Genomic DNA, 72089 nt, shown 5'->3' with positions numbered 1-72089 from the left:
GATTCACATCACACCTATCCATCCATTCATTCTTTTATAAAAATCAACTTTTGTGGGAATAACACTTTTATAAAATCCTTTTATACATCTATTTATGCATAAATTCAATTTTAAGAAAAATAACACTTTCGAAATAAAATTAAATTCCTTTATGCATCTTTCTATGCATAAAATAAAATTTAATGAGAATAACTCTTTTGAAAATAAATTCCTTTATGCATCTTTCTATGCATAAATTCAAAATCAATAAGAATAACTCTTTTGAAATAAAAATAAATTCCTTTATGCATCTTTCTATGCATAAAATCAAAATCAATGAGAATAACTCTTTTGAAATAAAAATAAATTCCTTTATGCATCTTTCTATGCATAAAATGAAAATCAATGAGAATAACTCTTTTCAAATAAAAATAAATTCCTTTATGCATCTTTCTATGCATAAAATCAAAATTAAATGAAAACAACACTTTTATAATAAAAAGAATTTCCAATATGCATCTTTCTATGCATAGAAATTAATTCTAATGAAAATCACACTTTTATATAAAAAAATATCCAATATGCATCTTAATTCTAATGAAAATCACACTTTTATAATAATAAAAAATTCTTTTATGCATCTATTTATGCATAAAAACCAATTTTGATGAAAGTAACACTTTTATAATAAAAAAATTCTTTTATGCATTTATTTATGCATAAAAATTAATTTAGGGCGTGAGATAGTTAGGCCATGAGATGGCTTAACGCATGAGAAGGCTTAACGTGTGAGAAGGCTTAGTCCATGAGATAGTTAGGCCGTGAGATGCTTAGGCGGTGAGATAGTTACGACGTGAGATAGTTAGGCCGTGAGATGGCTTAACGCATGAGAAGGCTTAGGCCGTGAGATGGTTAGGCCATGAGATAGTTAAGATGTGAGATAGTTAGGTCATGAGATGGCTTAATGCGTGAGAAGGCTTAAGCCGTGGGATGGTTAGGCCGTAAGGTAGCAGGTTTTTGACCCTAAGCGTTTTTTATTTTAAATGCTTTTACGGGTCAACTCTTGATAGATTTAAGTATTTAGACAGAGAGTGAGGGTGTGTAGCCCATCCAAAGGATCAAAAGTGGGTGCTGTGAAATAGTAGACGGAGAAGATCAATCACCAAGAGTAAAACATTTTATGCACAATCCTTTATACAGGAGGTAAAAGCCATAGCAGCAACCGCATAAATAGGAACAATAAGATGAAGTACGAATATGTACCACATAATAGTGATTGATAACCACTATTTTATAAAACAAAGAAAGAACGAAGTTAAAGCAAAAGCTCCTACCTGGAATTGACTGCCGCAAGCAATGTAAGACTGAAATTACAAGGAAAATCAGCAAAGCGATGAGCACCGATCCCGTGATGAGCGATGAGCGGATGAAGCGCTAATGCAAAAATCGCACAAGAAGAAATGCACAAAAGAGAGAAGAATCAATTTTATGAGTTTGTTGTTGGCCTCGAAGGCTATCTCAATGAAGCAATGTAAGACTGAAATTACAAGAAAAATCAGCGAAGCAATGAGCACCGATCCCGCGAGTGATGAGCAATGTAAGACTGAAATTACAAGGAAAATCAGCAAAGCGATGAGCACTGATCGCGCGAGCGATGAGCAGATGAAGCGCTAATGCAAAAATCGCACAAGAAGAAATGCACAAAAGAGAGAAGAATCAATTTCATGAGTTTGTTGTTGGCCTCGAAGGCTATCTTAATGAAGCAAGCCATGTGGCGTCTGGCGGATTGTATTTGACCATTTCACGGCATGAAGCACTAAGGCGGTTCACGTCGTGAACCGTTTCTGATTAGTTCATCACGCGTGAAGCATTAAGCGTTTCATGGCGTGAACTATTTTTGACCAATTCATGGTGTGAAGTACTAAGCGTCTCACGACGTCATGAATTGTTTTGATCTCGTGTGTGCAAGATTAATACCCTATGCTACCTATATGCTCAAGCACTCAATTCCACATATCATGCATTAAGAGAAGGGTTAAATACACTTTTACCTTGGACCCATTGTTGAGGACTTGATACCTTTTGTACTTCTTCTCTGCTTATTTTCACGGAAACCAATTTGGTACCTTGGCCTTTGTGGGAAGTTGTTGTTGTAACCTCTTTATTTCAGAGTGGGAGTGCCAGTATTGATGTATTTGCCATTTTGATTCTTTCATGAACTTTTGAAAGTGCCAATAGTATTGGAACTCGGGTAGGATTTGGGCACCCATATTGATGTATTGCCATGGTAATACCCCTGTGCAGTCAACAATTCCTTCCTAACCCATTGCTTTTGAGAATTTTGTGGGTGGTGACTCTGCTTGGAATACTGTTTGTTGTCTTTGGATGGCCTTCTCTTTCCTTTGTTCGTAGCTTGAAATTTTTACCTTAATGCCCTGGTGGCGACTCCTTTTGCATCATAGTATCCCTGGGCTCGAAGTTGGTCCTTAGGAACCCACTGTTAAATAACTGGATACTTTAACTATTTTTTGTGTGGGAGCTATGACGTTGACGCCTCTTTTGGTACGATAGTTGGTTGTCGTGGCATTGGCAGTTTTGTGTCATCCCTCATTGTATGTTTACCTTTATTGAAGGAACTCCATAATGGCACAGTAATGGTCTCCTTGTTCTCATTGAGTTGTGCTGCCCTCTTTTGGATATTACAATTACTTGCACAAATCCAAGATCGTCCAAGGATCATATCTTCTTTCATAGATCCTGCAGGCATGACAAATACCTTTCCAACCAAGGGATTATTTCTGATGGAAATATTAACATTTAAAAATCACACAGCTTTGGTAGTTGACGAAGGGGGATTGGGTCCATTCATTATGAGAAAATACCTATATACAACTAGCCCTTATTCACACTTGGGTGACCAAAACTTACTAACTAAGGCCTTGGGTGGCCAGTATCTCATAATGTACAACTTTTAGAGTGCCTTTGCATGACACTTATTAATGTCCTCAAATGGAGGATCATATTTGTTAATCCAACATGGGATTAACAGATGTAAGTGCATCCCAAGCATGTTAAAAAGCCTTGCATGACCAAATGTGAGGAATGATACTCCTCTTGATGACTGACAAAGCAAGCAATGCACGTGTCTACACATCTCTTTCATCCCACTTTATTTGTTTCTACGTAGGAGGTATGCTATCCTGTGGTAACGTACCATGTGAAACTAAGTCCGTGTTTGCAGATGTGTCTTTTGCAACATGTTCATTAGAGGAACTAGGACGTTCCTCAGTACCAACCACAATATTCCATAGCCTTTTGGCTACCAATATATGCCGCAACATATAGGACCATAACAGGTAGTTGGCCTCATGATGTCAAGCTTATCCTCAACACGGATAATCTTCGAAATACATCATTATCTGCCATTTTTGATTATACCCAAGCAAGTAATCACACAACTTGCAAGTGCTAAGTGATCCTTATGTATCTGCACACCTGTCTGTAGTAGATCTAATAATACTACTCCAGTGTAAATCCGGTCCCCGAAGATGTCTATAAAAATCAAAAACTGCACGAACGGCTCCCAAAACGTGCTCTAAATGAAAATCTGGCCGTAAAACTTAAGTACAAAGTATTGAACACTTCACATTCCTATTTCTTCTCCCTGAAGGGCTCCTTAATCCGATTCAAGAAGACAGCAGCACAAGAGGAGTGAGAAGCATATGCTCTGATACCAATTGTTGGGAACGGGGTTACAAGAATGCATGCACACACGTGCACGCACACGCACACACACACATGCATGCACACAGTGGAGAAGCTCAAGGGTACATATAATGAGATGATAGATAATGAATGTGTGTTGTACAAAGATAATAAGTATACTCCAAGATAGGTGTATGTTAGCACAGGGAAAAAAACCTCCTAAAGAGGGAAAAAGTGCCATAGTTGTGTTCACACACATCACTACCAAATATGACTACATAAAGGGCATTTTTGAAAAAAGACCTTTTTAAAAAATTTTAAAATTTTTAAAAATTAGGGGAGACCACCTTTTAATACACTACCCTCTAAGTATAATAGGGCGAACCAACTTTTTATGCACTAGCTCCCAAAATAGGGATTAAAGTGACACTTTTTATGCTAGTTACCTCCCTTTTCCCCCTTGATTAATTAACTTTTTCCTGGGCTATGCATATGCATACTTTTGATTCTTGACCTTTCTTCTGAACAAAACCACGAGGCTGAGATACAAAGACCCCCTCATGTAAATCTCCATTCAAAAAAGCAATTTTGATGTCCAATTAACATACATTCTAATCTTTATGTGATGCTAATGCAATGATACTCCACATGGTAGTCATATGACATGTGGATGTAAAGGTCTCACCATAGTCAAATCCTTTTTACTATGCATAACCCTTTGTAACAAGCCTTTTTTTATTATCGCTCATCAACACTATTGTCAGCTTTACGTTTAAGCTTATAAACCCATTTTGTGCAAATGGCTTTCTTGCCATGAGGAAAATCAGATAACTCCCAAGTATCATTTTTTAGTAAAGCATCATATTAAGATTGCATAGCACTCATTCATTGTTTTAATTTCTTTCCTTCATCAAAGGAGATAGGTTCCTCTTCATTATATAAACTAGCAATAAGAGCATGACCTACATCAATATGAGATGTGTGATGAGAACATGCACGCATTCTTCTAGGCAAAGGAGTGGCCAATTTGCTATCACGTAGTGTTTGCAGAAGCCATTTTGGCATACTTTTTGATTCCTTATTTTCCCTTCTTTTCTTGTCAACTGCATCATCCACATTTACTTCATCAATAGGCTAATATGTGGGTTGAAAAACATGCTGATTTTGTAACCTGTGTGGGCTGATTTTTAGCATTCTCCCTTTGAGTACCGAAATGCTCTTTATCAATGTGTCCTGAATTGAACATTGGAAGGAGAGTGTCGAATATGTCCTACGAACATACATTTTGCTATTTTTTACACAACAGCAAGGGTTGAATTGCATCTTCCACAAATACAACATCTCTACTCACAAGAATCCGCTTTTAGCACAGGATGATAGAGCCGATAATCTTTACTTTTTGAGCTATACCACACAAAAATACATTTAACAACCTTATCATCAAGCTTGTTTCGAATTTGCTTAGGCACAAGTACATACGCAAGACAACAAAAAATGCATAAGTGAGCCACAAAGGACTTTCTATCATTCCAAGCTTCAAAAGGCATAATTGTATACAAAGTCTTTGTAGGACACATGTTCAAAATATATGTTGCACACATGACCGCTTTTAGCCAGAAACCATGAGGCAACTCCTAACTTTTGACCATACAACATTTCATCCCCATGAGAGACCTATTTTTGTGTTCAACTACACCTTTTTGCTGAGGTGTATAGGGCCCATTACATTGGTGTTTTAGTCCATGATCAACATTGTATACATGAAACTCCTTAGACATATACTTCCGCCATCAGTACTCAGGGTACCAATCTGACATGTAGAAACATTTTCAACCGTAGCAACAAAGTGCTTAAAGCACATAAAAACCTCTGATTTTTGTTTCAACAGATATACCTAGGTATGTCTAGAATAATCAACAATGAATGTGACAAAATAGAGGTAGTCCTCATAAGACCACATACATCACTGTGTATAAGCTACAATTGGACACCTCTAACTGAACCATCTCTGGGAAATGATGCCCATTGCATTTTTCCAAGAATATCGTCCTCATAAACATGTTTGATAGGGGATTCAAGATGTGGCAGCTCAGACACCATGTCATGCTTATGTAAACGCAACAAACTACCAAAGTTGAAGTGACCAAAGCATGCATGCCATAGCTTAGCATCATCCATTGCCTTTGTGGCAGAAACTGTACATACAACATGCTTTTGTCTTTCATATGCATCTAGCCTATAAAGAACATGAGGTAAAGTACCAAAAGCAACAATTATATTGCCATCACTGTGATCATGAACAATACATTTGTCATCCCCAAACTGAACCACTACGCCAGCCTTAGTAATAGCAAAGACAAATAACAAGTTCTTCTTGATCCCTGGTACATATAATACATCTAAGAGCGTGATTGTTCCACCATTTGTAGCAGTGAGAACAATTTTACCAACTCCTTTTATATGATATGAGGAGCCGTTTGCACCTATAATAGTGTTTTCCTGTAGAGCAGATTTAAGTGATGAGAACAAACTGCCGATGAGAAGTAATGTGCTTACTAGCACCACTGTCAAAATACTAGACATGTATATCTAGCCATGCATACATCCTTATGTGAAGGGTCAAAATTGCGTTGCACCATGAAAGCCCAATCATCCACGTGCATAGTTTGTAGATTCGTTGTTTTTTGCATTAGGACCATAACAGGTAGTTAGTCTTCTGTCAAGCTTATCCTTAGTGGGATAGCATCCGAAATATATCATTGTCTGTTATTTTTGATAATATCCATGCAAGTAATCACATAACCTGCAAGTGCTATAAGTAATCCTTTGATGCAACCAAGATGTCTACTAATAAGGCTACTGACAGCAGAGACCTGCAAGGTGTATGAAAGAAATGCAAAGTAAAGTGAGTAGAAATTTTACTCGTAAGATGTAGAGATCGATGTCACTGAAGTGTAGCTCGCAGCAGATAAGATCCGATGTGGGGAGTGTCTGATGATGCTTTCACATGTATTTGCACACTCGTTTGCAGTAGATCTAACAATACTAATCCAGAATTCGATAAAGAACATTGCAAATTTGGTCCTTGAAGATGTCTTTAAAAAAATGAAAAATTACGCGAATGGCTTCCAAAACGTGCTTGAAATGAAAATTTGGTCGTAAAACTTAAGTAGTATACCGTACTGAACTCTTCATGGTCCTCTTTCTTCCCCCAGAAGAACTCCTTGATCTAATTCAAGAAGATAGTCAACTCGCCGGTGAAGGGTAGGTAGCAGCACAACAAGGATGAGGAGCGTATACTCTAATACCAATTGTTGGGAATAGGGTTGCAAGAATGCACACTCACACAGACACACAGTGGAGAAGCTTAAGGGAGCACACAATGAGAAGATAGATAGATAATGAATGTGTGCTATGCAAAGATAATAAGTATACCCTAAGATGGGTGTATACTAGCACGAGGGAAAAAACCTCCTAAAGAGGCAAAAAGTGCCCTAGCTGTGTTCACACACATCACTACCAAATATGGCTACATAACGGGCATTTTTGAAAAAAGCCCCCCTTTTTGAAAAAATCAAAAATTAGGGGAGACCACCTTTTTATACACTACCCTCTAAGTATAATAGGGGGAACCAACTTTTTATGCACTAGCCCCCAAAATAGGGATAAAAGTGACACTTTTTAAGCTAGTTACCTCCCTTTTCACCCTTGATTAATTAACTTACCACTTCCTAATCCTTTCCTTTTCTGACCCATTGTTTCTCTTTTTTAGCCCTCATGAGGCTATTCTAAGATTCACAAGAGATTCTACAACTTTTTTTAAAGGAAATGCCTCTTAGACCACCATTCCAGACTTCTTTTCACACAAGAATGACAAAGAGGGATTAGCCACACTAACCACGTACTAGACCACGAGACCCTCGAGCACCACCAAGTTGTAGCATCACCAAAGTGAGTGTGATCCCTTCTAAGAGCCACAAACGCCTCTACCCCTTAGGGATCCTACCCTTCCAATCGTCGGATGTATATCCAAGACATACTTTAGCCCCATGGAGAGGCCCCACCATAGAGGAGGGGAACATCATCATAGCTCTACGTTGTATTATGGAGGAGGAGGATACTATTATTGGATGAGCACTAAACTTTGTCATCATGGAGGAGGATGCTACTATTATTAGATGAGGCATGCATCCCTGAGATGATGAAGTGGCACCTTACATTAGCCACATCACTACTTGTGCTACTTTCTAGACATGTTCATAGAATAGGCATTTACTTTTATGTCCAATTTGTAGGTTTTCCATGGACTATTAAAATTCATGGGGCTATTATATATTACTTTGGGTCTCATAACATGAAAAGAATGGCAGCCAAAGGTGGGTTGGGGGGCATCAAAAGGCTAAAAAGTTTTGGATTGCTTGAAGTTGGAGGCTGGAATCTTGGGAGGGGAAGGGTAGACAAAATCTTGTAGTAGTAGTGTCAGCAGCAGGGTGATGGGTTTCACAAAAACAAAAGGGAAAAGAACTAAAAGCTAGCAACTTTGTCAGGTGTGATGGGGTTGGAAAATGGGCGGGAAGGGGGAGAGAGGCCAATTCTAGTGGACTGAGCTTTCGTCTCACTGTGCACAGCACTATCATGTACAGTGCTAAACCTTAGAAAATAACATTAATCTAAGTAGCATCAAGGGGGAATTTTAGTAAATGGATCTCTACACAGCACTACACTCATTGTTTCATAATGGGCTCTCTCTCTCTCTCTCTCTCTCTCTCTCTCTCAGTCTCTTGTATGCCTCCCCAAATAATTGTTCATCATTTGGCTTGCTCATAGTGCTTTACAATGTACACGCATGATGTAACATGGACCTTTTAACACCCCTATTAGCCTCCTTTCGGTGCCTCATTATTCCCTCTGCATTGGCCTCACCCTAGCCTTGCCCTCAGCTTCTTCTCTCATACAATAACACACAGAGAAAAGCTATGGTTTTATATTTGAGCTAGCCAGTTGCACTCAGCCCCACTGTTGTTGTGCTTTCTGAGCGCCTCAGGATGGATCAAGTTGAGAATTGTATCTCTGTGGGTAGCACTGGCACCTTGCTCTCCCTCATGGGGAAAGAGATGGAGATATTGCAAGCCAGAAAGTCATGCTGTTATAACAGCCCTTCAGCCAAGTGGGATGATCATGGCATGGAAGCCTTTCCTTCTGCAACCACAACCACAACCACAACAAGCGCTTCTTCACTTGGCTCAGCCCTTTGGAGTGACCTCAAGGGCCTCTTGAAATCGCCCACCTCAGCTTATAGCCCCACCATCCTCTTCTGCAAGGATGAAGTCAATGCAGCCCATGCTGTCCAAGAAGCTTGCCATATCAAATCAACCAGAGCATCAAAACCTGCAAGCCCAAATCACCCAAAAGAGAAAGCCAAAGACGCAGGCGGTGCAGGAGTGGAAGCCTCGGCTATATGGTGGAAAGGCAGCATCTACATTGCCGAAAAGGGAAAGCAAAACCAGCAAGCAAGATCTGCCAATCGATTAAGGAGAAGCTCTGAGCTGAGGAAGCTACAAGGAGAGATGAAGAGCAACGGAGAGTGTGGCATGGAGGAGGACTCCGATGCTCTGATGATGAAGCCCATTTTGCTAAGCGAGGAGGACCAGTCCTCGCCCACAACATCATCATCAAATCCGTTGTGTTACAAGCAGAGATCTTACAGTGGGCGTTCTTTGCCTTCTGTTAGAGTGGTGGATCTGCAATGTTGTTACTCCGGCGGCGAGAGAACTAGAGGCCGCCCAAAAACACTCAGCAGCTTCACTAGACTTTCAAGCTTTTGAACTAATCTTATCTTAAACCCCTCCATTATGTTAAACCCCTCCATTATGTTAAGCCCCCAACATTAGAAAGAAAAAAAAGGCCACAATCTCTTGTGAGCCCTTAGCTCTACTTTGCAATAATTCCGCATTTGTTTTTCTTTTTCCCCATCTCCATGAGAAGACTTTTGTTACTGAATTATTACTCCATTTTGTAGTTTCCAACCAACAAACTCCACTTTGGAAGGTTTGGGTGCTATATGGCTAGAGATTTATTCACTCTATTTTAATGTCACTATTAGTTCGAATCCAATCACCGGCTTAGTGCAAGGGGAGTGGAATGCCACCATGTCATTTGATGGACTAATTATAGGTAGAGTAAACCCAATGGGCTCCCCTCGGGAGGTCTGGCCGTGAGATCAGATACCATCCAGTGGGCAGAAAACGGTACGAAAAGCCACCGGCTTGCTTTACCAGAGGTAGGGTGAAATAGGTGGCAGAGGAATGAGCTAGGGGAACATACAAACCTTTGAGAGAGCTACAACGCATGTGGGTGTCATTCAATGCCTAAGTTCTATGTCCATAGGAGAGATCACGCACTTGATGATCTTCCTCAATCCCTTGAAAGCCAAGTAGCTAGGCTCATATAGATGACAAGCTAGATAATTTAAGTAAAATTAACACCATCTTTAATGAATATTTTGTTCCATGTCTGGCGTAAAGATGATTAGCATATTCGGGACTTAAGTTCAATGATACATTTAGCTAGCTAATTTTATGAAAACCGAGGTCACCTATTCTTCAAGGTATTCTCTCCTACACACTTGCTTTTTAGGTGGTCCTGAGAAGATGTCATTAAGTAAGTGCAAGTAATTATATCATACTTGTAATGGTAAATAGTGTAAGTTTATGCCATACGAGGGAGATGATGCTAATCTTGAACCAAGTTCTCAGTAGCTATAGGGTCTACTTTATTGAGATATCAAGCTCATTTAGTGTTGCGGACATTGATGACCCGCCTAGGTCATAGCTTCCGCACTTATGCCACTGGCATGGTTGGTGAGATTATGTTTGATATGCTGCCAGTGGATGATAGGATGTGTGACACCCACTTTGGAGTAGAGTTGTGGCATAGTTATATCACAAGCTCATATAGTTAAATTCATTCTATGGACCGACCATTGGACCGACCTTTGTATGTTATTGTAGCAAAGTACTTTCCCTTATAGTATGTACTTTTATCTTTTTTAGTTGTATTGTTGTAGAGAAGAGAAGAAGATAGAAGACAACTCAGCCATCCATCGCTCTCTTGTGTCTTGCTCTCTCTTGTGTGTGTGTGTTTTGCTTGCAAGGAAGTCAAGCTCTCCCTCTCCCCCACATTCTCTTTATGGTATCAAATCCTGGTTCAAGCTAAGGAGCTAAGCGGTAAGCAAAGGAAGTGGTACACGAGTAATACCAACATTATCTCTTTTCCTTCGTGTTTAGGTATGACACCCATGTGTAGCTCTTAGAGCTACACATCTCTGATTAAGGAGCTTTCTTCATTTTGTAGGCATGGAGGTGCCTATGTGGTGCATAATGTTGTAGCCAAATTCACGTTTCAAATGTATTTCGATCTACGTTGCAAGGTGTTTTCGAGTAGTTTCAAGACATTCCGGTTGAGAACTGTCTGTGCTCAAAACCTGGTTATTGCAGTGCAATAGTGCATTTTGGGAGTGCAAACAGTGTTTGTGCATGTGTTGCTGATCTTAGGTGTATGTACATGTACTCTGGTCACATCTGGTGACATACAGGTTGTGTTGAAGTATCACTACTATGGGCAGTCACACAGAAGATCTTGTTGTGTTACAGGTTACATACATAAATTATCTGTTTGCCTTTTTTTGGTTGATCGCAAACATGTCTATTGACGAACTCAATTAAATTGTTAGTGAGAAGTTGGAAAAGAACAACTTCCATGCTTGGAAGTTCAGAATGACGAATTTCCTAATGGATAAAGGATTTTGGGACTATATTGAAGGAGACAATGAGGAGCCTCCAGAGTTGCTTGAAGAGAATGTCACTCCAGCAGATGTAAAGGCATTCAAGGATTGGAACTAGGGTGCAAGGAAAGTCATGTATTGGCTTTCAATCAGTGTCACATACATAATGATAGGACATATATAAGATGTCAAAACTCCAGTAGTTACATGGTAGAACCTAGTGCAGATGTTCCAGGCCAACACAAAGGCAAGGAAACTGCAGCTAAAACAAGAGCTGCATATTGTGGAGAAGAAAAGCATGTCTATCAATGAGTATGCTCTAAAGATCAAGGGAATTCACTCACAATAAAGGGGGACATCACCTATATACATGAACCTCAAGAAAATCCCCTATATATGATTCTCATAAGATGATAGCATTTACACACCCCCTCTCCTTAGATTAAAGTATGTTACTTTGAACCCCCTCTCCTTAGATTAAAGTATGTTACTTTGAACCTTATTGAGTGAACATAATTACTTAATGCATGCTACCAAGAAATATGTTTTTTCTTTAGCATTTACACACCCCCTCTCCTTAGATTAAAGTATGTTACTTTGAACCTTATTGAGTGAACATAATTACTTAATGCATGCTACCAAGAAATAGATGTTAAGTACTAGGAAATCATCACTCTAAATCACCACAACCTACTTAAATCATTATTGAAGCATATTGTGATAATTTCTTGATATCATTAAATCATTACCATGCATGCACCATAAAAGTGATGTGAAACCATTACACAACAATGGTGTGCAAAACATCTTCCCAAGAAATTTCCAAAGTATATAGAAATATCTTTCTCCCTCTTAATCACATCATAGGGTGTGTGTACTCTTCCCTTACAAACTTCAAGGTATGGATTAACAACTAGTGGGTATACACAATAAAGCGTTAAACCAACAACACACCAAGGCTTACTCAACAACTAGTGTTCCCACAAACATAAGGCATAGCCAAAACAAGACTTACATAATGTTTAAAAAGCATAAGAGTCATCCACATCTTCACACACTTGAACAAGGTTGGTTTCTTCTCTGCAATAATGTTGACTTTCTCCTTTCCTTTCTTCTTGTCCTTGAGGTAGCACCTTTGAGATGAGTGGTTTGTCTTTCCACAATACACACATGGATTATTGGTGAAGCAGTCCTTAGTGAGATGATTTGTTCTTCCATAGCTTGCACACTTTTTCTTCACACTTTCCAAAGAAGGAATGGGTTCCTTCTCTTTAAGCACAGTGACTATTTGATTGAACTTTGAAGGCATAGCCTTTAACAGTATGGCAATGGCATCTTCTTCAGTGACTGGAGCCTTCACATACACAATTTGAGTCATAAGACTCTTAAGTCTATTGTAAGTGAAGCCACACCTTCACTATCTTCCATTTTAAGCTCGTACAGTTGCATTTTAAGGCTAATTTTGGAGTGTTTAGACTTAGCACCAAAGATCTTTTCAAGTGTGTCCCATGCCTTTGCAGCAGTGCCATCATCATCAATGTAATGAATGTAACTATCATCAAGTGTAGTGATTATGATGCCTAATGCTAGTGGTTGCTCTAGTAGTAACAACAGAAGCTTCATCTCCATCAAGTCTTGGTCTGACAAGACTCCATAGATTCTTCTTCATTAAATACCCCTTAATTTTGGTTTGCCAAGTGTGGAAACCTTGGCCATTAAACTTATCTGGAGTTTTAGATGAGCCATGAGAAGGCCTTACCACTGAGATGAACCCAGGGCAGTGTCTAATCTCTTACAATTTGTAATTAACTATCCTAAAACCCCAATTACATTGAAATAAGCATCTTGTTTTGTATGCAGAAAACTATATGTTTTTGGTGGGTACAATTAGGGTAGGGAATGAGAGTAAGAGTCAAAAATATTTACATAAACATCAATAGAAGCTCTCCTCCAAGCAATATCCACTTGCCAGTTGAACCTCCCCATGGATGAAGTTTCACTGTCATCCCCTAGAGGGCTAAAGGGATTAGAGTATATAGGAGGGGTGAGCCCTTCCACAGAATTGCCTGCTTCTACCCCTTTCCCTCCAAATCCGAGTTGATTATTTTTGGCTTCCCCTTTTATCTATCTAAGGTTATTTTTCCCCTTAGATCTATCCCTAACCCTAGTCTACCCAAGATTCTCAGAACCCCTTCCTTCCATACTCATCTTCTCTTTTCCTTTGTCCCCTTTGTCAACTTGTACTCCTAGAGTTTCCCTTTTTCCACCCCCTACTAACCCCTCTTCCTTGTTCTCTTCCCCATTTGTTTTCATGTTATTTCCCACTCCACAGTTTCTAGCAATATGGCCAAAGTTTCCATACCTGAAACAAGCTCCTGAAAAATTCCCAAACTTCAACTTCACCTCCATTTTCCCGAATTCTTCCAAGTCCATTTTGGGGTGTCAACCATTGTATTCCACGATACAAATTTTGTTTGAGTGGTGGATATTATCTTCATCATTAGGTACAAACAATACTAGGCCAAGTGCACTAGCCAACTCCTTCAAGGCTGGTCTCAACAACCAAGGGGGAGACCTATTATCTCCACCCAAACTGGACACGATTCCTTGACACTCTAGTAAACGTTGGATCAAAAGGCATGGCATGAATCAACTTTGATCCCATAAATAGCGGGCCTTTTGCAAACAAGTTATAACACATTGAAAAACCCTTTTCTTAGGTAGTACAATTGAGATACTTCTTTATCGTGAAAGACTTCTTCCCAACTCAATAACACATTGAAAAACCCTTTTCCTAGGTAGTACAACTAAGATACTGCTTTGTCGTGAAAGACTTCTTTCCAACTCAGCTTTGCTAGGTGGTTTCCTAGAGAAAAATAGGATTGCATTGCTCATGGAGAACAAACCAATTTGTCTTTTGACCAGTTCAGATGAGACATTAATGCATACCTTATTCCTACGCAGGTTCTCCAGATGTTGCCTACGAGTTTAGTCGGTCAAAAATCCAGTCATGTTGTTACTTCCTTGCAACCCCATCTTCCTCATTGTCCTCTCTTTCTCTCTTCATCTCTTTTTTTGAATCCCATAATCCCCATCCCCCCTCTCCAACCTCCTCCGGAACAAAAAAATATGGCTCGAAGGTGTTGCCATGCATTTAGAGTAATGTTAGCCGATGTGGTTTAACATACCCCTAATCACAATTTTGTTTTCAAAATCGGCAATGAAGCTCAAGGGGAGGCTAGTGGTAGAATTCATTGAAGTTCTAGTAGAAGTCAAAGTAGGATTTCGTGTACTTGGTGGTTCAATGGAAGGCCTTGAAGGATGTCCGAAAAGCTATTTTGAACATATCTTCAAATGTGAGCATACAACAGCCTTGCATCCACTATACTCGCTTGTAGTAGCCAAGTATCTTGCGAAGAGTCGGGCTCTTGTTGATGTTGAAGGCCATGCCCTGGAGACCTTCATCAAATGCGTGTCATTCTGGAAACTCCACCAAAAGAACAATGATAAGGTTAAAAAAGTGAATGGTAATGGCCATGTCAAGGTCAGGCACCTCATCACTCATAGTCCTCCTAGATGAACTTGTGTATTGTGCAAAGCATCCATTCTTCATTGAGGGGTGGTCAAGGTGGAGGTATCTAGGGGAAATTAAACCGCAACTTTGGACTTTGAGCGGGTTCCTCTCTAGCTCTTGCTCAAATAGGTCACAGGCCCATCTTCGTTTAATTGGGAAATAAATAGGGCTAACTCTGAGGTACCTGGGAGCATAGCAATACTCTGAGGTACCTGGGAGCATAGCAATACTCTTCTAGAGAAGGTAGGGTCACAGCCACATAGGTTGTTCACCCATGAGTTTGTGTGTTATTGGGGTAGCTTTGGCTTACAGTCTCTTGTAGCCCCCTCGATTCCTCTTACGAGATGAGCTCTCAACCCTAGTGGTTGAACTTCTTTCTAGATAAATTTTAATGAGGCAAATGTTGAGGCAATTAGTGCTCATGTGTGTATCTGGGGTGGGGTCTAGGTGTTGCCTCTATGTCAGGATGCTGATGTCTCTATCAATGTTGATTCCATTGAGAGGGTCATGATTGAATGGGCAGTCAGAGGGGTTCATCTACTGCTACTCATTAATGGGGGGTGCTAGGATTGCGCCTTCTTCTAAGACATTCAAAGGTAAGGCTTCAATTTGTGATGTGAGAGAGGGGTGGTCAGCTTGCAAAGTTGAGGCTTTGGTGAGTCCATTTAGGATGTCCCCTAGAGAGGTAAGCGGTGGGGGCGGTTTGGGAGATGAGCGGGGTAATAGCAATGTTGGCCAGGCAAGGGGTATAATCCATGGAGGAGTGGCAATAGGTGGTGAGGTGGAGGCATCAAGAGGGGGAGCTGATGTTGAGGGTCGATCCAGGGGAGCTAATGTCAAGGCTTGTTGATGTGCCTTGCATTTGGTGGAAGCATCTAGAGCCAGTGCACTTAATGAGGTTCCTGTTGGGAGAAGGGCCTTGTGGGGAACCTCACTTGGGGCACTAGCCACCGCGCTGATGATACTCCTTAATGTCCTCTTTGTCGAATGCATTGTCATCATCCTTGCAATGTCAGTCGTGTCTCCTTCCTTTGGTTTCACGGATCAATTAGACTCGTGGGCCTCCATGTATTCATCATCCGATATTTCATAGGGTAGGCCACATGCACAGTGTCGAACAAGTGGTGTTTGGTGGTGCTCATGAGTTCTAGTTGCTTCTTGATCCTATGATACAAAACTAGGATGCCAATGGGTTTGTAGATAGTGTCGGCCTCTACGGTGAGGTAGTTGTAGGCTTCACTGCATGTCAACCATGTGTGCGCATCCATTAGATGGCTCTGTTGATGATGTCTATGTGGTGGAGGCTACGTATGGGCATAGATCATCAAGAACAAAAAGATCAATGTAGTCCCCCTTGTTCACTATGCGATCAGAGAAGTTAAGGACACATCAAAAGGATCAAAGGATGAGGCATAGCACATGATGAGGGAAATGGAAGATAGTAGAGGGCTCTCTGATGAAGGAGATTGTGTTTTGAAAAAAGAGCATGGCAAGGGTGGTGTGGGAAGCATAGGGAACTTTGAAGAGGTTTGTGTGAAAGGTAGAGGTGGTGATGTCTTCATCATAGATGTAGATGTTGGATTGGAGGAGGGTGAGCTAGAGGCTCCGGTGCTATAGCTTGAGGAGGCTAGAGGGTGGTTGGGGAGGGATGGTGAGGTTTGGAAGGTTGGTAACCGTATCCATCAGGATGTCAACCTTCTTCTCCTTTTCAAGGGTGACTTGTTCTTTTTGTGGCCTCGTTGTTGTCATGTAATTTGTTGTTCTAGCTGAGCAATAGTCTGATCCTTTGCTTCAATTACCCTTTAGAAATCCTTGCACTGCTCAAACATCCTATTGTTGTTGACTTCATCCATGAGTTGTTGCCTATTACTTGACATTGTTTTGGCCCTATGTAGTGCAGAAGTAGCTGGATGAGTTCCTCCTATGTTTGTACCCATACTACTCTGGCTCCCTTGACTTTCGTTTGCATCACCTCTAGGTCTCTTTGCAGGTAGTTCATCTTGGAGTTGGCTTCAAGAGCCTCCACTCTCATTGCATTCTTCTGAGTTTCTAGTTGGGCAATGTTGGCATGTGCCAAGAGGAGCGCTTGGGCTGCATCCACTTGCTCATTTTATCTAGCCATCAACTCAGTTATGTGACTAGCAAGGTTGGGGATCATAGAGGTAAAGGCTACAAGGAAGTCCGAGAGGCAGCCTAGGAGTTGAAGATGGCCCAAAAGAAGATTTCAACCAAGGTGAAATGGGCATCTTGTATCCACCTGTGTGTTTCAGTAATATTTGCACGGCTTCTTGTGAATATGTTTCCCTGAAAATGAAATGTGTGCTTTGCACTTCCTGGTACTTCCGTAGCCAAGGATGGGCCATTAGACTGGACGTGCTCCTTGGGGGTGTAGTTGCCACTTGCCCTAGCTGCTACCTGTTGTGTTGGTGTGTCCATCAGTTTGTCCTGATCCGTCCTTTGCTTCTTGGGTTGTGGGGGAGTCTAGAGGGGAAGGAGCATGTGGCGCATGTTGCGGAACATGCTTGTTCAAGGTGCTTAGAAACTAGTGTGATTAAACAATTAGGGGACCTCTTCCAACCCAACATCATAGTAAAGGACCTGAATGAGGAGCATGGATGCTCTAAACTTGTCAGTCAAGTTTGTGTAAATGTTGTGGAGCTCATGATGGAAGTGGTCGACCCAGTTCCACTAGTGATTCCTACTTGAGATAGGCAAGGGATAGGTTTCACTTGTTGTACATGTCTGTCCTTTTGAGGTTGGTAAACATGGTGAGGACCCTCACTAGGATAATGAGGGTAGTCCTAGAAATGTCTTCCACTTCACACTTGTTGATTGGGCCTTTGATGCTATCTTACACCCCATCCTTTATGCTCCCCTCAATTTCTGATAGGGTTATGTGGCTCTAGGCAAGTGGCGCAAGGCTTCACGAACAACATGATCAAGGACAATGTTAAGTCAACTACTGTAGAATCTTAGACTATGCCAGTATTGAGATATATGTCATAAGAGGAAATAAATCTAAAGCATGTGTTGAGGCCTAGCCCCCAAGTCAAAAGAGCTACCATCTCATCGATTCCGAGTCTATCCATGTGCTCCATGACTTCTAGCCATTTGGTGACCTGGTAGCACTCCTATGTGTGATAGGTGAGCTTGTGCTCCATTTTCTTCTCGGACTAGATTCTGCAATATGGATCATGTGGCCTCTAACTTCCCTAAGCTAATCCACTCCCAGTGGGGAGAAACTGGTGGCTGCCACTTGATACTCCAAGAGTTTGGGGACCTTTGTGGCCTTCCTCTTCTTGGTGGGTGTGAGCAACATTATGTCTGAGAACATCTCTGATTCCCCTGCAACTACAACTGCCATGATGATACTGGGGGAGACAGAGAGCAAAGAGGATGGATAAAATTTACAAGAGTTTAACTAGTTAGAGAGTGAATAGTGGAAAATGAGAGGGGGGCCTTCTTTATATAGCTTTTACCTTGGAATACGTATGTAGGTGGGTATGTACGTTCACAAACCACTCTTGAGAACATGCGTATGCAAAGCAACATATGCGCGTAACTCTGAACATGTATTTGCAACTCAGTAATGTACATGTGCAGATGTGAGTGTGCACTCGCAGATGTGAACGAGTACTTGCAGATAAAACATGAAAACGTGTGTGCACGATAAAACATGAAAACATGTGTGTGTAGATGTGAATGTGTGTATGCAGAAGAGAACGTGTGTGCACATCTTGTACAAGAAACGTTTTTAGAAATTTTTTATGCAATCAGACCCTTAATGAATATGCAAGTGTGGTGTTGGGCCGTGCCTGATGGAATTCCTTTATAGTAGTGTTCTGATCACTAGCAAATAAGGGCGATGGACCATACCATGGCCCACGTTTTCACCACCATGGACCACCATCCTGAGATGTACCTAGAAGGCTAGTAATTAGAGAACCTTTTTACATAAAGAGTATTAACTTCCTTACGGACTCTCCTTCACAAGTCTCCATCCCTCTGCTTTCTTCTATTTCTGCTTTCTTCTTTGCTCCATCTCAACTACTTTCCTCGACTCTCTTTTCTACTCGCTTTGATAGTTTTTATTGGTTTTTTTATTGGTATCCCTTTTTATGTGGCAAGGGTGAGGTACCTATTTTTAGCCCATTCAACAAGACTTGAGAGGGATGCCCCTTTAGCTGCATCATAAGCTTCTGAGTTTGATGTGGAAGGAATATCACGTTCTTGGTGTGGTCGGACATGGTCATGGGGCTCCATGAATTTCCTCAACTTTTGACGTACCCTTTGCTATGGTTACACATGGGGTTTCAGTGGTGTTGGTAGCTTTTGTTTGCCATTGACATCTCGCCTTGTACTTTTTGTTGTGGTGACTGAAGAGAATGGGAGTAATGTTGGTGTGAATTTAGGGACCCAAATTCTTTTGTTACTTCCATAATACCCTTGGGCAACTAGAAGAGTGTCAGTACCCACCATCTTTTGGTAGTGATCCTTCATTAGGCATCCCTCTTTGAATGGTTGGTTTTGATTGCACTACTTTAGGTAGCCATATAGTGTGTGACCTACATAGTACCTTGGGCTTCCAGAGTAACTCCTTTTTAACAAACCATGTTTTTGGTTTGGGTTTGGGGTTTGGTGTTTTGCAACGTGGTCTGGTTGGTGGCACGGCTTGTTGACTGGTGTATGCTAGACCTTCCTCTTTGCTATCTAGGTTCTTTTTTGCCCTTCATAATAAACTTGTTCCCGGAGCATTTTTTTTAGTACCCACCATTTGTCACCCTCATCATGGATACATTGGTGTTGCTGGTTATGATCCTACCAGGTTTTGATTCTGCAAGTTTGGAAATGTTAGCAGTATTGGTGTTAGTCATTTCTTGGAGAGGCCACTTGTGCCATGGGATTACTGACGATGAAGGCCAACCCTGCTTGGGCGAGGCTTTTGATGGATCTTTGTTACTTTCCCATGTAGCCAATTAAAGGATAAGCCACTCTTTTATTAGCATGGCCAGAGTGTGGGTTGCCTTTGGAAGATTGAGTTCTAGCACTTCTTTGATTAGAGAATGCTTCTCTAGTGTTGAGGTTTTCAAGGCAAAACAAGGAGCAATTCGTGAGTCCCAGTCTATTTGGCATTGGTTGTGCCCCATCCATCCTTGTCTAAAAAGCACTTATGCATGCATGGTACCTATGAGAATGACATAGAACTTCCCTTCCAAGGGGTTATTTCCAATGTGGAACATGGCAGTGAACGAACCCATGCATCTGGCTTTAAATGCATTTACTCCTTCCACTTGCGCTTTTGTGGGAGCGAACAACGATTTTTGTAGCATACACCAGGTCTCACGGGACATTAGGTTATGTAGGTTATGGCTAGCACCTGTGTCTCAAGCACCAGCTTCTGTTCTAGACCAATTTCCATGGTTGTGCCCAGCTAGAGTCTAGCGAGATTCACTTCCTAGTCTTCCTCTTCTTGATCAACGATTTGGACCATATTAATGGAGATGTTGCGGCGGTTGCGTAACTTGTCTTACCTAGCTTTAGCTTCGGGTTGGGAATCTCATTTTATTGTAGCCTTTCTTATTTTTTCTTCTTTCTTTTAGTGAATGTCCTTCAAAGCATTTGCAGCAATTGAAGGGCCATAGTAGCGTCTAAGTTTTCTAGCGTTGAAGAATCATCATCTCCACACCGTCAAGTGTTTCAATGCGTGCAGAGCCTTGAGATGTGAGTTCACACACTAGAAATGGTCACATTCCCTTGTACCTTAGCTTACACTTTTGGTTCTTTATGTTGTATATGAGGACCATGTTCCGACTTCTCTATCATTGTCTTTGAGCTTTTCATCATCAAACCATTGTTTGCACCTTAGCTTTTTGACTATCATTCTGCATACGACACGTGGTCTAGCTAATCCAAAATGTTCAAGCTCAAATAATCAAATCGGTCATGGCATTTCCTATTAACCTTTCCTTAACAGCAATTATTAAGCTTGGTACTAAGAATGCCATGGGCATGATGGCATTTGTTCCATATGTCAAGTTGAAAGGTGTAATTTGGATGGCTACTTTGTAGGCAGTCCTATAATCCCAGAGTAGTTGGTAACTTCTATTCCCAATCATTACAGGAGGCTTCAACTATCTTGGTCATGATAGCACAGATAATCTTATTGGTACTTTCATCCTGGCCATTTGGTCTGGCGGTAGTAGGGTGAGGATTTGTGGTTTACTACCATGAATTCACTCAGTAGGAACTCGGTCCAGCAAAGTCAATGCCACGATTGTAAAGACACCACATGATGCAAGGGCATTTTGTTACAGTTGTGAACCCCAATGAATAGCTGACATTCATTGTTGCAACCTTTTACAAATTCAAATGCATGTCCAAACAAAGTTGGCCACCACAAGCTTGCTCTAATAGAACTTTTTTTGCAGTGGTATTTGGTGAGAAATGTCCACAACGGAGTGGACTTGCTCAAGGACATCAACATATTCAAATTCCTGAGGACATCACCTCATGATCCCTTCTTGGCCTAACTTCTACAATTGCCTCGGCATCATGCTCTATCTCTATTAAGTGGTCTTTCTTGGGGAAGACTATTAGCCAAATACTAGACAATCTCTTCACCCCATTCTCAGACTCTGAGCCTCTTGGTTCTAGGTAGTTAGCATCCCCTCCTATTCCCTCTTCCTCCTCGAGTATTTCTATCAGGCTCAATTGGTTTTATGGGGGTCACCCAGGGGAATGGGTGGTTGTTGTGGCAACACTAGAGGTGGTAGGGGTAACTGTGGGCCTCTTAGCACTCCTCTTTGAGGCATGTACTGCCTAGGGTGAGGTGTGCTTTCAATCATGGGCCTCTCCTATGGTGCAAGCAAAGCCACATGGTGCGTGGTGAAGCTAGTAGCGGATGCTACCTCTAAGATTGACTCTTATAGCAATGAGGTTACCCATCCTCATGCAGTATGCACACCAAATTCCTCCTTGTCTTGGTCTTAGGTGGTAGTATTCCATGCTTGTGTGGTTAGCATGGTATATTGAAACACTAGACCAACTCACATCTAGGGTATAGACGCAATTGACCTATGTTGTCTTTTCTTACCCCACCCTTCCACTACTCGGTCACTTGCTACTTGAGCGTGGCCACTAGGTCTTCTATGGCCAATGTAACCTATGGCTCTTTCCCTTTGTCACCGATCTTTGCACTGTGTTAAAAGATGCTTTGGATGGGATTCCTTCAAGGATATTCCTTGAAGATGTTTCCATGAAGTTACCATCAAAGTATGTGGCACTTCTATAGCTTGGCTCAAAGTTTTTATGTCTTTCAGAGTATAAGGCATTATGCAATGTCGAATCAAGGATCCCTTCCAAGAATTTCCTAGTTAGTTGTTTATCAAAGAATTTCCTAGTTAGTTGTCAAAGAATTTATCATTGTCAAAACATCGAGAGTGAAGGTATCTCACTCTATTAATGTAGTCTCTGATGGATTCTTTCTTTTGCTAAATGACATGGTAAAGTTGATTGACTAGGTTCCATCAAGTTCCCTAGTGAGAATACCCAATTGTGAAAGCAGTCTTTAGGGTGTCAAAGCCAGCCTTATCTTCTGGTTTCAACGATTGGAACCACTGACCCGCCTTCCCTTCCATGGTGAGGCCCAAGGCACACACCTTTACCAAGTCATCAAGCCGACTACATGTATCACACATTTGATCAAACACTTCCAAGTGTGTAATGGGATCTCTAGTCCCATTGAACTTTGGCATCAATTTTATCAGGTTTGATTGTATTTTGATAACTAGGGTTTGTTCCAACTGCAGAGCTGGAGGTTGGAGTTTTGTCATCGACACACTACTTTGGTGTTTCATATGTCTCAGCTCTTTTTTGACATATCTTTTTCATGATAAGCTATTTTTAGCCTATGATGCAGATGCTAGTGCTTCATGAAGATTCTTATGTTTCACTCCTTGCTCTTGGATTGTGGATATCCTTATTTATTCATGGTTCCATATCGTATGATATAGCATGGCCTTACATGTACCTCATGGGATTTTAGTTCTGGCATACCTTGGCCTTTATGTGGGTTCACTTGGCATCTGACCCACCGAGTGTACCAGGAGTTAGTAGACACATTACTCATATATTAGCTTAGGCATTAGCATGGATATTTGCATTATTATATGGTGATTAGAACTTAGGCAAATACACCCATGCATATGCACCTTTCATATTTCACCTTTCCACATTGCATACCTCTTCGTACTATCTCGCATGTATTTTGACAAGCAATGAATCAAGAATGAAGAAGCTTCAATGGAAATCACTGTTTGCAATGAAGCTTCAATCGAAATCACTGTGTTTGTAATTAATTCTTTGTTAAAGTTTTTCCATTAACATATCATATTGAATTTTGAGCTTTGACTCTAGCTCAAAATCGGGAGATGATGCTGAACGAAAACCCCAAACAAGACTAGTCAGGCTCCAAAACCCAACAGCAGCAAAAGTCTTCATCCTGCAAAGTAAGGGAACACAAAATAGCAAGGAGAGATTCTTAGAGCAACTCAAGTGGTCAGTAGGATCAAGGCTCAAAATCTAAGAAAACACTTGAGGAGGAGAAGGCAATGAAGGCATTACTAGAGGTTATCTGTAGCCAAATTAGAAAAAGCAGTAGCAGGAAGCGAACCGATGTTTCTTTTGCCATCAAGTGGACCATGGTAAGGACTACACCAAGTGATAGACTGAGAAAGTTGCCAAGGCATTGTCCTCTACAGTGGTGGCCAACTGCTAAACCTACACCTACACCTCCAAGCTCGATTTCTAATGTCGTTCAACTTTTGTCCACTTTGAATCCAGTGCCTCCCATGGTATTTGGTGATAAGCAGGAGGGTGAGGCTAAGGGGAAGACAAAATTTCTCATGATCCATGCCCATGGCATAGAAAAGGGACAACAATTCATTGTCTTTTTCGACATGTGTAGCTCTAAGGATGCCATCTCTTCACAATTGGTCACTAAGACGGGATGTACCTTAGTATCACACCATGTCGTTGTGGATGATTTTACACCTATCTCCACATGCACATCACGTATAAAGCTCTGCAGTTTCAATTCCATGTTCAATAGGTCACACTTTAACAGGACTTCATTGTTTCACCACTCTTTGGTTGTGACATAATTCTCGGCATCCACTCGTTTCAGGAGTTTGTAACCATCCCTGATTGGCAGCAGGATGCCTTCACTATTGTTGACGGTCTACCTGAGCCTGTCATAATTTGTGGGGATAGAAGCATTCTTGGAATGTCACTCATTTCTCATCTCCAAGCCCAACAAGCAACCACAAAAGGAGATAAGTGTGCATTGATATATGTCCGCAAATCAACAGTCCATTGTTCAAATAGCAAACCCTTTAAAGCAACGGTTGGCAGCAGGTCTCCTTTCGCAGTTTCAAGACATCATCTTAAGGGATGAACTCTCATTCAAGCTCCCACCCATTCATCCTAAGGATCATCGGATTAAGTTGGCCCCAGGGATTGAGCCTCCCAATAAGTTTTCCCATCATATGTCGAAGACATTGGAGAGCGAGCTTGAACAATAGTTGTCCCAATTACTCGAGGATGAATTTATCTAATTATCATCCTAGCCATTTGTTGCACCCATATTATTTGTCTAGAAGAAAGATAAGACCACGCATTTATGTATGGAGTACAAGGCACTTAATAAGCTCACCATCAAGAATAAGTTCCCAATGCCCAAGATCAAGTACATTCTGTAGCGTCTCAATGGTGCAAAATATTTTTCCAAGATAGATCTCAAGAGTGGCTACCATCACGTGTAGATCTTTAAGGCCAACATCCCAAAGACGCCTTTCAGGACCAAGCATGGCCATTATGAGTTTGAGGTGATGTCATTTGGCCTCACCAATGCACCAACGTGAGTGGGATGTGGAGAAAGTCTTGCAACTTATGCGGGACAATGAGCTCTAAATAAGGACAAGAAGTGCACATCTGGACTATTAGAAGTTCATTACCTGGAATATGTTATCAATGCTTCTGGTATCTACCTTGAACCTGAAAAGGTGCAAGCTATACTCAATTTGAATATTCCCAAGATTGTTCAAAAAATCAAGTCCCTTTCCAATCCTACAGTACACATATGGACAACTTTTCTGACCTTGCTCAAGGGTTTGAAGATGAGTTGCCAGAAAGCTTTTAAAGGCATTTCACGCATTGAAGAAAGTGACATCAGAACACCAGTTCTTAAGCTGGCATCATGGGAGGACTCATTCGAGGTTATTACCAACGCTAGCAATCTTACCATTGGAGTTGTTTTACACCAAGATGGCAGACCACTAGCTTATTACAACCGGAAGTTGAATGTAGCTAAAAAGAACTATTCGGTAAGGAGCTATTCGGGGTGATCACAACACTTGAGCATTGGGAGCCTTTCCTTTATGGGAGGGAGTTCACAGTGAAGACAGATCACTAGGCACTTAAATGGTTACAAACCATGCCTCCAAGCTCTCTTTCCAAAGCTTTGGCCCATAAAGAAGTTTGGTGATGTCTTCATGAAGTTGGAGTTACCAAATAGTTGAACTATGCATAACATCTTCCACGTCTCATGGTTGAAGCCTTATGTTGGACCATCTTTGCAAGCAGTTCCGAATGAGCAACAGCTTGAAGTTGGTTGACAAAGAAGAAGTAATCGATCTCAAGCTAAGTATTTTTCCAAGATAGATCTAAAGAGAGGCTACCACTAGGTTCGGATCTTTGAGGCCAACATCCCAAAGATGGCTTTCCGAACTGAGCGTGGCCATTATGAGTTTGTGGTGATGCCATTCGAACTCGCCAATGATGTTCAGTAAGATGATGTCTCGGGTATTCTTGGAGCTCATTGAAAAGTGTGTATTCATCTTTTTGGATGACATACGTACTTTTTTTACCACTGCAGACCAGCATGAGCGGGATGTGGAGAAAATCTTTCAACTTTTGCAAGAAAATGAGCTCTACATCAATGAGAAGAAGAGTGCATCTAGACTATTATTAGATCATTACCTAGGAGATGTTATCAATGCTTCCAGTATTCGCCTTGACCATGAAAAGATGCAAGCTATACTCGATTGGGATTTTCCCAAGACTATTTAGAAAATCAAGCCATTTGTAGGTCATTGCCAAGCCTATCGTACACATATAGACAAGCCTCTCGTAGATCTGCTCAAGGGGGTCAAGACACGCTGCAAGAAAGTGTCCACCACGAACAAGGCTCTAAAGTCATCACAAATTGAAGAACGTGGCCTTCAAAGCACCAGTTCTTAAGTTGGCATCGTGGGATGAGCCATTCGAGGTTATCACCCAACACTCGCAATTTTGCCATTAGAGTTGTTTTACAGGCAAGATAGCCGACCACTGGCCTATTACAACCAAAAGTTAAACATAGCCAAAAAGGACTATTCGGTATATGACAAGTAGCTATTGGGGGTAATCACAACACTCAAAGCATTGGAAGCCTTCCCATTATGGGAGGGAGTTCTCAGTGAAGTTCTTAGCTTCTTCATGGTTGACCACTCTTCTCAAAACACCATTAGTACCTTGTCTATACAAGACTTCATTCAACATAATGTAGTTTTTCACCCACCAGGCACTTTAATTTACAGGCCATGCCTACTGCCCAATGGAGTGATAGGCAAGCTAGGTGAAGTCAACTTTTCCAACAGTTGATGATGCTCTTAGTCAGAAGACTACCATTCAAACCATGCGCCCATCATCAAGTTTGGTAGGACGAAATGTCACACACGCGCGCGTGGACATGACTAATACCATAGCTAATCCCTAATTAGGCAACAGCTTTGGGATACATAACAAGCCCACCAATCAGCTAAGTCACGAGCATCAAACAGACAAAGTCAATAACATTTAATAATATTATATGGATTTTGTGCTTATTTATGTTGGGCGACGATAGTCAGCTTGCTACAGGAGCAACCTAGGAGCTATAAATAGCAAGTCATTAGATCTACTAGTCTTTTGGTCTAGAACTCAGTCCTCTTTTCGAAGGCCAAAGGCCATGGAAGTTGTAAAGATTAAACATCTTTTTGTACCATATCAAAATACTGAAAAATACAAGTTTATCTCTCTTTTCTCTGTTATCTTAACAATTGCTATTGCATTAGTGTTCCTATTCAATAGGCTTAGGACTAGATCAAGTACAGCAAGGCTTTCACACATGCAACATCTACACCACACAACAAGCCAACAAGTCTAGACGAGATGTCAACTACAAGGAGGAAGTTTGAGTATTTCTCTGAATCATGAACAACGATTAACGCAAGTGGGTAAACAATGTCCCATGCTCTCTTTCGGAAACTTTGGCCATTTCCTATCGTGAAGAAGCTCAATGAGGTCTCCATGAAGTTGAAGTTACCAGACAATTGGACTATGCATGATGTCTTCCATGTCTCATGGTTGAAGCCTTATGTTCGACCATCTTTGTAAGAAGTTCCAGATGAGTAGTAGCCTGAAGTAATTGATAAGACAGAAGTAATCAAGCCCGAGTGGATTCTCTTCTACAAGTGAAAGCATGGCTCCCATCGAAGACTGACAATTCTACACCAAGTTTAAGCGCCAAGGCACTCACACGAAGCCGTTTAGCTCCACGAGGAGTTTTTCCAAAAGTACCCACAAATATTGGCGAACTACTTGGAAGGCATGCACCTGCTGCCAAGCTAAGCAAGAGGAATATCACATGCACCCATGCACAGAGGTGCTATGTAACACACCGACTCATCATTAGTGCTATACTTGTGTATATCATTAGTATCTTTTAACGCGATTATTTGTTGTATGTCGTGACCCCATTGTGAGCCCTAGTCCAAGGACATGTTACGCACGAGCTACACAGGTCCTTTCAAGCCTTAGATCTTAAGTGTCTCTCACTTAACCCACTTGTAGAACAGAGCACACTGATCATCCTAGCACATGAACATATAACAAGCATATAGAAGCATGTAAAGCATAAGGCATAGACTTGACTTATGGCCAGCCTAAGTGCCTTGCACATGGGCAAACCATGGCCCACCAAAGGGGGCCAACCAAGGGCCACCAATAGCCGCCAAAGGGGCAAGCTTGAGCCTTGGCATGGGGGCCAGCCAAAGGCCAACCCATTGCCCAGTTGGCCAGCCCATCGGCCATCAGACCAAGCACACGTAAAAAAGTGATGGCATAAATGACTATTTTCAGCAGTCATGAGCAATATTTTAATGGGCCGACAGCATGAAGAGAAATCCGATCAGCATCAAGGTGTTAATATAGAAGGCGCCTTGTCATGTGCATGAATATGCCATGGACATCTCAGAGATTCTCCAGCAGAGGTAACCAAAAAAAGACCATTAGAGCCAGGGTTATGGAGCACAGAGTGCAGATTGGCTAGAGGGGACTTGGAGAATACCAGGATGCTGTCGGCTGCATGAAAAGGTTACTGTCGGCTACTTCCAGGAGGGGTCGGCCGTACCAGAAACCAAGGCGGCTGCAAATAATAGCATGTTGGGATTTATTAGCCAGTCAGCTGGCCGACTGCTGGTCGACCACCACTTCTCTTTCCCAAGGGCCTATAAAAGGCACTCAAGGCTCATCATTCTTTTCATTCAATCCCCTAGGGATTGGGTCGGTAGGAGTCCTATAGTAGGACCAGATTTTTGGGTGTTTACACCTTTTTATGAAGGCAGCCTAGGGCTGTAGCAAAGTACCCTTTTTGAACATATGAAATATACTGAATTTCCAGCACATCTCTCTCTCTCTCGCTCTACTCTCTCTCTATATCTGCGTTTTGCATCAAATGGTTTTCCAGTAGTGTTTAGGGCTGAAAGAAGACCCCCAGAGCTTCCGCGTGTTACATTGGTATCAGAGCATCGGGCTCAGCAAAGCTAAACACTGACTCAGTCCCATATGATGGTGTACAGGTCCAAGGTACAGGAAAGTACACGGATACGAAGCCCAAGGCAAGGAGCACAGAACCGGGAAGAACTCCCAGGAGGTTTGTTGGTGGTGTTCCACAGTGCCAAAGAAGATGGCAATCCTGTGAGCCAGATAGGTTCTCGGGCAACGGTCCCAAGGGAGGTTATCCTCCAAGGGGTGATGTGAGAGTGCCAGACTCATTTCTTAGGAATGAAGACCAAGATAGTGTTCAGAGTTAGGGCAGGAATGGATTGCCAGGGATGGATGGATGACAGAGGGATTCCGGAAATAGAGTAGGATGATGACAGCCATCCAAGAATAGGTTGGAATCCCGTCATCAAGTATAGCAGAGGGGGATGTCATGTGCATGAATATGCCATGGACATTCTCAGAGATTCTCCAGCAGAGGTAACCAAAAAACGACCATTAGAGCCAGGGTTATGGAGCACAGAGTGCAGATTGGCTAGAGGGGACTTGGAGAATACCAGGATGCTGTCGGCTGCATGAAAAGGGTACTGTCGGCTGCTTCCAGGAGGGGTCGACTATACCAAAAACCAAGGCAGCTGAAGGGGCATCCAGACGTGGCAAGGCAACTACAAATAATAGCATGTTGGGATTTATTAGCCAGTCGGCTAACCGACTGCTGGTCAGCCAGCATTTCTCTTTTTCCAAGGGCCTATAAAAGGCACTCAAGGCTCATCATTCTTTTCATTCAATCCCCTAGGGATTGGGTCAATAGGAGTCCTATAGTAGAACCAGATTTTTGGGTGTTTACACCTTTTTATGAAGGCAGCCTAGGACTGTAGCAAAGTACCCTTTTTGTACCATATGAAATATACTGAATTTCCAGCACCTCTCTCTCTCTCTCTCTCTCTCTACTCTCTCTCTATATCTGCGTTTTGCATCAGATGGTTTTCTAGTAGTGTTTAGGGCTGAAAGAAGACCCCCAGAGCTTCCGCGTGTTACATTGGTATCAGAGCATCGGGCTCAGCAAAGCTAAACACTGACTCAATCCCATATGATGGTGTACAGGTCCAAGGTACATGAAAGTACACAAATACGAAGCCCAAGACAAGGAGCACAAAACCGAGAAGAACTCCTAGGAGGTTTGTTGGTGGTGTTCCACAGTCCCAAAGGGGAGGCAATCCTGTGAGCCAGATAGGTTCTCGGGCAACGGTCCCAAGGGAGGTTATCCTCCAAGGGGTGATGTGAGAGTGCCAAACTCATTTCTCAGGAATGAAGACCAAGACAGTGTTCAGAGTTAGGGCAGGAATGGATTGTGGACTAGATGGAACAGATGCATAGATCTTATTCTGAGACAGAGTGGTTTTGGAGACCGAGTCGAGCTTTCAGAGAAAAGGGTTGCTAGGGATGGATGGATGACAGAGGGACTCCGGAAATAGAGTGGGATGATGACAGTCATCCAAGAACAGGTTGGAATCCTATCATCAAGTTTAGCAGAGGGGAATGTCATGTGCATGAATATACCATGGACATTCTCAGAGATTCTCCAGCAGAGGTAACCAGAAAAAGACCATTAGAGCCAGGGTTATGGAGCACAGAGTGCAGATTGGCTAGAGGGGACTTAGAGAATACCAAGATGCTGTCGGCTGCATGAAAAGGGTACTGTTGGCTGCTTCCAAGAGGGGTCGGCTGTACCAAAAACCAAGGCAACTGAAGGGGCATCCAGACATGGCAAGGCGGCTGCAAATAATAGCACGTTGGGATTTATTAGCCAGTCGGCTGACCGACTGCTGGTCGGCCAGCACTTCTCTTTTCCCAAGGGCCTATAAAAGGCACTCAAGGCTCATCATTCTTTTCATTCAATCCCCTAGGGATTGGGTCAATAGGAGTCCTATAGTAGAAGCAAATTTTTGGGTATTTACATCTTTTTATGAAGGCAACCTAGGGCTGTAGCAAAGTACCCTTTTTGTACCATATGAAATATACTGAATTTCCAGCACATCTCTCTCTCTCTCTCTACTCTCTCTCTATATCTGCACTTTGCATCAGATGGTTTTCCAGTAGTGTTTAGGACTAAAAGAAGACCCCCACAGCTTTCGCATGTTACATTGGTATATCAGAGCATCGAGCTCAACAAAGCTAAACACTGACTCACTCCCATATGATGGTGTACAAGTCCAAGGTACAAGAAAGTACACAGATACGAAGCCCAAGGCACGGAGCACAGAACCGAAAAGAACTCCCAGGAGGTTTGTTGGTGGTGTTCCACAGTGCCAAAGGGGATGGCAGTCCTGTGAGCCAGATAGGTTCTCGGGCAACGGTCCCAAGGGAGGTTATCCTCCAAGGGGTGATGTAAGAGTGCCAGACTCAGTTCTCAGGAATGAAGACCAAGACAGTGTTCAGAGTCAAGGCAGAAATGGATTATGGACTAGATGGAACAGATGCATAGATCTTATTCTGAGACAGAGTGGTTTTGGAGATCGGGTCGAGCTTTCAGAGAAAAGGGTTGCCAGGGATGGATGGATGACAAAGGGACTCCGGAAATAGAGTGGGATGATGACAGTCATCCAAGAACAGGTTGGAATCCCGTCATCAAGTTTAGCAGAGGGGGATGTCATGTGCATGAATATGCCATGGACATTCTCAGAGATTCTCGAGCAGAGGTAACCAGAAAAAGACCATTAGAGCCAGGGTTATGGAGCTAGAGGGGACTTGGAGAATACCAGGATGCTGTCGGCTGCATGAAAAGGGTGTTGTCGGCTGCATCCAAGAATAGGTTGGAATCCCGTCATCAAGTATAGCAGAGGGGGATGTCATGTGCATGAATATGCCATGGACATTCTCAGAGATTCTCCAGCAGAGGTAACCAAAAAACGACCATTAGAGCCAGGGTTATGGAGCACAGAGTGCAGATTGGCTAGAGGGGACTTGGAGAATACCAGGATGCTGTCGGCTGCATGAAAAGGGTACTGTCGGCTGCTTCCAGGAGGGGTCGACTATACCAAAAACCAAGGCAGCTGAAGGGGCATCCAGACGTGGCAAGGCAGCTACAAATAATAGCATGTTGGGATTTATTAGCCAGTCGGCTAACCGACTGCTGGTCAGCCAGCATTTCTCTTTTTCCAAGGGCCTATAAAAGGCACTCAAGGCTCATCATTCTTTTCATTCAATCCCCTAGGGATTGGGTCAATAGGAGTCCTATAGTAGAACCAGATTTTTGGGTGTTTACACCTTTTTATGAAGGCAGCCTAGGACTGTAGCAAAGTACCCTTTTTGTACCATATGAAATATACTGAATTTCCAACACCTCTCTCTCTCTCTCTCTCTCTCTACTCTCTCTCTATATCTGCGTTTTGCATCAGATGGTTTTCTAGTAGTGTTTAGGGCTGAAAGAAGACCCCCAGAGCTTCCGCGTGTTACATTGGTATCAGAGCATCGGGCTCAGCAAAGCTAAACACTGACTCAATCCCATATGATGGTGTACAGGTCCAAGGTACATGAAAGTACACAAATACGAAGCCCAAGACAAGGAGCACAAAACCGAGAAGAACTCCTAGGAGGTTTGTTGGTGGTGTTCCACAGTCCCAAAGGGGAGGCAATCCTGTGAGCCAGATAGGTTCTCGGGCAACGGTCCCAAGGGAGGTTATCCTCCAAGGGGTGATGTGAGAGTGCCAAACTCATTTCTCAGGAATGAAGACCAAGACAGTGTTCAGAGTTAGGGCAGGAATGGATTGTGGACTAGATGGAACAGATGCATAGATCTTATTCTGAGACAGAGTGGTTTTGGAGACCGAGTCGAGCTTTCAGAGAAAAGGGTTGCTAGGGATGGATGGATGACAGAGGGACTCCGGAAATAGAGTGGGATGATGACAGTCATCCAAGAACAGGTTGGAATCCTATCATCAAGTTTAGCAGAGGGGAATGTCATGTGCATGAATATGCCATGGACATTCTCAGAGATTCTCCAGCAGAGGTAACCAGAAAAAGACCATTAGAGCCAGGGTTATGGAGCACAGAGTGCAGATTGGCTAGAGGGGACTTAGAGAATACCAAGATGCTGTCGGCTGCATGAAAAGGGTATTGTTGGCTGCTTCCAAGAGGGGTCGGCTGTACCAAAAACCAATGCGACTGAAGGGGCATCCAGACATGGCAAGGCGGCTGCAAATAATAGCACGTTGGGATTTATTAGCCAGTCGGCTGACCGACTGCTGGTCGGCCAGCACCTCTCTTTTCCCAAGGGCCTATAAAAGGCATTCAAGGCTGATCGTTCTTTTCATTCAATCCCCTAGGGATTGGGTCAGTAGGAGTCCTATAGTAGGACCAGATTTTTGGGTGTTTACACCTTTTTATGAAGGCAGCCTAGGGCTGTAGCAAAGTACCCTTTTTGTACCATATGAAATATACTGAATTTCCAGCACCTCTCTCTCTCTCTCTCTCTCTCTCTCTCTCTACTCTCTCTCTATATCTGCGTTTTGCATCAGATGGTTTTCCAGTAGCGTTTAGGGCTGAAAGAAGACTCCCAGAGCTTCCGCGTGTTACACGCCTCCAGTCCCTTGCATAAATCATCTCATTCTCTCATATTTTCAGCACTGATAAAGAGCAGAAACATGTGTGCTTCAGTCCTGGACTTGTGTGTGTGCTTCAGTCCTGGTCTTGTGCATACGCACCCCGGAGTCTTCAACATTCAGCCTTTAGTCTTGCATCTCCCTCAGCAGATCTGGGTGTGCATAGTGACTTCAAAAGTTGTCTTCAGGCCGCTTGGTCTACCTCGTCCTTGCATTTGCCATTCCTCAGTCAACCATCATTAGTAAGTTCTCTACATTCTAAAAGAAAGTTCTCCAAAGCAATACTCTTGCTATAGGAGGAGGGGGCCCTTAATTGGGTAGATTGGGACCCAATTTGGTGTCCACTCTACATATTCTCTCTCTATAGCTCTTATCTCTTGTCTCAAAGATTAAAGTAGATTGCTTCACGCTCACTAACATAAAGGTATAAAGAAGGCCTTGCTTCACGCTCACTAACATAAAGGTATAAAGAAGGCCTTGCTGCAAGTTGTACGATCATACCAGTTGCATGCTACAAGTGGTGGGGGTGTTGATCTTTTTTATTAAGTGACAGAGCAGCTTATCGGTGCTCTCCACCTGACCATTTGCCCGTGGATAGTAGGCACAAAACTTACGGTGGAAAAATCTATTACTTGGTAAGGTGGTGATGATTTTGTTGACGAAGTGGGAGCCCCAATCACTGGTGATTTCTAGTGGGCAACCAAACTTGGCGAGAATGTGCTCATAGAGGAACTTTGCCACAATATTTGTTGTGTAGTCCTTGGTAGCCTGGGCTTCTACCCACTTGGAGGCATAGTCGGTGGCCCACCAGGATGCTTGCACCTGCTAGGCTGAGCCACTCAGTCAATGGGGCCGAAGAAGTCAATCCCCCACTGCTCAAATGGGGACCAAGCGAGGGAGATTTAGAGGGGACGATAAGATTGGCGGGTAGGTTTGGGACCAAACCGCTAACAGATGTCACAAGATTTGGAATATTGGATGGAGTCCTTGAACATGGAGGGCCACTGTAAGCCGTGTTGGAGGAGTTTGCCGGTGACATGTCTTGGATAGTGCCCGCCCCCAGCGCCTGCATCCTCCAACAAGTGTCATACTTCATGGGGGCTGACACAGCAGATTAAGATACCATCATGCCCAGCTTGGTAAAGTTTACTAGTCACTAGCTAGAATGGGTGGCTTTTCACCAAGAGGCGGCGGAATGCACAACTCCACAGGCATCCATCCACCAACTATGTCCTGGCTTCTCCCATGCTTGGTTTTGCACTCTCATTGCCTCAACCTTTTCTGCTTCCTCCTGCATGGCAGCATCGGCATAGATGTTATACATACATACATAAGCTGCCATGCCCCTTTCATCCAATCGCACTGCATGTTCAAAGGCATGTCTTCCAAGCTCCACATTGCCCCACTTTCGACAAGCCACCAACACAGTATGCCACACCACATAATCAGGATGCAATGGCATCTTCCTGATCATTGCTATTGCCTTGTCTATATGACCTGCACGGCCAAGTAGATCGACCATGCAAGTGTAATGCTCAAGAGTTGGACTGAAACCATAGTCATTGCTGATGGCCTCAAAGTACATCTGGCCCTTATTCACTTGGCCTGTATGACTGCATGCATTAAGAACACTAACAAACGTGACCAGATTTGGCTTTATACCTTCTCCGATCATTCTGTCAAAGGTATTGAAAACATTTTCACTTTCTCCAAGCTGGGCATATCCTGCCACTAGTGCAGTCCACGAGATAACATCTCGAATTGGAAGCTTATCAAACACAACTTGTGCTTCTAAAAGAGAGCCACATTTAGCATACGTATTGACCAAGGTACTGCCAACAAGGAGCTCTCTTTCAAACCCTTTTCTGGCAATCTCAGCATGTATTTCTCTGCCTTTGACTATGGCTCCTATGCTGCCACAAGCTTTTAAGCTGCAAACAAATGTGAAAGAGTTGGAAGAGATATCTTCATGTTGCATTAGTTCAAAACAATCGAGTGCCTCCTCACCACGCCCGTGTTCGGCATATCCAGCAATTAGAGCAGTCCAAGAGACCACATCTCGAACTGGAAGTTTGTCAAACACTCCTTGGGCTGTTGCAAGCGAGCCACATTTAGCATACATATCGATCAAGGAGTTGCCAATGAGGAGCTCTCTTTCCAACCCTTTTCTTGTAATCTCAGCATGTATTTCTTGGCCCTTGTTTGTGGCTCCTATACTGCCACACGCTTTTGAGCTGCAAACAAGTGTGAAAGCATTAGGAGAGATGCCTTCATGTTGCATCTGTTCAACACAGTTGAGTGCCTCTTCACCATGCCCATGTTCAGCATATCCTGCAATCAGTGCAGTCCACGAGACCACATCTCGAAAAGGGAGCTTGTCAAACACTTCCTGCGCTTTTGCCAGGGAGCCACATTTGGCATACATATCAACCAAGGTACTGCCAATGAAAATGTTTCTTTCCAACAACCCCCTGCTAGCAATCTCATCATGTAATTCATGACCTCTTTCCAGATCTTTCAGTGCAGTGCAAGCCTTCAGTAAGGACACAAAAACATACCCACTAGGATGTAGAGAATCATCTTCCTGCATTTTCTGGTACAGCATGAGAGCATAATGAGACTCACCACACTTAACATAGCCTGTGATGAGCGAATTCCACGAACACTCGTCCCGGTACACTAGCCTGTCAAAAACCTGCTGGGCATGGCAAATGCTTCCCACTTCCACCAGCAGTGAGACAAGGTGATTCCCAAGCGATGGATGGGATTCCAGCCCACTTCGACGTATGCAGGCATGCAAGCGCAGAGCCTGAGCTAGGTTTCTCTCCTTTCTGCACTTATTCAAGATGCATGCAAAGTCCTCAACCGGGGGTTGCAAGGAGGATGGCGCTTCTTCCAAAGAAAGGCATGCTTCCTCTACTGGTTGTTGTTCACTTCTTCTTTTTGTGCCTCCATCACACAAGGCTCTTCGGGTCTCCGCGTGTCTTGAACCCAACTTGGATTGTGCCAGCCGTCCACCCATAGCGGCTCCATCACGGCAGCTGGTAGTCGAGGAGATTCCAGACCAGCCCGTCAGATTTGACCGCTGCTGCACCGTAATCCTCCTTTTCCTGCTGCTGATGTGTCGGAATCCTTGCAGCATACCTCCGGAATGGACATACTGCTGCGTGATAACGTGTCGCTCCCGCGCGGCCGTGACGGCCAAGAATGGTCATTTCCCGCCAAAGCCTCCCGGCTACCCCGATTGGCTTAAACGGTGGTAATGGTCCTCCCAGCAGCCATTCCCTACAGTTGTGAATTTAAGGCGGAGAAGTTCTGCAGCGCTTCGGTTCGTTGCAACAGAAAGCAGTCTGTGCAAAGACGACATTCTGTTAGCAACGAGTCGCCTCCGCAAAAAGGCATGGCGATGTGAGGAATCCCTAAAGTACTGCTTCCATGCGCGCTCGGTACGTGCCGTGGGGCAAGAAACCATCTTCGCACATGCCCCGAGTGGACCCAACGGCAAGCGTCGGTACGTGCAGAAGCCATCTTCGCACATGCACCTAAGTTATGATGGTTGTCCAGTGTGAACGCCCACACGATATGTCCAACCAAACGTCTCGCTTGTACACGTCATTTCAATTTAACTTTCGACCCTTCTAAAAAGATGTAGGGAAGAAGAGAGCTTCAGCTCTTGCAAGTACACATACTCACACAAACCCTAGAAGAGAACACACAAGGTGAGAGGTTGAAAATTTTTCTTCTTCTTCACACAACAAAAGAGGTCTACAAAAAAGATAAAGTGACTAACACACATAATAGAGTATATACAAGCGGTCCATAATGTGAACACGCTAAGAGGAGTGGGTAAATGTGGACTAGTCGGTGTAGTCCAGCTGTAGAATCTCTGACGAAGATATATCGGTGCCAGCTACCAAATCCGCCACCAATAATATAAATGTCGAACAGTCATGTAGGCGCCTCGTGAGTGTCAGCTCATGTTGAGCTTGACATCTCAACACTCCCCCTCAAGCTCAACTCCAAGCATATCTCGAAATATGCGAAGCTTCTCAGCTCTCCCAAGGCCTTCGTGAAGATGTCAGCAACCTAATCCTGTGTGTTGACGTAGGCCAAGTCGATGTCGCCTCCAAGACTCTCTCCCTGATGAAGTGGTAATGCACCTCAATATGTTTCATCCGCACATGGAAAATTGGGTTCTTGGCCAACTGTATACTGCTAAGATTGTCACAATATATGACAACCTTTCTCTCCACATGCAACCCCAAATCAACAAGTAGCTTGCGTAACCAAGCTACCTCACATACTGCCATTGCAGCTTCTCTGTACTCGACAAGGCAACATAAATCCACTGGTAGATCTCCTATCTGAAATGCTACCTGCCCAATCTGCATTTGTGTACCCATATAGCTCCAATGATACACCTGCTGCATAAAACAATGCATAATTAACAATGGCCCTCAAGTATCGAAGTGTGCATCGCACACTGTCAAGATGTGGTTTGCGCGGAACTTGCATAAACTGGCTCTCTAAGCCAACAATGTAGCTTAACTCTGGCCTGTTGATCGTGACATTGATCAGACTCCCCACAATCTTCATGTACATAGTGGGATCCTCCAACACATAACCTGCATCCGCACTAAGCTTGCCATTTTGATCTAATGACACCAAGATTGACTTACAATCAGCCATCATATTCTTGGATAACATGTCCAATGCATACTGTCTCTGTGACAGCCAAATACCCTTAGGTGTGCAAATGACCTCAATTCCCAAAAAAGAGCGTAGATCTCCCAAATCCTTCATCTCAAACTTTCTTAAGAAGACTTTTCACATGCTCAATCTCTTCCAAGTTGTCACCCCTAACAATAAGATCATCTACATGTATGGTGATGATCACAATACCCTTATCACTCTTGCGCACATACAAAGAGTGATCTGCATCTGCCATTATGAAAAACAATAGTGACAAGATACTCGGCAATCCTGTCATGCGATGCTCATAGGGCTTGCTTCAAACAATAGTGACAAGACACTCAGCAATCCTTTCATGCGATGCTCATCATAGGGCTTGCTTCAGCCCATACAAGGCTTTACGAAGCTTACATACATACTCTGGGTGACCTATATCCTCAAAACCTGGTGGCTGATCCATATACACCTCTTCTTGCAAGTCACCATACAAGAATGCATTTTTGACATCCATCTGATATAAAAACCAGCTTTTAACTACAGCCACCACAATCACAACTCTCACAGTTACCATCTTTGCAACTGGGGTAAATGTCTCATCATAATCAATCCCATGTGTCTGCGCATATCCTTTGGCTACCAATCTAGCCTTGTACCTACTTATGCTACCATCACTGTTATGTTTCACCTTATACACCCACTTACAACCAATAGCTTTCTTGCCTTCAGGAAATGGCACCAAATCCCAAGTCTTATTTCCATACAATGTATCCATCTGCTCATCCATAGCTTTCTCCCAACACACATTTCCAATAGCCTCATCAAAACATGTGGGTTCTACAACCTGCATAACTTTTGTCATATATGTATAGTGATGTGCCACATAACCATCATAAGTCAACCTCTGCAGCACAGGATTTTTGACTCTTTCCATATCTTCATAACTTTGCATTCATGGCTTCCATAGCCTTCTTCACATCAAGTGTCCTCATTGCTTGAATCCCAAGCTCCTCAATCATCAAGGCTCATCTCCGAGCCCTAGAATCTCCATCAACAAGAGAATGCCCTGCAGAAATGTCAGGCATACCAAGGGACTTTCTCTTTGTCTTTATGTGATGTACCAACTATATTTTCAGGACTGGTATTATGACGCAGCCTACCACTCTGTGGTCTATCAACAGAACCGCTGGATGAGGACTCTCCTGGTCCACTCAATGGCTGTGATTTTGCTAACTTGTATTCTGTGCAACCACATTTCCACTTACATCATCCCCAGCATCTTTTTCAACAGCATACTAGCTACTCATCTCATCAAATACAACAGCCCTGCTTACTCTCAGTTCACGTGTAGCAGGATTATAACATCTATATCCTTTTTGCTCAAGGGAATACCCAATAAACACACATTTTTTTACTTTTGGATCCAGCTTGGTACATAACTCATCTGGCACATGCACATATACAATACATCCAAAAACTTTCAAGTGAGACAAATCAAGTTTCTTGCCACAGTAAACTTCTCCTCTGGTGTTACATTATGTATGGCTGCAGTAGGAGTCCTATTCATGATATAAACTGATGTAGACATAGTCTCAGCCCAACAGCTATATGGCATATTCTTCTCGGCCATCAATGCTCGTGCTATGTCTGCAATGTGCTTGTTTTTCCACTCAGCAACTCCATTTTGCTGCGGAGTGTATCTACATGTAAATTGTCTCTGAATGCCATTCTTTTGCAAGAATTTTGAGAACTCATTGGAGAAGTATTCTCCCCCTCCATCTAACCTTAGGCACTTCACATGCTTTCCTATCTGTTTTTTAGCCATAACTTTGAAATTATGAAAATGAGTGAACACTTTACTCTTCTCCTTCATGAAGTACACCCACACTTTCCTCGTGTGGTCATCAATGAATGTTACGTAGTACCTGCAGCCACCCATAGACATAGTTTTCATAAGACCCCATACATCATCTAGTACATTCCTACTCACATTTCTGTCATGTGGAAATACATGTTTTATTTGCTTTCCAAATTGACATGCTTCACAAACTTTCTGCATACCTTCAACTTTAAACTTAGGCAGTCCTGTCACAATTTGTTTAGTCTGCATAGACTTCATTCTTTGCACACTGACATACCCAATTCTCTTATGTCAAATGTATGTATCTGCACAACAACTCCTGAACCATTTGCAAGCATTGCAGCACTCACTTTATACATATTCACATTCAATGTAAACATTATGCCCACTCTGTTGCCTTTTGCAACCAACCTGCACTTATCTTTGAAGTCTTCTACATAACAACCATCAGGGTTAAACCAAACCTGCAAACCCTGCTCAATCATTTGGCCAACAGAAACTAGATTCTTTGTAATGTTAAACTATCAGGGTTAAACCAAACTTGCAAACCCTGCTCAATCATTTGGCCAACAGAAACTAGATTCTTTGTAATGTTCGGAACGTGAAGTATATCTGCAAGGTACTTCACTTTACCATCCTACATAGACAACGACACATTTCCAACATGGGCAATCGGATGAGCAAAATCATCCCTTGTTTCAACAAAATCTGGTCTTTCAAGACTCTTCATTTCCTTGAACCACTCACCACCATGACTTGTCATGTGGTTCGAAGTACCTGAATCAACATACCATATATCATCCTTACATGCTGCTACATCATTTCTAGACACAGCATTAACCACATGTTGCATAACAAACAACCTCTCATTATCCTCATTATTTCTGCTAGAGGATGCATAGTTGTTTTGCTGCACTTTTTCATTTTTCATGTCACTTTGCTTCTTATAGCAATCTGCTTGCACATGCCCAGGCCCACAATAAAAATAGTCTCGTGTATCATTATGTTGCCTTTGCCAATTACCACGACCTCGTTGACTCCCCCTGCCTCTAAAATGGCATCTTCCACGTGTATGTTGTTGTTGTGAATCCTGGGACTGTTGCTGCTCTGCTGACCATAATTCTGATTACCTGTCGGCCACCACCTTGGCCATGTCCACGACCTCTATCTCGTCCTCTACTGCACTTGTGTAGAAGGCATGATGCTCTGAACTGTTTCTGTTTTGCGAAGACTGTTGATCTTCACCCAAGTTCTTCTTTTTAACGAATCAGCATTGACACCAAATCTGTGAAGTTGGGAATGTTCTCCCACGTCTGAATAGACGTCTTGAATGCCTTGTATTGTGGCCCGAGACCACATAGACACACTTCCACCTTATCATCATCAACAACAGAGAAACCAATTGATGCAAGGGATTCCACAATGCCCTTGATCTTCAAAGCATAATCATTCATGGATATATTCTTCTTCTCCACAGTATGAAGCTCATTCTTCAATTGAATTTTTCCTGCCTTGGTGTTGGTTTCATATAGCTTCACCAAGGTGTCCCAAGTATCCTTAGGTTACTTGGCATCCTGTATATGCCCAATCATAGTGTCCTGTATGCTGATAGAAAGCCAATATATTACTTTCCTTGCTCTTTGATTTCAATCCTTGAATTCTTTTATATCTGCAATTGGATTAATCTCGGTATGTCAGGTGCCTCCTCATGTTCACCTTCAATGTAGTCCCAGTAACCTTTTTCCATCAGGGAATTGGTCAATCTAAACCTTTTTCCATCAGGGAATTGGTCAATCTAAACCTCCAAGCATGGAAGTTGTTCTTGTCACTCTTCTCTGTAACAATCTGGTTTATTCCATCATTCGACATCTTTTCTACAACACAAATTTACCAACAACAGCACTCTTGCTTGACCTGTACACAAACTGTTGTATTCTATACACAGCGGTACTATACTACACCCAAACTATCACAACCAGTGACCTTACTTTGCATACATACACCCAATGGCAACTTTGAGACCTCTTTACAGCACACACAATGTCTACATAACCAATCGCTCTTCCTGCAGTTCCAAAAATAGAGTTCTCTGCAGAGAATCGAAACTTATCCACAGTGTTTGTGAATGCCTACGAACTGAAAAACGGAGGTCCAGACGCACCCGAAATGCATTTTCGGCTTGAAAATTTATCATCAATAGGACAGTATCGTTGCCATGTAGCTTTCCTCCCGCCGCCGCGAACAAAGCTCCTCAATCAAAGTTCGTTTGTTAGTGCCTCCCGAAGAGCTCCCGACGAGGGTGTAGTAGCCAACACAAAGAGGGAAGAGTAGATGAAGCTCTTACCCTCGTACCGCTTCCTGTGCTTCTCTTGCTTGCTGCTCAGCCCCTAGCATGAACCAGGCTCTGATACCATGAAAAGATGCAAGGGAGAAGAGAGCTTGAGCTCTTGCAAGCACACACACACACACTCACACAAATCCTAGAAGAGAACACACAAGGTGAGAGGCTGAAAATTCTTCTTCTTCTTCACACAACAAAAGAGGTCTACAAAGAAGATAAAGTGACTAACACACATAATAGAGTATATACAAGCAGTCCATAATGTGAACACGCTAAGAGGAGTGGGTAGATGCGGACTAGTCGGTGTAGTCCAACTGTAGAATCTCTGGTGAAGATATGTCGGTGCTAGCTACCAAACCCACTAGTGATATAAATGTCGAACAGTCATACAGGCGCCTCATGTGAGTGTCAGCTCATGTTGAGCTTAACATCTCAACACCTTCAATGCTAGCCTCTAGTGTTGCTAAAACCCACAGTTAGGCCCTTGTATTGGGGAACTCTTCACATCTACCTCCTCTTCTACCTCATCCTTAACACACTCCTTTATCTAACTCACCCATGATAGCCACTTCCTCAAATGTTAGAGGGAATTCCATGATGAGATTACCATTATATTCCCTAGGGACTTTTGTCACATTGATTTATTTCTCGATTCCATCAATATGGGCCCTTAAAACATTATGTGCAAGCTCTCCGGATCCACGTGTGTGTGGCATTTTTTTCATCTCTCAAATCTGACTTTTCCTTCATATTCTTCTTCCTCATGTGAACATCTCTTAGGTGGGGTAGATTTAATGAATAGTAAACATCATTAACTTGTTAATCATGATTAGTATAGAAAATCATGATTAACACCTTAATCACACACATAGGATGGTGAGTGGAGAAAAAGGTTGAAGGAAGAGAGAGTGGAGATGGAGGATGAAGTTGGGGAGTGAGCTTTGCTCCTCTCCCCTCTCCATCAATCATGCACGCTAGGGGAGGGGTTTCTGCAGGCCGCTAGCACAGGCCCCCCCCCCATGTTTTTCTTCAAAAAATAATAATAAAGCTTTTAATTAAATCTTTAATAGCTTTTAATTAAAGCTTAGTTAAGATTAGCTTAAAGCTTTGAAAAAGGAAAAAAATCTTCTTATTTCATGATTTTTTTAACAAAAAAATTCATGATGAGCCCTTTTGACCTTTGGGGTCCAATTTTTTGGCCTTTCAAATTTTGATATTTTTTGTCTTTTCATTTTCCAGCAACCCTTGACTTTCTGTATTCCAGGATGGGGTTTCAAAATTTTTTTTACTCTTCGTATTCTAATGCAAATGTTTTCAAAGTTCATGAAAAATTAGACAAAGGTTATTGCAAATTTTTGGAATATCTGGGTTTGGTGACCTGCATGTGGTGTGTCCGTTCGGACGCCCGTGAACATTCAAATTCCATTTTAAAAAATCTTTTTTTGCCCAAAAAATTAGTAAATTCATTGAAATTATAAATTTTAATTGGAGTTGAGAATTGTCGTGCGCAATTAAAAAATTTCATATTTGATGGGATTCTCGGGGTAATTTTTTTAATTACCTGGAAAAAATTTAGAAATTATTTTAGAAATCCTAAAAATTGGTATTTTTGAAATATCATTTTGGCAAATTTTATTGCTAAATTTTTTTGGTAAAATTTAGCTTTGGAGTGCCATAAGATAGGATTTTGTGGATTTCAAAATTAGTAAATTTTGAGGCCCTATAAAAATTAAGGAAAAATCATGATAATTTTTTTTCTCAAGAATTTAATATTTTCGAGGGTTATCTAGTGTTGAAATACGTTTTTTACGTGTTGACATTAGATAGATGCGGATTATTCGCGTGTAATTAATGTGAGTATACCTCGTATTTATAGTTGTTTCCATTTGGTTAATTATAGACAATGTTTTCATGATTTTTTATCGTTGGTTAGCCACCAAAATGCTAATTAAAGCATTTTTTCTTATGTGCACTCAGTTCTAGCGAATTGATTTGCTAGATCATTTTGGTCAAAAGAGGACAAGTGAAGTTTAATTCGAGTGAATCATGATTTTTGAAGAATTTTATTACAATAGCTCATATTGACTTCTCAGTCAATGATAATGTCGATGAGATGAGTGATCATCCCAACTTAGGTGGGGAAGATCTAAAATATCAAGTTGAAGAAGAGGAGGCTGTTGGAAAGAGTGAATTTTTAGAAGTGATAGAGCGTCTTGAGGCAACTATTGCCAAATGTTATGACGAGATGGAGTCACTAAAGATGTAGATTTTGACTTTGCAAAAAGCTCTTCTGGTGTGGCGGCACCTCCTGCTCCTACCAAAGCGGTTGCTCCGTCTTTACACCAAAAGTGTACGGCGGTGACAAAAAGGAGAAGACTCATGAATGTGTAGATGCCTGGCTCAATAGGTGGACTACACATTTTGCCTTTCATCCATTCGCAAATGCGCAAAAGCTGTAGATGGCGCAGGGTTTATTGAAAGGAAAGGCATTATCTTGGTGTGGAAGGATCGCAAAGATGATTCCACCAGAATAAGAAGGTGTCAAAACTATCGTTAGACATCCAATTATACTCAGATAGACTTTATTTTCCTGTCATGAGCTTGGGTCGTGTAGACATGAGCTTAGGGATGGAATGATTTCATTAAAAAAATAAGGATTTTTCTGTTGATTGGGTCAAACATTTGATGTCCTTCCATCACAATGAAAACCTTGTTACTCTTAAGGGAAGCATTGTTATACCCAAGAAAACTTTTATTAAAGAGCTTGAGTTAATGGAAAATATTTTTAACTATGAACTTTTTCAATTGGTTATGGATCCAGTGTCTTCATGTGTTTGATGTAAACATTGTATTGTTTCTATGGATGTTTGGGAAAGTAAAGTGTTAAATTCTATTAAGAGCGAATTTCAGGATGAATTTCCTGATGAATTACCTCTTAAACGAGAGGTGGACCATAAGATTGAGCTAGTGCCGGGTGTAGAACCTGTTAGTATTCCTCCATATAGGCTTAGCTAGACTAAGCAAGATGAGGTAGCAAAATAACTAGCTGAATACTTGTTGAGGATGGGTCAAATTAGACCAAGTAAGTCTCCTTAGGCTACACCTGTTCTCCTGGTTTTAAAAAAAGATCAAGGTACTTGGCGGATGTGTATTGATTACAAATGTCTTAACAAAGTTACAATTAAAAACAAATACTCATTGCCTAGATCATACGATCTTATTGATAGGTTGCAAGGAGCTAAGTATTTCACAAAGCTTAATTTGCGAACCAGTTATCATCAGATCCGTATTACAGAGAAAGATGTTCCTAAAATTGCTTTTAGGACACATTATGGCCATTATGAATTTTGTGTTACCCTTTGGTCTCACTAATGCACCAGCAACTTTCCAACAGATGATGAATGATATATTTTGGGATCTGTTAGGAAAATGCATGGTGGTTTTCTTAGATGATATTTTGATGTATAGTAAAACTTTGACTGAGCATGAGAATCATCTTAAAGAGGTTCTAGGAAGGCTCAGGAAGGAGAAATTATATTGTAAATTATCTAAGTGTGAAAAGGAATTGTTATACTGGGGAATTTGATCTCTCGAGATGTCTTAAGTATAGATTTGGAGCGTATCCAAAAGGTTTTGGTATGGCCAGTTCCGCGTACGGTCAAGTAGTTAAGATCTTTCTTAGGTTTCGTGGTATTTCTTCAAAAATCTATCAAGGATAATTCAAAGTTGACAGTGCCTTTTACCAACCTTCTTAAGGGTAAAAATAAGAAGTCTAATTCTCTGATTGAGTAGAATGAGAAGCTACACGAAACTTTTGATACTTTGAAATATAAAGTTTGAGATACTTCTGTGTTAGCCTTACCAGATCCTAGTAGGCCTTACATTGTAGAGACTGATGCTAGTGATTTTGCAGTAGACACAGCTTTGTTCCAGGATGGGAAGCCTATGGCCTTCGAGAGTAAGAAACTCAACGATGCACAGACTAGATACCCAGTTCAGGAGAAAGAGTTGTATGCAATTATTTATGCTTTAAAGGCATGGAGACAGTATCTCTACGGGTCTCAATTTATGGTCTTAATAGATCATCAGTCTTTGCAGTTCATTTGTGATCAACCGGACTTGAAAGGTAGAAAGGCCACATGGGCTAAATTGATGCAGGATATAGAAAAGGTAGCTTGAATAGCATTGCTGATGCATTGAGTCAAGTTCGTGAAGTTAATGAACTTAGCTTCACGAAAATTACTTCTAACTTATACGATTCACTCAAGGGAAAATGCAGTACATATATTTTCTTTGGAAAATATTAGAATTTAGCAAAATCAAGGTCCAACTCTAAGGTGGATCAAAACCTGGTGAATCAAGGAAAAGCCGACCAATTTTTTATTCAAAATGGTTTTTTATTCTGAAATAAGATCGTGTAATGATTGTGGCGAGAAAGGCCACTATTGGAGGAAGTGCCCTAAGCAGACAGGGAAGAGTGCTGATTCCTCAACCTCAGCTGCGAAGACTCCGGCATTTGTGCACTTGGAGATGGTGGACTCCGACGATTCATCATCCTCGAGTGAGGAGGCAGTTGGCTTCACCGCGAAGGATACCCGGGAATGGATTCTCGACAGTGGTGCTTCCAGGCACATGACTCCATCCCGTGACTTCTTTCTGGATCTGAAACGGCAGTCAGGTCGTATTTTTATTGGCGATAACTCCACTATTCCGATACATAGTGAGGGCCGGATGGAGATTATTCCCGACGGCAAGGGGGGCAAGCATGCTTCCCGTGTTCTTTATGTCCCTGCTCTGGGCTTTCATCTTTTGTCAGTGCATGAGGTATGCAAGACTGGCTTTCAGGTGGAATTTGAGGAGCATTCAGTTGCTCTAAGGGACCGTGAGACAGGCAAAGTTGTTTGGGAAGGCGGTGTGGAGAATGGCATCTACAAGCTCTCTGCACTCTCCTCACTGACAGGCTTCAGGTCGGAGATTTGTGGCACTTTCGTTTTGGCCACTTAAATGTGGATGCTTTGCGGCACGCCTTTCGGGACCAGATGGTGGTTGGCTTGCCAGATGTTGGTAGTAGGCAAGGACACTGCAGTTCTTGCATACGTGGTAAGCAGCACAGGGAATCCTTTCCGAAGCAGGCTTCCAAGCGAGCTTCGAAACCATTGGAGTTGATTCACACTGACTTGTGTGGACCACAGCAGATACCATCCTTGGGAGGATCTCTCTACTTCATGCTGCTTGTTGATGATTGTACCAGATTCACGTGGGTCTACTTTCTTTCACAGAAGGACCAAGCTTTTGCTCGGTTCAAGGATTGGCACGTGATGGTGGAGAAAGAGTCTGGATTTCAGGTCAAGACTCTCAGGGCTGACAAAGGAGGTGAATTCTCCTCGACTGTATTTTTTCGGTTTTGTGCAGATCATGGAATCAAGAGGGAATTGGCCAATACCGGATCGCCTTCGGAGAATGGAGTTGTTGAACGTAAGAACAGGACTGTGGTGGAGATGGCAAGGACCATGCTGGAGCATCGTGATCTTCCTCGTCCACTTTGGGGTGAGGCTGTGGCAACAGCTGTCCATACCATTAACCGCTCTCCGACGACTTCTGTACCCCATATGACTCCGTTTGAGGCATATTTTGGCAGGAAACCCGATGTCTCGCACTTCCGTGTCTTTGGGAGTGACGCGTATGTACATATTCCGAAGAAGCAGAGGGGGAAGCTTGACTCCAAGTCCCGCAAGCTGGTATTTGTGGGGTATAACTCTCTTTCCAAGGGATACAGGTTGTATGATCCAGAGAGGAACGAGATTGTTGTCAGCCGGGATGTGGTCTTTGACGAGCATGTTCCAGCATCCACTGTCGAGAAGCCGCCACTTCTTGGAGATCCAGAGGAGTCTGATGATGATTCCCAGTATACTACTCCAGTTGATCCACCTCAGTCATCACAGGAGGTTGAGCCCGCAGCTAGAGTTGAGCCCCCGCGATCACAGGAGGCTCCACGATCTGTTCGAGTACCTAGGTGGTTGTTGGACACCCTCGGGAGTCAAGTGTCATGGAGCTACCCTCCGAGTGGACCACAGAGGACGGCCCTCGAAGATCACATCGAGTCCGAGATAAAAGCAACACGGCGGAGCTTCTTCAGGTGAACTATGCTCTGATGTCTCGTATCATGCGGGATAAAGAGCCCACTTCCGTAAAGGAAGCCCTTTCACAGGATACTTGGAGGGAAGCCATGCAGGTGGAACTTGATGCCATCGAGAAGAACAACACTTGGGAGTTGGTACCGAGGCCGTCGAAGCGGTCAGTCATTGGTGTCAAATGGGTCTTTAAGACCAAGTACGCGGCTGATGGGTCGGTGGACAAACACAAAGCCAGGCTCGTGGCTAAAGGTTATGCTCAGCGGCCAGGCGTCGACTACGAGGATACCTTTGCACCGACAGCGCGGATGACCACGATTCGGACCGTTCTTGCCCTTGCTTCTTCTCAGAGGTGGCCCGTGTACCAAATGGATGTAAAATCAGCGTTCCTTAATGGTGACCTGCAGGAGGAGGTGTACGTTGAGCAGCCTCCAGGCTTTATTGTTCCAGGATCGGAAGGGATGGTTTATAGGTTATGTAAGGCCTTGTATGGTCTTAAGCAGGCTCCCAGGGCTTGGAATCAGAAGATTGATTCCTTCTTTATTCGGGCTGGATTTCAGAGATCGGTTGCAGATCCGAACCTGTATCTCTTTCGGGAACGCGGCATGGTCACACTTATCATCCTTTATGTGGATGATCTCATTCTCACCGGCGGTCATGTGGAGCACATCGGAGTGACGAAGGCTGCCTTGTCAAAGGAGTTTGAGATGACCGACTTAGGCTTACTCCACTTCTTCTTGGGATTGGAGATCTGGCAGACCCAGAGGGGGTTTTTCGTCTCTCAACAGCGGTATGTTCATGAGTTGCTTGAGGCCTTTGGGATGGAGAACTGCAAGCCTATTACTTCGTCGATGGACCCGAACACAAAGTTAACCGTTACAGATCCTTGTGAGCCAGTTGATGCCTCGCAGTACCGGAAGTTGGTTGGTTCATTGATCTGGTTGCTGAACACCAGATTGGACTTGAGCTTCTCGGTGGGGCTGTTGAGCTCTTTTATGCAGACGCCATTGAAGACTCATTGGGACGCAGGATTGCGGATCTTGCGGTATCTGCAGAGTACGAAGGATCAGGGACTCTTTTACACAGGAGGGAATGGAGTCAAGCTCCAAGGTTGGAGTGACTCAGATTGGGGAGGAGATCCAGACACGAGGAGATCTACTTCAGGATACACTTTTACCCTCGGCTCAGGAGCAGTTTCTTGGAGCAGCAAGAAGCAGCCAACTATTGCCCTTTCTTTGACAGAGGCAGAGTATCGGGCTGCTTGTGGTGCTGCTTGTGAGGTTGTATGGCTGCGGAGGCTGCTAGGCGAGATGGGGTTTCCACAGAGGGAGCCCACAGTCATCCAGTGTGATAACCAGAGTTGTATAGCTATTGCTCGAAACCCAGTTTTCCATGCCCGGACCAAGCATATAGAGATACAGTATCACTTTGTACGTGAGAAGATCTTGGCGGGTGACATCTTGCTACTTTATTGTTCGATGGAGGACAATGCGGCGGACCTCTTCACGAAGTCTCTACCTCAGGCTACGCTCAGGCGGCACTCCAGCTCCTTGGGGTTGGTTTCACAGCCAGGAGCTAAGAGGGGGTGTTAGAAGTCATCTCCTATCTATTTGTATACACCAGGGCCTCTGTTGTGGGTGTGCCCGCCCGTATATCATTTTTCCACACTCCCCGTATTTTTTCCCATTTTTTTCCATTTTTTCCTAGTGGCTGGAGGGCTGCCAGGTGATGCCAGGAGCACCCCAATGCTGGCCGACTGGACTTTCTTCAGTCGTGTGCATCTGGGCTACTGGCCGACTTGTTCTGACCAGTCGTGGGCATCAGGTTGCTGGCCGACTGGTATTTTCTCAGTCGTGGGTTATTTTTCTCAGTCGTGGGTACCTTTTGGAGCTGGCCGACTGCTCACATGGAGATGTATATATTGCCTCTCAGCCCCCACCACTTTCTCATTCAGTTTTTCGGGATCTTGTGTATAGAGAAGAGTTTACACACCTATCTCTCTGTGTTTCTTGTGCTGATTATTTTCTGCAGTCTACTTGCTCTTGTCTACCCAAGTTTGGTTGTCATTTCCGCTGCATATTCTGACAGTCATCCTGTTGAAATCATCTATGAATGTCACATAGTATAGACTACCTTTGATAGATGGATTTTTTGCAGGACCCCATACATCACTGTGTACTATCTCAAGTGGCCTGCTACTCATATTTCCTTCTCTAGGAAATCTCAATCTTGCCTGCTTTCCAAACTGACAGGCTTCACAAACATGCATATTCCCATCATATTTGAATCTAGGCAATCCACTGACAATGCCTCTTGTCTGCATGTTCTTCAATCTTTGTATATTGACATGTCCAATCCTCCTATGCCACATATCAATGTCCTGTACCACATTCCTGCTTTTAGAGAACATGGCTGATTTTAGCTCAGGAATTCCAGCATCCAGCTTAAACAATCTGCCTTCTTTCTTGCCTTTAGCAATTACTCTACATCCATGTTTGAAATCTTCAACGAAGCATCCATGCTCATTGAAACGAACCTATAATCCCTGTTCCACCATTTGACCAACTGAGGCCAAGCTCTTTTGATAGAAGGCACATACAATACACCAGACATAGACTTTGTTTGACCATTGTGCATAACCAATGGTACACTTCCAACATGTGTAATGACATGCTGGGTATCATCACCTGTCTCCACATAGCCTTTTACATCCATAGGCTTCATATGCTCAAACCATTCACCATGACATGTCATATGGTTTGATGCTCCTGAGTCCATATACCATGTATCATCATTCTCAGCATTTGTCGTCATAGAACCCACAACATGTTTCATGGCAAACAAATGATTTGCAGTGCCATCATTACTGCTTGATGCATAGTTTCCACCATGTTGTGCATAATTTCCACCATAATGACCACCACGTTGTGCTCTACCCCCTCTCAAATCATTCTGTTTGCGGAAACAATCTCTCGCCATATGACCATATTTGCCACAATAATGGCATTCCACATCTTGCATAGAATTTGGTTGGCCTTGCCAACGTCCTCTACCACGGGGGTTACCTCTGCCTCCTGAGGTGCATATCCACGACCACCTCTAGTACCATATGAAGGCTAAAAATTATGTTGTGGAGACCTGTCCTGCCATCCATGACCATTACCACCACGTCCACGTGATGCAAATCTCCCCCTGCCTCTAAAAGCTCTCTGAGAATAAAAAGCCCGATTTCTGCCATTATCATCATGGCTAGTAGATGCATCCAGAAATGAATCACTGAGTTTGATTTCCTCAACCAGCAAGAGTGAAACCAACTCATCAAAGTCGGGCGGTAGACCTGTACTCCGAACTGAGATAGATGTATCAAAAGATTTATATTCCTTGCCAAGACCACGCAAGGTAATATCCACTAAATCATCATCAGGCATGGGGGCATTTATTGTGGCCAATGCATCTGCAAACTTCTTTATTTCTTGCACATAATCATGTATGCTCCTTTTATTCCTTTTCACATTATGTATCTGCTGTCGCAACTGAGACTTGCGAGCACTCGTATCTGTATCAAACATCTTGACCAAAGTATCCCATGCATCTTTGGGATTCTCAGCATCCTGTATGTGTATGAGCATAGCATCAGAAATACATATAGACAGATAATGCAGCACTTTGAATGCTCTCTCTGACCATTGCTTATGAGCAATAAGCTGCTGCTGTGTAGGTTGTCGAGGTAGCTCTGGCTCTGGCTCAGCACCTGTAATGAGATTCCAAAATCCTTTCCCTTTCAAGAAACTTTTTATCCTGTACTTCCATGCCTGGAAGTTCTTCCTATCCAGCTTTTCACCAACAATCTGTACTGGATTATCCGACATGTTGCTCAATGTTTACACCTTCCGCACACGTCCAAATCTGTAAATGAGCCTTCCTCAGCTCAACCACACTCCAATGAATGTTCCAGATACTCCAAGGTAGCCAACAATCTTCAAATTTGATGTAGAAAATCAACCTGTATGCATCCGAGATGAACTGACTCACGCAGTCCGAGATACCCTGTTTTGATGCGCTTTCCAAGGCTCCAAATCACAGTGTAGTGGTGCAATCAAGTATGGGCAACTTGCATTGACACCTAAACAACCTCAATGTTGAATATCAACACCATCTGACATGTGTACATATCAATTTTTGAAAACCCCTTTCTCTGTTTTGGAAAAAACCAGAAAAACCAGTAGGAAAATGGCTCTAATTTCTTCAATATTTGTCCAAATTGAGCAACCAGGCATTCAATAGCTTAGCAATAGTGTCCATCAACTCTATGTAAGAGGAATTTGTCCAATTGTTTAAGACCAAAGATTAATTGCTCAATTAAAAATGCTCTGTTTCTCTGCAACCAGTGGGACAGCTTGTTTAATCAGCTCATTCCCAGCTCAATTAAGCATAATTTACCAATCCAATCACATAGCCCTCTTCTCCAAAGTGTATAGCAACCAATTGCTAAATAAATTATGGAATATACCAAGCAACCAATGAGTAATCCTCGCTCCAAAATTGTCAAAGTTTTGCCTTGTTTTCCTGTTCTGGCTGCGCCGCCTGCTGTAGAGGCCTTTGGAAAGGGTTGTAATGCTAAATGATGAGGTAATCAAGTCCCCAACACTCCTAAGTATGTGTGCAATCCATCAATGCCTTGATTTTTACCAAAAACATGCTCCAATTTCATCAATTTTGGGCTTCCTTTTCTCTGTTTTGTGAGAGCTCAAAAAACCAGTAATTTCACTCATTCAAATGCATGTAACTTGCTCCAAAAATCACAGAAGGGCTTGCATAGAAGTTGCCAATACATCCCTCTTTGTCAAATACATGTGTCTTTTGCCAGAATCACTTCTATTTCACCATACATCAATGTTTCCAAGCTTTAATGGAAAGCTTCCAAAAACCAGAATTTCTCTTTGCTTTGATTTCCTTTGTTTTTGCCTGTATCACCTGCAATCCACTCAAGGATGTTTAGAAGACCTTACCCGGTAGGCCAAGCTCTCAGATCTGATAGTATTTGGTGTGCTCCAAGCTTCACAGCTCCAATGGCAAGCTTCACAACTTCTCTTCACAGCTTCTTCTCCCTCTTCACTCACTCACTCATAAACCCTAATAAACAGCACAAGGCTCTGATACCATGTTAAAAGAATGGTAGAGGGGGAGGAGACACACACACAGGAGCAAACCCTAATGTATATTGCAAACTCTAACCATAGAGGGAAGCCATCTCCACTCTCACACAAAGCATAATGCCCTAATCCACACAACACACTATGAGTTGTGTCCACACACTACTAACCCTAGCTAATGTCCACACACTATGACCAACTGGACACGCGGTCATTTATGTCTCACACCTGTTCCTACCTAACATGCCAGCACATAGCATAGCTGGCTCACACTGACATCGAGCTTGAATCTCAACAAGAATGAACAAAGTTCAAATAGGGAAAGGTGGTACCACCATAGACAGGCAGAATTGTAGTTGTCCACTGGCGTCGACCAAGAAGATTAGCTAATGGGATTCCATAGCAGCTGGAAAGACTGATTTTGGAACAACTAAGGAATCAAGAAGAAGAAGATCATCAAGAGCCGGATAGCAATAGGAGAGACTTATTTCGGAACCACCAAGGAATCAGGAAGAAGACCACTAGGAACCACCAAACAAGAGGCAAGAAGCTTAGGAAGGGGAAGAACTAGCAGGGCAGGATGTCCCTCAACTACCCAAAATTTAAAGGCAAGAGTGAGGAGAACCTGGATGCCCACATTTTCACCTTTGAAACCATGTTCTAGGCAAACAGAGCTCCGTTGGGGCAAAAGAGACGGAGTATTTTGCTACAACGTTGGGTAGCAAAGTCACCAGTTGGTACGCTCATTGCAGACTAGAGCACTTCCAAACATTTGAGGAGCTAAAGAAGGCTTTCTTGAAGAGATTTAGGAAAAACAAAACGATAACGGAAGTGCTAGAAAAGCTACAGAGGATGACACAAAAACACAGGCCAATAGAAGACTACGCGTGAATTTAGAGCAATGCTGATGTGCTTAGACTAGCCCAACCATCCTGCTCCAGCCACACTGAGCTAGTGGTTTTGTGAGAGGACTGGGGGAGAAGCTCCAGACGACAACAGTCTCATATGACTTGGAAGCCCTGACCTTCGAACAAGTGGTGGCAGGAGCCGCTACTAGAGCTGAAGGAGTCCTAAAGCAAACAAACAAATACTCAAAAAAGAAAAATTGTTGAAATTATAGAAATGTGATGAGCTATGGTGGATCAAATACTAGAATCAACATCATTAACAAAGTGATTAGAAAATAATTAAGATGTGATTAGTGAGTAATTAACAAATAGCTTAATGTAGGCATGGATAATAAAAAACCAGCAAATTCTCATTAGGCCAATGCCTCAATTTATAGAGTTTACATCCAAGCTTCTAAGCCCACTGATTTCTCCTTGATTCACTCCACCTCTTTTGCTTGATTCTCTCCACCTCTTCACTTTTCCCAGAATATCTCCCAGAATATCTCCACACTTCCTAAATCTTCTCATGCTACCCTTTATTCTCTCCCAGTAGATTCTTCTCATCTTTTCACAGGTTCTTTCACATTTAGACATTCTCTTTTATAGCCTCTTGCCAAGGGCTTGTTCCCCCACACACCCTATTCACTTATATATTTCAACTCCTCCCCTCAAGTGAATACTCCTAGCACACCTAGACCCTATACCAAGTTTTCCTCTTACTTGATAGCCCACGACTAGTGTCTAGCACATCTCCCCTCAAGTCAACTTAGCACACCACCTGGACCCTGTACCAAGTTTCTCTCTTACTTGATAGTCCGCGACCAGTGCCTCAAGTCCCTAAACTCATAGTCCTTGACACACTCTCTCTCTATGTGTCCAAGGCTTACTACAAGTGCCCGTGACCTTGACTAAAGTACTCACACATACATCTACCATGTGGCCTACATTATCGGTGGCTCAGAGGTGGTTTTACTTTGTTGGTGCAGGTTACATTGGGTTGTGGGGTCTCTCTCTCTCTCTCTCTCTCTCTCTCAGATATTTTCACATGGCTCCTCACTCTTTGGAGCCTCACATCTTCTCTTGTCTTCAGTCTTCTTGTCGTCGCGGGCAGCTTCTCTTCACGCGTCCATGTCTTCCTCTTCTCTTAGTCTTCTTGTGGCAGCTTCTCTTCTCATGTCCATGTCTTCCTTCAATGCTTCCTTTAGATTTTCTTGGTGTGGATCTCTTCTTGGAAGGAGACCTTCTTCTTCTTTCATGGCTGGGGCCATGAGCTTGTCCGTCACAGGTCTTCTTGCTCCATGTGAGCAACATGTTTAAACATTTTGTTGACAGTTCTTTTGGACTTTTGATGTTTATCTTGTATCATTATGCAATGCAAACACAAATCTATGCGGGAGGTCTTACCTCTTGCCTTATTCTGGACAAGGACAGTGTCTGATCCCATTTTTACACTGATGTAATGTGCCCAATACATAATGCATATAGCATTCATTCTTATGCACATTCCCAAATGCAACTCTGGCTGTGAATAATCTTGAATTTGAGTGAGATTTATAGGCATTAACCAAGGGTTAAATTCTAAATGATGATTATCACAAATTTATCATCAGTACAATTTTACCTTAAATTAAATTAAATCAAGGGTAACCAATTTTTGTACGGAATGGTTGGAGTATCAAACCAACTCCGAATTGTAATCTGAAGTTATAGGGATCTATATCAGATACCTAATGGTTGATTTGAACCCTCAATTGTACCAAAATATAGTGATTAGCACTGAGTAATCATTGATTAGTAAATTAATCCTCTATTTAGTGTGTGCAAAAAACAGAGTATGTGTGGGGAGTCCAGCTCTAATGCCTTAGACTTCAAATGAGCTCAAATGCTTTCAAGGCCATCAATAGCAATGAGTCTAGTAAAGGATTAAGCCAAGAAACACAAGATTTGACCAAATATTGAATGCTTAATCTATGTTTTACCAAAGTCACCTGCAGATTTGATGAAGAGCTTGGATCTCACTGTAGACTTGATCAAATCAAATTCTGACTTCACCAGCTTGTAGAGCATGCAAAAACACTTGGGGCTAAGAGGAATTAGACCCATTTGAACTGATGAAGAAGAGATCTCTGTTTTTCTCCCAGAAACAGGTGCCTGCTAAAATCGCGATTTCTCCTTCGTCCGCCCAGCGATTTGCGTTTCTTTCTTGATGGGCTGGATCATGGAGAGGCTGGCTATGTTGGGCTAGAAGGGTCTGGCCTAATGTTGAGTGTGCAAGGAGCTAGAGCTCCTCCACCAGCTGGGGGTACAGAGGTGAGTTGAAAAATAACTAAAAATTTGATTAATTTTTAATTATCTACTAATCTTGATTAATTAAATAATGGGCTCATAAACTTGATGGATTCTAGGCATGGCTCTAATACCATGTTGAAATTACAGAAATGTGATGAGCTATGGTGGATCAAATACTAGAATCAACATCATTAACAAAGTGATTAGCAAATAATTAAGACGTGATTAGTGAGTAATTAACAAATAGCTTAATGTAGGCATGGATAATCAAAAACCAGCAAATTCTCATTAGGCCAATGCCTCAATTTATAGAGTTTACATCCAAGCATCTAATCCCACTGACTTCTCCTTGATTCACTCCACCTCTTTTGCTTGATTCTCTCCACCTCTTCACTTTTCCCAGAATATCTCCCAGAATATCTCCACACTTCCTAAATCTTCTCATGCTACCCTTTATTCTGTCCCAGTAGATTCTTCTCACCTTTTCACAGGTTCTTTCACATTTACACATTCTCTTTTACAGCCTCTTGCCAAGGGCTTATTCCCGTACACACCCTATTCACTTGTATATTTCAACAAAAATAAGGATAAGAGGAAGAAACCTTGGAATCTGATTCCAGAGAGGATACCTTAGAGTCATAATCCAGTCAGGAGTCGGATTCCGAAGAGTATAAGCCTTAGAAAAAGGAAGGCAGGAAGTAGGTAGAGAAAGCTCATGAAGAACTAGGTGTTGCCCTAGCCAAGATTTTCGGAGGACACGCAAGATTCGGACTCAAACTAGATGTCTAGTGCACGAGGTGCAACAATCAAGGGCACACAAAAGAGGAGTGCCAGTTAAGAGGCACACAGCAAGTGTGCACCATCTGTGGAAGGGACAATCACTCTATAGAGACATGATACTATAACATACGAAACAAGAACCCAACGATGGTGTGGAAAGGCAGCAACAGCAAGCCCTCGCTCCAGGTCACCACAGAATCTCAAATCAACAAACCATATGGAAGAGGAGGTGGAAGATTCGGTCCAAGAGGAACCTGTTTCTATTGCAATGGTCTGGGGCACAGACAGAATCACTACCCCATATTTCAGCACCATCAGCAGCAAGAATAGTAGGAAACAAGGACAGTAAGGGAGGCAAACACGGCAAGAAATGATGCAATTGTGAATATGGTGAAAATAGACCATGGAGAAGGAAGGACAAAGTGATGGCCGTGACAAGATCACAAGGACTTGTCAAGATGCCGATAGGCAGGAATGCCGAACTAGAACAGTGAACAAAAGCTAGAGCAGTGGGCAAGACAACAGAAAGTCCATGACCAGATCACCAAACTAGTGCAAAGTGCACAAGGAATGATGAGAACAATACAGGAAAGCCCGTGCCTGGAAAACTTTGAGGGAAATTTGGATAGGATTAAGCCTGATCAAGAAGAGAGAGGAAATTACAAAGAAGCCAGTGTCAGGGGCTGACTTAGGGTATTCACTAGTTATTTACTTTTCATTATTTATCTGAATAGTCATCTCCGAAGTTCAGAAGGTTCTTTAGAAGTTCATTGGGCTTTCAATTAGAAAGTAGTTCTTGGTCTTTCCTCTAACGATCATGAAGCCTATTTGGGCGAAAGCTTTTGTAATCTTTTCAGATGAATGAAAAACAGTAGTGTGTTTCCGAGTCTGTGTTGTTTCAATGTCTGATATTCAGAGTCATGCTGTGATACCTCTGATATTCAGAGTCATGCTCTCTTCAAGTACTCCTATGTAGTGTTTGCTATTCTAATGCTTGTTGAGTGTTGTTAAAGTGTGGCTTAACACTGCCGATCCCGCTGGTTTCTATCCGATAGGTAGATTGAGAGCGTGCTTAGAGCCTTTTCTATTCGAAAAATGAAGTTTAAGTTTTTTGTCTGTTCGTATTCCTTGTTATGTTTGTGGTGTTTGTAATAGTGTTATGAATGTATGTTGCTTAAGTAAGGAGAGGATGGAGAATGTTATCTAGTATAACATAAGATATGTATGAGTCAGAGTGATAGAAGGTCGGTTTCTCGAGTCTAATTTACTCGCTCTGTAGCAAGGAATCAGAGCACACAATCAAGGGCAAAAGTCCCAGATACATTTGGATATGATGTGGGCAATACAGAGCAACGGACAAGTGGAGGATCAATGGAGACTTACATTGGAGAGTCAAGTAGGGGAGGAGATGTTGCTGAAGAAGAAGAACATTTGAGTGAAGAGCAAGAAGAAGCCGTCCGAGGTTTTCATCAGCCAACTGGGGGGCACATTAGCCCTATCACCTCTCTTGGTCAGAAGGAAGCTACAATTTGATCCGCTCAAAGGGAAGCCAAAACCAACACGGAAACCTAAGCCAGTAGTTCAACCCAACATGGCTGCTGCAATCGCTAACCTGAAAATCAAGTTCAAAAGATTTCAAGGCAAATTAAAACAAGACCCTGATTGCCATGTCACGCAATTTGAGACGCGATGGCAAGCTAGCGGATTTGATGGAGTGTATGGCGATGCGGAAAAATAGCATTAGTTTGAGGTAACACTAGAAGGTAAGGCAATGGAATGGTTTAGTACCTTTGGTCCTGGTCATTTTACAGATTATAATGCTTTGAAGATTGCACTCTTGGGGAGGTTTCGGAAAGAAAAGACTCCCACCAATGATGTCTTGGTCAAGATTAAAGAAATTAAATAGAAGGATATGTTGGTGGAAGACTATGCACAGAAGTTCAAACAGCTCATGAACAAGTTGGTGGGTAGAGAAAGACCGACTGATAAAGATGTTAGCAGGATATTTTCTGACGGGATTAAGAAAGGATTTGAAGAATGCAGTTTTGCTGGAGTCGACATTGTAGGTGGTTTTGATGCGTTGGTGGTAGTAGCAGCAAGAGCTGAGAAGAGATTAGGGGTTAAATCCCCTAAGGATAAGAAGAAGAAGAAGAAATCAAAATCTGATTCGGATAGTGAGACAGACAGTGAATCGGATGAAGGTTCAGATGGGAATTCTAGTTCTGATGAATCAGAGGACTCAGATGTAGATTCAGAAGATGAGGAGGACAAAAAGAAGAAGTAGAAATCTAAAAGCAAGAAGAAGGAAAAGAAGAAATCTAAGAAGAAGGCCAATGACCCATAAATGGAGAAGCTCATCACAAAAAGGATCAAGGAATTGGGCTTAACAGTCATAGGGAGTTCTGAAAAAACTTTTTGTCAAATATGTGAAAGAACATGGCATAATACATCAGGTTGTTAGTATAACCCTAACTTTAGGGGTACAGTTCCAGAAAGAGGGAGGCAGAATGTGCAGGGTCATCAACCTGTAGCAAATTGGATTACTGGAGAAGAGTCACGTGCTGCTGCTACTGCTGCGGATAACCAAAATTGGTATCAACAGGGGAATCGGACACCACAATACAACAACTAGAGGCCACCTAGGTATGATAATTTTCGACCTAGGAGTCCAGGGAGGCAGAATTTTTGACCACCCCAATGGGGAGGAAATTGGGTGAACCAGGGGCCAAGGCCACCTAGGTCACCACCACTCCAGCCCCCAAGGCATGATGCCGACTGCAACTCAAGCAAATGTGATTATAGCTGAGGCTGTTGAAACTGTGGAGAATAAGGAGGATCAGCAGATAGGATGTGATTGTTCGAGATGTGTGACGGTAGAGAGTAGCTCTAATCAGAATTCCATAGCAGATGCAATGACAGTTACCAGATCGAAGTTAAAGCTGAAATCCCCTTTGGACTGGAGTGAACAGAGGGATATCCGAGAGCAGGTGGCTGAGAAGATTCAAGATGTTCAGAAGGTGGCAGACAAGAAGAAATTTGTGAAATGGGCAGATTAGTAGAAAGAAAGTACAGAGGCAGATCCATTCTTTTGAGGAGTTAATGCAAACTCCGATTAATATCACTTTGGATCAAATGTTGAGCCTGGTCCCAATTTTCAAAGAGAAGGTGCTGAGAGCAGTGAAGATTTCAGGGAAAGTCAAGGAGCATTTGGAGGGAATGGCTCAATCTAAAGTCTACACAGTAGATGTAGATGATGTTGATTTCAGTATTCCGACTATCAAATTGGATTTCAAGGGCAAGATGTTCTCAGAAGTTCTATTAGATGGAGGTTCTGGGGTTAATATATTACCTGAATCAGAATTTTTGAAGCTGAAAGGAGTGGAGTTGGATCCTGCACCTTTCCAAGTGAAGATGGCAGATCAGAGGAGAGTCCAGCCTATTGGTTTGCTCAGAAAACACAAGGTAATTGTTTCTGGATTGCCTTTTAGTGTTAACTTTGTGGTTGTCAAATTGGCAAATACAGGGGGAGCCTATCCTATGTTGTTATGGAAGGCCGTGGTTTAGATCAGCAAAGCTGAAGCATGATTGGGAGACGGATGAAGCAATATTGGGGAAAGGGAGAAAAACTGTGAAGGTTGGTATGAGCAATAAGGTGGTCCTAGATCCGAAGGTAAAACCTTTGTGTGCTCAGACAATTAGCTTGGCCGCAGATGTTACAGATGAGGAGGAGGACAAGTTTTTATAGGCAAATCTGACAGTTGTACCAGTACCAGTATTTGAAGTGGATGTAGCAGGTATTATGGATGGATATTGGTATACTAGACAGATGCAGAATGGCTATCATCAGGTGCAGCAGCCTGATGAGTTGAAGGGTGAAGTGGAGATAGTTACGAAAGAGGAAGGGTCATCACACAGATTCTAGAAATTCAGAGTAAAGAATATGAGCAGAGTGCAGAGGAGGCCATTAAGAAGGAAGAGGCTCAGTATGAGCACACCATGGAGAAAATATCAAGGGTTACAGAGGATGAATTGCAGGATCTGAACTTGGGGACTGAGGATCATCCAAAGATAGTCAAAGCTAGTGTACATTTGGAGGAGGATTTTAAGGAGGAGTTGAAGAAGCTTTACAGGAATTTATTGATATGTTTGCTTGGGATTATGCAGATATGAAGGGAATGGGTCCAACAATCTATAAACGTCGGATCAATTTGAAGGAGGATGCGGTTCTGATAGTGTAACAGAGATACACAATGAATCCAAATTATGCAAAACAGGTAAAGGAGGAGTTGGATAAGCTGCTGAGAGTTGGTTTTATTAAGTCTATTGATCAGGCGGAATGGTTATCACCAATTATGGTGGTTCCAAAGAAGTCAGGGAAACTCAGAATTTGTGTGGATTATAGAAAGCTGAATGCAGCTACTATTACAGATCCATTTCCTTTACCTTTTGTGGGGATACGCTACTGGATGATGTAGCAGGACACGAGATGTACAGCTTTCTTGATGGATTTTCAGGATACAATCAGATTAGTATGGCGGAAGAGGATATGGAGAAAACAGCTTTTATCACAGAATGGGGGGCATTTGTATACACAGTTATAAGTTTTGGTTTGAAGAATGGGCCTCCATCATTTTCAAAGGCAGCTTTTAAAACATTTGAGCCTTACTTGACAGAGTTCATGAGGATTTTTATGGATGATTTCTCTATTTTTGGAAAGAAGTGTTTGCACTTAAGGAAGTGTTTTCAAAGGTGTCGGATGTTCAGAATGTCATTAAATCCATTCAAATGTGCTATTGCAATTAAAAGAGGAAAACTGCTTGGGCATATTATTTCTGCTGAAGGGATGTCTATTGATGCTGAGAAGATTACAGTAATTTGGAAGGCTGTACAGCCTACAAATTTGAAGGCTCTTATGAGGTTCATTGGTCAGATTAAGTGGCATAACCGATTTCTAAGGTACTTGGCTGATGTGTGTGCACCACTGTCACATCTGACCAAGAAGGATATTGAATATGTCTGGAGGGAAGTGCAAGAGAAGGCATTTCAAATTTTGAAGAAGATGCTAGTGGTTGCTCCAATTATGCAACCTCCGGATTGGGATCTTCCATTTCATGTTTTTGTTGATGCATCTGATATAGCGGTTGGTGCAGTTCTGATGCAAGAGAAGCAGAAGGGGTGGTTCCGACCTTTTTATTATGCCAACAGGATGTTGTCCGTATAGCTGAGTGGAATTATACATTAAAAACAGAAAGGGAAGCACTCGGAATGGTATATGCTTTGTAGAAATTCAGACATTACTTGTTGAGCAATAAGGTAATATTTCATGTTGATCATCAGGCTTTGATATATCTTATCAAGAAGCCTCAGCTGACTGGCAAGCTAGCTAGGTGGATGTTACTACTATAGGAGTTTGACTATTCAATCATCCATACTCTGGGAAAGCAACACATGCCATAGCGGATTACTTGAGCCGTATTGAGCATGGAGAAAATCCCACATGAGTTTTAGATCAGTTGCTAGATGCTACTATTTATGAGGTAAGGGGTTTACCATCACTAAGTTGGTATGATCATATGCTTGGTTTTCTTACAGATGGAGTACTCTCGAAGCATTTTTTTGCGGATCAGAAGAAGAAGTTTGCCTTGCAGAGTAAACCTTATTTGGTAATTGCTGGTGCTTTATACAATCAGATCATCCCCGCAGATGTGTTTCGGAGGAAGAACAAAGAGCTGTGTTGTAAGAGGCACATTTTGGAAATTAAGGAGGGCATTTTTCAGGGGATATCACAGGGAAGAAGATACTGCAAGCAAGATTGTGGTGGCCTTTAGTGCTAAAGGATACACATCCATTTGCTAAAGAATGTTTCCAATGTCAAAAGATGGGCCAACCTGGATCCTCTGATCGGATGTCTCATCATCCGGTTTTGCCATTGGAGCCATTTCAGAAGTGGGGTTTGGATTTTGTGGACCCCATTAAGCCTAAAGCCAAGAGGACAAGTAGCAGATATATCTTGGTGGCTACAGATTATGCCACAAAGTGGGTGGAGGCAGTAGCATTGAAGGACAACAAAGCAGCAAGTGTGGCTAGATTTCTGTACAAGAATATAATGACCAGGATTTGGATGTCCGATTGAGTTGGTGTCAGATTAGGGCTCACATTTTCTGAATTCAGACATAGTTAAGCTAACAAAAACACATATGATAGCTCATAAGAAGTCTACACCATATCATCCCCACAGGCTAATGGACAGGCTGAAAGTTCTAATAAGGTGTTGGTCAAAATTTTGAAGAAGACTGTGTCTGAAAATAGGGATGATAAGTTAGATTCAGCATTATGGTCTTTTCGGATGGCTTACAAAGTAGCAACAGGTATGACGCCATTCAAATTGGTGTACGGCCTTGAAGCAGTGGTTCCGATGGAGTTTGTGGTACCAAGTCTCAGATTAGCAATTTAGCATCGGTTGTCACTAGAGGAGTCGGTTATGCAGAGGCAGCAAGAGTTGCTAAAGCTAGAGGAGGATCGATTGCTCGGTTCGTATGTCGTTAGAGGTGGTGCAGAAGAGAAGGCAGGCATGGGTGAACATGAAGATAAAATTCAAGTTGTTCAAGGTGGGTGATTAGGTAATGTTGTACAATTCAAAATTGGGTCCTCACCCGGGTAAGATTAAGCTAAGGTATACAGGTCCCTATCAGATCATTGAGGATATTGGTCAAGGTACATTCAGAATTAGAGACTACTTTGGCACAGATGTAGAGAAGCTGCTGAATGGGTTTCGCTTAAAGCAGTATTTTGGGCAGATTCCACATACCTTGGAGGGGTCTGATGGGAAAATTCCGAGATCGGTTTCAAATTCAAATTTTGTGATGTCCTGTCAAATCTCGGCTAGCGCGTGCGAAAGGTCGGCCAAAGTCGGCTCACAAACTCATCATTATAAATTAGGGCTGACAGCAGTCCTAAGACGTGACATTTGGAGCAAACTCAAGGTAGCATTTGCTATAGTTCTGATCGTCATGTAGGGCAATGAGTGCATGCAAAAGCTCAACGAATTAAGGCAAGAGCTCATTGTTATGGGAGTGATGAAGACACGAACAGCGGCAGGGTCATCTTCTGCAAACAGTTCATAGAAGCACGCGAAGGAGTGTGCGCGGAAGGAACGTGAAGAGATGCTGGTGGATTTGCAGTCAGAAGATGAGTCTCATATGAGCCCTTCCGGAGGAAGCAGAGCAGGAGGCTATCTCACAGAGTCTCAAAGTGCAAAGATCGACATTGAAGACGAAGATACGAAGGTGTGGCTGTGGGTCTATGGGAATTTGCCAATTTGCCCTGGAAGGAGTGGCAATCAAGAAGGAAGGATGTAGTTTCAACTTTGATGTCTGTGCAAAAGTTAGTGGTGGTGGAATAGGCGGTGGATTTGGTAAAGCAGCAAAATAAATTCTCAGAATTGGAGCAGAAGCAGGGTGTAAGCAATGATGTTACTCAGCAGTTGATTAAGGCTGAGGAACAGTTATTGAAGGTTAGGCTAAAACGAGAAAAAGAGCTCGTGGTATGGCAGTCTAAAGAACGAAAGTACACAGCTATGTTGCAAGTTGCTAGCAGTCTATGACTTCGAGGATTGGACAAAGGGGATACAGCAAGGAGTGCATACGGAGTTGGCAGGTTTATCTGAGAAGATGGCGTGAGTTTGGAGGTAGAGAACAATTCCATATGACCAGAATCTCTCCATTGATGTGGCACTTGAAAAGCAGTCATAGAAGAAGATATGGAGATGCAAGGAGTGTTGGTGTTTGAAGGAGATATAAATGTTCTAAAGCAGGCGGTGGGGCAACATGCTCAAAAGGTGTGGCAGGAATTTGCTGACAAGATGGAGAAGTGGATTGGCAAGCCATATGATTCTATGAAGGTATTTTTTAGATCAAAGCTCGATGATGAACTGGTAAGTAGAGTCAAAGCTTTGGAGGAGGAGAACACAAAGCTCAGAGAGGAACTATTGTAGCAAAGTCTCAAGTTGGATGCAGATTCGAGCAAAGGAGTAGTGGCGGAGCTGAGCCTGGCAGAACCAGAAACTATGGTTTTCACCACAAAGGAAGTGAAGGATGTACAGGTTGCAGATCAAGCTAAAGAGCAGAACAAAGAGGAGGAAGCTCAAGAGCAGATGCAGATATCCTCTTCAAAGGATAGGGAACTTAATCGGTACGAGCTGGTACGAGTGCAAGACGGAAAAGTGCAAGGCACATGAGCTTTAATGTCTGCAGCCTTTCAGGCTATCCTGGATAATTACCAAGATCAAGCATTGGTTAATTAAGATAATTTTTTTTGGTTTTTGAAGTCAATATAGTTGGATCAAGGGATTGTGGGAATCGAGTTAGCCTACGGCTCAAGCCATCGAGTTGTGCCAGGTGTTAGGGGTTGACTTAGGGTACTCACTAGTTAGGGGTTGACTTAGGGTACTCACTAGTTAGGGGTTGACTTAGGGTACCTAGTTATTTACTTTTCACTATTTATTTGAATCGTCATCTCGGAAGTTTAGAAGGTTCTTTAGAAGCTCATCGGACTTTCAGTTATAGAAAGTAGTTCTTGGTCTTTCCTCTAACGGTCATGAAGCCTTTTTGGGCAAAAGCTTTTGTAATCTTTTCGGATGAATGAAAGACAGTAGTGTGTTTCCGAGTCTATCTTGTTTCCATGTCTGATATTCATAGTCATGCTATGATACCTCTCTTCAAGTACTCATGTGTAAGGAAAGAAGTAGAAGAAAATCTGGAGAACATCCAGAATGGAAAACTGACAAGGGGAAGTCAAGAATGAGAGAAAGAAGCAGACCGGGAAGAAGAAAGAACATGTAGAGGTCAAGATGAGCTCACTATAGCAAGGACAAAAGCAGCAGCTCCAGAAATGAGTATGACTTATGGGAGGATCTCAGCAAGATGAAATTAAATATCACTCTAGATCAAATGCTGAACCTAGTTCCCAACTACAGACATAAGTTACTCGCAGGCCATAATACCAAATGAAAAACTGGCACAAATACCTTTGCAGGAACCAAAAAACCCAGCCAGCAGAGTAGCAGCAAAATGCAGGAATGTGGAAACTGTTCAGGAATATGACACATCTGTTCTAGAAGTAACTATCAGGATTAAAGGTGAGACAGTGACAAGAGTTATTCCTGGACAATGGGTCAAGAGGGTAAACATAATATCAGATAACCTAGCTACAAAGCTAGGAATCACTGACATGCAGCCGGCTCCGTTCCAAATTCGTATGGCTGACCAGAGAAGGGTCCGACTTGTCGAGATAATCAGAGCAGAAAAAATAGAGTTGGCAGGATGTAGCTTCACTGCTATGTTCATTGTTCTCAAGATGACCAAGATAGCAAGTGTATAACCCATGCTCCTAGGAGGGCCTTGGCTCCAGAGTGTAAGAATAAAGCAAAACTAGGAGACGTACAAGATCACGATTAGAAGAGGCAAAAAGAAGGTCTGCATCTCAGTGGTGGCAACAAGAGACAAGCTAGGCTTGGGAAACTGACCAATGCATGCAGAAGGCCTAAACTACCCAATGCATGCAGAAGGGGTAGATGAAGAAGAAGAGAAGATCTTGAAAGAAAATCCAAATCTGCTTTCCCTGTTTAAAGTAGACATACAAAGGATTGTGCAAAGGTATGACCCACAAGTCTTGGTAGCTCATCCTGAGGTGATAGTCAATGACAAAAGCAGTTGTAAAGAGAAAGAAGACACTCAAGAAAATGTGGAAGAGCTACATGCAAAACAAGAAAAAGCCATAATGGCTCTAAAACAAGAGGAAGCTGAGCTTAGGAAAAGAAATACGAGAGTGCAAGAAGATGAGCTTGAGGAGGTGAACCTAGGGGATGATCAGGAACCCAAAACAGTCAGGATTAGTGCCAAACTGAATCAAGAATTCAGAGGGAGGTTCGTGGAATATTGCTTAATTCCTACAAGGATGCCTTTGCTTGGAACTATTCTAACATGAAGGGGATTGATCCCAGTTTCTACCAGCATAGAATTAACCTAAAAGAAGATGCAACCCCAATCAGGCAGAGTAGATACAGGATGAACCCAAACTATGCCAAACAGGTGAAGGAAGAGATTGAGAAATTATTAAAGGTGGGGTTCATCTATCCTATGGATCGGACGAAATGGCTCGTCTCGATAGTCATTGTTCCAAAAAAGAATAGGAAGCTTAGGGTGTGCATTGACTACTGCAAGGTGAATGCACACTATATCTAACCCGTTATCCTATGGATCAGACGGAATGGCTCGTCGTCGATAGTCATTGTTCCAAAAAAGAATAGAGGCTCATCTGTGAGCCACTAGACTCTCCACCATCAACATGAGAATGTCCTACAGAAATGTCAGGCATACCAAGGGGCTCAACCACTTTCTCTTTTCCTTTACGTGATGTACTAATCACATTTGCAGGACTGGTATTATGATGCAGCCTGCCACTCCATGGTCTATCAACAGACCCACTAGATGAGGACTCTCCTGGTCCACTCAAAGACTGTGATTGCTGACCTGCATTCTGTGCAACCACACTTCCACTCACATCAGCCCCAACAGCTTCTTTTTTAGCAGCGTACCAGTTGCTCATCTCATCAAAGACAACATCCCTGCTTACCCTCAACTCATGTGTAGCAGGGTTATAACACCTGTATCCCTTTTACTCAAGGGAATATCCAATAAACACACATTTTTCAGCTTTTGGATCCAGCTTAGTTCTCAGCTCATCTGGCACATGCACATATGCAATGCATCCAAAAACTTTCAAATGAGACAAATCAGGTTTTCTGCCAGTAAACCTCTCCTCTGGAGTTACGTCATGTATGGCTGCAGTTGGAGTCCTGTTCATGATGTATACTGCTGTAGAAACATCCTCATCCCAATAGCTATGCGGCATATTCTTCTCTTCCATCAATGCTCGCGCAATCTCAGCAATGTGCTTGTTTTTCCGCTCAGCAACTCCATTTTGCTGCGGAGTGTATCTGCATGTAAACTGTCTCCGAATACCATTCTTCTTCAAAAATTCAGAGAACTCATTGGAGAAGTACTCTCCCCCTCCATCTGACCTTAGGCGCTTTACATATTTCCCTGTTTGCTTTTCAACCAAAACTCTGAAATTCTGAAAGTGAGTGAACACCTCACTCTTCTCCTTCATGAAATATACCCACACTTTCCTTGTGTGGTCATCAATGAATGTCACATAATACCTGCAGCCTCCCATAGACATGGTCTTCGTAGGATCCCATACATCTGAATGCACAACATCTAGTGCATTTCTGCTCACATATCTATTACGTGGAAATACATGCTTTGTTTGCTTTCCAAATTGGCATGCTTCACATATTCTCTTGATACCTTCCACTTTAAACTTTGGCAGCCCTGTCACAATCCCTTTAGTCTGCATAGACTTCATTCTCTGCACATTCACATGTCCAATTCTTTTATGCCAAATGTCTGTGTCTGCAACAATTCCTGAACCATTTGCAAACATTGCAGCACTCATTTCAGGCATGTCTACATTCAACGTAAACATTCTGCCCACTCTGTTGCCTTTTGCAACCAATGTGCACTTGTCTTTAAAATCTTCAACATAACAACCATCAGGGTTAAACCGAACCTGCAAACCCTGCTCAATCATCTAGCCAATTGAAACCAAATTCTTTGTTATATTTGGAACGTGAAGTACATCTGCAAGGTACTTCACTTTGCCATCCTGCATAGACAATGGCACATCTCCAACATGGGCAATTGGATGAGCAGTGTCATCCCCTGTTTCCACAAAACCTGGTCTTTCAAGGTTTTTCATCTCCTTGAACCACTCCCCATGACTTCTCATGTGGTTCGAAGCACCTGAATCCACATACCATACATCATCTTTTTGTGTTGCTTCAACATTTTTAGACATGGCATTCACGACATGCTGCATAACAAACAACCTTTCATTATCCTCATTGTTTTTGCTTGAGGATGCATAGTTGTTCTGCTGCACTTTCCCATTTTGCATGTCAGCCTGCTTCTTATAACATTCTGCCTACTGCACATGTCCAGGCTTACCACAATAAAAGCATTCACGTGCATCATTATATTGCCTTTGCCAATTTCCACGTCCTCTTTGACTCCCCCTACCTCTGAATTTGCCTCTTCCACCTGTGTGTGTTGTTGATGTTGTTGTTGTGTATTCTGGGACTGTTGTTGCTGCTGCTGCTGGCCATAATTCTGATTACCTGTTCGGCCACCTCCTTGACCGCGTCCACGGCCTCCTCTATCTCGTCCTCTACCTGAACTTGTGTAGAAGGCCTGTTGCTCTGAACTGTTTTTGTTTTGTGAAGACTGTTGGTCTTCACCCAAGCTCTTCTCTTCTATAATCAGCATAGACACCAAATCTGTAAAGTTGAGAATGTTTTCCCGAGTCTGAATAGACGTCTTGAATGCCTTGTATTGTGGCCCGAGACCACATAGACAGACTTCCACCTTATCATCATCATTTACTGACACACCAATAGATGCAAGGGATTCCACAATACCCTTTATCTTCAATGTATAGTCATTTACAGACATGCTCTTTTTCTCCACAGTATGAAGTTCATTCTTCAACTGTATCTTACGTGCCTTGGTATTTGTTTCATAGAGTTTTACCAAGGTGTCTCACGCTTCCTTGGGGGACTTGGCATCCTGAATGTGCCCAATCATGGTGTCCTGTATACTAATGGAGAGCCAATACATAACTTTCCTGGCTCCTTGGTTCCAGTCTTTAAACTCTTTCACATCTGCAGCAGTCGGATTTATGTCCGGTATCTCTGGTGCCTCTTCATGCTCACCTTCTATGTAATCCCAATAACCCTTTTCCATCAGGAAATTCGTCAACCTGGACCTCCATTAATGGAAGTTGTTCTTATCATGCTTCTCTGCCACAATCTAGGTTATGCCATCATTTGACATCTTGCCAGACACACAAATTTACCAGAAACAGCACTCTGGTTTGTCTTGCACAAATTGTTGTATTTCCTGCAGTAGTACTGTAGTACTCTCAAATGTCACAACCAGTGACTTCAATATGCATACATACACCCAATGGCAACTGTTGACCTCTTTGCAGCACCCACAGTGTCTGCACAGCCAATCTGTCTTCCTGCAGTTCTTAAAACAGAGTTATGCAGAGAATCGATGACTTACCCACAGTGCTCAAAATCGCCTGCTTTCTGAAAAACGGAGGTCCAGACGCGCCCAAAACGCATTTTCGGCCTGGAAAATAATGTCCGATAGGACTAAATAGTTGCCCTATAGCTTTGCTCCTGCGAAGAAAGCTCCTCAATTAGAGATCGTTTGTCGGTGCCTCTCGTAGAGCTCTCGACAAGGGTGTAGTCACCAACACAAATAGGGAAGAGTAGTTGAAGCTCTTACCCTCATACCGCTTCCTGTGGTTCTGTTACTTGCAGCTCAGCCCTTAGCATGAACCAGGCTCTGATACCATGAAAAGATGCAGGGGGAAGAGAGCTTGAGCTCTTGCAAGCACACACACACTCACAAAACCCTAATAGAGAACACACAAGGTGAGAGGTTGCAAATCTTCTTCTTCTTCACTCAACACTCAACACACCATATACAAGATAAGAGTACACACTATACGAAAGGTACTCAACCAAATACATACAAAGGTTCTCTATATTGTGAACCCAACTAAATGAGCTGGCGCTATAACTATGCCAGTCTCTAGAATGGCTGTCACACAGCCTGTCATCCCACTGGCCGCATATCACCCAAGATCTCACCAACCATGCCAGTGGTGTAAGTGTGGGGCCTATCCCCCAGGCGGGTCATCAATGTCCACCGCCTCACTAGACGAGCTCGATATCTCAACAAGAAGCACATCAAGGTGTAAGTGGTGGGCACTTTTCTAGAGAAGTCATAGGACAAAAGGTATTTCAAGCAGGTCTGTGGTAGCCAACTGTATTAAAAGATGCCCATAAGTTCTCAAAAAGTGTGACATGTGCCAGAGGATGGGGCAACCAAGCGATGCAAACAAAATGCCCCATAATCTAGTCTTGCCACTTAAGCCATTCCAGAAGTGGTGTCTAGACTTCGTTGGCCCATTCAAACCAGCTACTCACAGGATAGGAAACAAATACATTTTGGTGGCCACATTGAGTATTGCACAAAATGGGTAGAGGCCAAGGCCCTTAGAGACTGCAAGGCATCATCTGTGGCAAAGTTTCTTTATGAAACCATAATGACAAGATTTGGATGCTCCATAGAAATAGTAAGTGATCAATGGACTCACTTCATCAATGAAGTGATCAGGAAACTAATGGAGTAGCACATGATAATACACAAGAAGTCGATAGTCTACTACCCATAGGCTCATGGGCAAGCAGAGTCCACCAATAAGATCCTCAAGGGAATCTTGATCAACATAGTAAATGAGAATAAGAACGACTCGGA

General features: G+C 42.6%; 1 protein-coding gene across 1 annotated transcript; it reads right to left on the bottom strand.

Annotated features, from left to right (window-relative positions):
• Window positions 1-33727: 33727 nt before the first annotated feature.
• On the bottom strand, window positions 33728-37047 carry LOC147637850 (pentatricopeptide repeat-containing protein At1g06140, mitochondrial-like). Its single transcript, XM_086799689.1, has one exon. It carries the CDS (start codon window positions 36642-36644, stop codon window positions 34680-34682), a length of 1965 nt encoding a protein of 654 aa, XP_086655815.1. The 5' UTR covers window positions 36645-37047; the 3' UTR covers window positions 33728-34679.
• Window positions 37048-72089: the final 35042 nt, after the last annotated feature.

This window comes from Cibotium barometz, chromosome 6 (assembly GCF_041138505.1).
Source record: "Cibotium barometz isolate CiBa-2024 chromosome 6, ASM4113850v1, whole genome shotgun sequence".
NCBI classification, from domain to species: Eukaryota; Viridiplantae; Streptophyta; class Polypodiopsida; order Cyatheales; family Cibotiaceae; genus Cibotium; species Cibotium barometz.
This window is presented reverse-complemented; position numbering and strand designations above follow the sequence as displayed.

Bases quoted from the DNA above. Each gene is read 5' to 3' on its own strand.
- LOC147637850 (XM_086799689.1), bottom strand. From the start codon at position 36,644: ATGCTGCAAGGATTCCGACACATCAGCAGCAGGAAAAGGAGGATTACG.